The sequence below is a fragment of the Dama dama genome, chromosome 21, assembly GCF_033118175.1.
Source record: "Dama dama isolate Ldn47 chromosome 21, ASM3311817v1, whole genome shotgun sequence".
NCBI classification, from domain to species: Eukaryota; Metazoa; Chordata; class Mammalia; order Artiodactyla; family Cervidae; genus Dama; species Dama dama.
Window position 1 is genome coordinate 42,144,492 of NC_083701.1, and position 72,089 is coordinate 42,216,580.

Here is a 72,089-nt window from a genome sequence, read left to right on the forward strand (position 1 = left end):
TCATCCTCCAAAATTAGTAACATTTTCTTAAAGAGATGGCAGTTAATTTATTTTATAATTTTTATAGTATATTTTATAATTTTTATAATATATTTTATAATTTTAGACAATAAGGAGAAAATTAGCTGATTTCAGAATATAAAAGCCTGAAATTTCATTAACTATTTGCTGAATGAATTAGCAGAACAAAAGAATGAGTAATGACTGAACTAGTGATTATGAGATAATTTCTCTGTTTCTATTTTGCCCCTATCCTCTCAGGCTATGATGTGTTATGTTAAAACATCGTTATGACATTGTTATGCTAAAAAAAATACAAAACAATAATTGATGCAACTTAGCTCTTTTAACTTAGTTTTTATTAGCCAGTTGATGACGGTCTCCTGTCTTTATATTCTACAGTGCTGTGTGCTGTACAGTGCCAAGTCACTTCAGTTGTGTCTGACTCTTTTTGACCCGGTGGCCTACAGTCTGCCAGGCTGCTCTGTCCATAGGATTCTCTAGGCAAGAATACTGGAGCAGTTGCCATTTCCTTCTCCAAGGGATCTTCCCAACCCAGGGATCTAACACACGTCTCCTGCATTAGCGGGTAGATTCTTTACCACAGTGCCACCTGGGAAGCCCATATTCTATAGTAAGTCATATTAACCTACTACCTCGCCTGCTTGACATTATTTGAAAATAATACTTAACTTTAGGTTAAGTACCTAGCACCTGGAAAGTCAGAAATAGAAAAGATTTACACATTTGACACTTGTCTCTGTGTATATTGACCTCCATCTCACATTCCTATCCATCAGTAGGTAAAGTTCATCAGAGATTGAGAGATTAGACTGTACAATGAGTGTTTTATTTTGTGTTATTGATAGTGATCAAAAGTGCAGTAGATCTTGTTCAGCTGCTAGTGGTGGTTGTTAAAGGCATTAACACCATGATTTAGGGACCTTTTCTCCAAGGATTCTAATAATGGGTAGGGATGACACACAGTCTAAGGGGAAAGGGTGTGGTGGAAAGAAGAGGAACACTTTAAAGATATTAATCATGCAGAGCTACTGAAATCCCATATCTCATGACTAGTAACTACTTTGCTGAGAAGGAGTCAGCTCTCACATTTAAAACGGGAGATGACTATAAAGAAGGAGAAAAAGGTTATTTATTTCCAGACACTGCCAACTTCCATATTGCTCTCTTGCTGTGTCATAGTCACAGACCTGTACAGTGACAGGAAGAATAACTTCTAATCTTCCTGTTCAAGAAATGATTTTATTGATCTCTACTCTATCTTTTATTTTCCTTATGATTCAGCAGGTCAGAACTGCACGTGCTCCTGTAGCTTTCTATCATTCAGCAAGATATCCATAGAGTTAAAAATGTCTTATAATAGGAGAGGAAGAAATTTATTTCAGCACCAAGGAGAGTACCCTATTAGTTTCAAATGGTGTTATGCATTCAAAACTGCATATTATTCATGAGGCTAGAAAGAAATTGAAAGGTGGTTTGACAGAAAGCTGCTAAAAACTTATTTCATAAGATAGCTTATGAGAAAAATTCTAACCGTTTCTATAAAATTTAAAACTTGCCAAAGTTTTGTACGTGTATCTGATTTCAACCATGCACTAATCTTTTAGCTTTAAAATACAACAGAATTAGAGATTATTTGTCTATTTTTCAAATGTCAAAACCACAGACCCTTGATGGACTTAGGTTTAAGGAAGTTTCAGTGAATTCACAGAAGAGTTAAATTAACCATAATTAAAAACTCCATGATGCAATGAGAGATTATCATCCTAAGTAAAGTCAGTCAGAAAAACAAAGTAAAAACCATGATAGGAATCCAATGAACCTATCTATGAAACAGAAACAAAATCAGGGACATAAAGAATAAGACTGGCGGTTGCTGAGGAGGAGATGGGTGGGAGAGGGTAGGAGAGAGGGCTTGGGATTAGCAGATGCAAAATGGTATATATAAGGTGGATAAACAACAAGGTCCTACTATATAGCACAGGGAACTATATTCAATATGCTGTGATAAATCATAAAGGAAATCATATAAAAAATGTATATATATATATATATACATGTGTGTGTACATATATAGCTGTATATATATATACACACATATAACTGAGTTTCTTTGTTGCACAACAGTAATAAGCCCAACATTGCAATTCAACTATACTTCAATAAATGTAAAAAAAAAAAAAAAAAAAAAAGATCCATGAGGTCCATGTGAACAAGTCCTAAAATCTTGCTCACTGCTGTGTCCTCAGAGCTTGGTACATGGTAAATGCTCAATGAATATTCATGGGAGTCAAGTGAGAAAGAATGAATTAATGAATGGCATTCATTTAGTGAGTAGGAAGGAATTAATGAATATCTGGCTCATAATCAAAAATCACTGTCTGCACCTGGTCTCAGAGGTCCTCACACTGCTCAGCCTGAAACATGGATGCACCTTTCTCTGCCCTGTATCAACAGCGACTCTGGATCTCAGGGAAAAAATCTTGCTCCAGATCACACTTTTCAACTCCACTAAGCTTTCAGTATAAAGGGTTCTCGTTAGAGCCGTGGAAAGGTCACTGAGGTTTCAACCGGTGTAATCCTATATCTCCAGGGCACCATAGCATCCACCCACCTGTGGCTACTCCAGTGCTCAAGTCAGCCAGTCAATCTGGGTCTGCCCTGTTACCCGCTGGACAGGACGTTAACTCTCATCTTCTTCCCAAAGTCCCCAGGGAGACGATAACTACTTGTCCCTACTCCCTAGCAACCCAGCGGCCCTTTCTAGGTGCCAAAGGTAGAAAGCAGCAGGCCTTGCTCTGCTGAGAGAGCCCCAGGAGTCCAGAGACATTTAAGTTCAGCTGCTGGGAGACAAATGACAATCGTGCCTTTCTGCTTTAAGTTGTCACCACAGCCAGACATGGGGTCACCCTGAGAGACTAGAATCTACCAAAGACATGGCCAAAGGTGAAAGAGAAAACACGAGCAAGTAAAAACAACGTTTAAATAGACGTTTCCCACAGTCAGCAGGTTGTGAAGACTTCTCAGGCCCCTGAAACCCTTTCCTTTTTCCTGTGTCTATTTGTGCAATGAAACAAATGCGAAACAAGTCAAGCCTCCTGGCTCCTAGGTAGGTACAGCCCAGTTCTTAGCTCCTAGAAGGATTCTGGGCTAAGGCTCCACTCTACTTGGACTGTACTATCAGGCCCCCAAAATGGGGGGAGCTGCCTGGGAAGGACTGATTTCCATTTCAAACTGCATTCTGGTACTTTGTACTCCAGCACCATTGGCCGATCAATATTTAATGCTTGGAGATTCTGACTCTGCGGGAGTCATGTCAGGGGACCTTGGGAGCCAATCTGCTTGAGCTTCTGAGTGATAATTATTCATGGGCTCCTGCCTCTTGCTCTTTCTCTCGCACGGCCCCACTCTGCAGACTCAGTGCCTTATTCAGTCTTCTCTCTCGCTCTCTGCGCTGCTGTAGCCGGACCCTCCGCCTTCGCCACCGCTCAGCATCTGCACATCCCTACAATGGCTAAAACAGCAATGGGTAAGGCATCGCGCCTCGTTCTTCCTCGGCTCCACCTGAAGCCCACCTCTTACCTTTTCTCGTAGAGCTTGGAAGGCATTCGGAGATATTTTCTAGAAGAAAAGATATTATTGGTAACATAGGAATTGGGAAGGATGGAGGCAGCTCCGGGGTTTGAGGGAGGGCAAAGAGGGGGTCTTTGAAAATCTAAAGCTAAGGATATGGATTTTTTTTTTTTAAGGTGGAAGCAGGTAAGTTGCCGTCCCATGGGGAGTGAATTTATTCTGTTTCCATATTTTAAATTAAGGCTTAGCCGTTGGGGGAGGGGGCTACCTTAACTATATGCCTTAAATGGGGTTAAGGGACATTTTGGAAAGTGCTTTGTAACGTCCTTTATTTCTTCTCTAGTTAAAAGATTAAGAAAGTAAGAAAATAGGGAAGAGGAAAGGGGATGGGAGAAAGGAAAAAGAAAAATGTAAAGTCCAAGTGGTCCCATCTAGGCTGTTTGAAAGATGGGTGGAGACGAGGGGAGGCGGGTGAAGAACCGGGCAAATTTTATGGTATTGTCTGGTGGCAAAAACCGCTAGTCCTGGGGCGCGGTGTGGGGAGGTAAGGGCGCGGGGCGGGGTTGCGGGGAGACCTACACTCCTTTGTTTTAGGGAGAGGGAGGGGATGGAGAGAGGAAGTCGGGAGGGCAAAGAGGGCGCGGGCGGGCAGCTGCAGGGGCGGGGAGCGCGCGGTTAGGGAGGGACCGCGGTTTCGCAGGCGCTGGGGTGGGGTTTCTTTGTGTGAAGACGAGCCGTCCCGCGGGGGGTGGGGGGAAGGCACCTGCAGCGCGGGGCACACAATGCGGACTGCCCCACCCTGAGCGAGCCGCGCCGGCGCCCTCCCCCCCGCCCCGGGTGCAGCATCTCCGGCTTCCAGGGGGGCACGGGTGCGGAGCGCAGCGCGAAGCCTGGAGCCCAGCCCTGGGTAGACAGCGACGCCACGCCCCGCGCCTCGCGCTCCCGACTCCCAGCCTCGGCTTCCGAGCGAGACCTGACCATTGCCCCCGCCCTCCCCACCCTGGCCTCATTGTTCTGTTTGTAGAGAGAAGAGGAGAAAAGTGGGTTAAACACTTTTCTTTTCAAAACCACATCACCTAGGGTTGATTAGACTTAAACGCGATAAATTCTTCTTTCACGCATTTGAGCGGTGGGGGGGAAACCTTTTGGAAGCTAGATATGAGTACACATAATAATACAGATACAAAAGAGGTCAAGGTCTTTAACTGAGCCAAGTGATATAACAGTTTTGTAGGTCAAACAGGGCCAAATATCCGCAATTTTCATAGGCTCAGCCGGTATCAAGAGACAGATACCAAACGAGGTTCCGGATCCAAGGCCTCCAACCCCAACCCCTGGGTCTTGGGCCTCCAGGGCCCCTCCGTGGCCCCCGGGGACAGGCACGGAGGGGCTGGAGCTCGGGCGGCGGCTGGAAGCACCCCTCCCCCGGAGCGGGATGCGAAGGGAAAAGAGGCGAAAGAGGTTTGCTCTGGACCACTCCGCCCTGCCCCACCCTCCCAGGCGGAGCCGGGGAGACCTCCGGCTCAGATTCTTGGCAAAGGGGAAGAGGGCTTGGGGAGGGGGGCCCTAGAGCGATCTGCAGTCCTAGAGCCCTCTTTTCCAGCCCGGCCGTCTAGAACAGACAGGACGCCCCTCGATGTGCGCAGACTTCGGGCGTTGCTCGAAGTCCGGGCTCGGAGCCGCTCCCAACCCACCGAGTGTCTCTGCAGAGAGGCCGGCTCGAGCCCCGCCCGGCCACACAAAGGCGAGGCCCCACCCCAGCCGGCCGCGGGGCCGCAGAGGTGACCCCTTCCCAGGAGTGCGGGGGGCGCTTCTCTTGCCCTCCCACAGCCCAGGGAGCCTGGGATTGCTTCCCCCAGCCGAAGCACACGATTCACGCCCTGTTCAGGTGGAGACCCCTTGGGTGGTCTTGGTGCGAGAGACCCTCGCTCCTGGAGCGAGGGCTCGGCCCCACCCTTCCCGGCTGGGACGCAGACCCGACAGCGGCTGGCCGGGTGGGGGCGCGCTTGGCGAGCAGGCGCGTGGATCGCAGCCAGCCCTGCAGAGCCCCGCGCCGCGCCCTGCGCGCCCCTCCCCGGAGCTGGGCGCTCGCCCCCGCGGGTGCAGCCCAGGAGACCGGTTTCTACGCAGTGTCCTGAACTACCCCAGCTCCCCACAGTCGTGCTTCGCCCTCAAGTCGGGAAAGGGTCTGAGAATGGGGGATGGGGGCGATCTGGCTCTGCGCTCTGCACCCCCACCGAGAGGTTTCTGCTGCAGGAGGGCTTCTGCAAACTCATCACCATCATCAGTATTACTGCTGTTATTTCAAATTATTATTGTTTGATGACTCAGGTGCCATATTTGTTCAAACGGTTTGAATGATCGCATTTCAATGAGGATTAACCCTTGCTGCGCTAGCTTTTCTTCCTCCTATTCCCAGCCACCCCCCCTCCCCCGAAAAGAATGCATTTCTTCTTTAATTATACTTTATAAAACAAGTAAATGTTTGGTTGCTGTAGGGATTTTGTATGTTCATAAGTGAAGGTACTTGCTAAGGGCAGGGCTTGTGTGCCAAAGATTGCTGGAATATTCTCCGCAGAGAATTGTTTGTGGCTGCAATATGCATACATAATTGAAATATTATGATATTAGCACTTGTATTCCTATGTATTATAGGCCATATCTATAATCATTTCAACGTAGGTTATGCACAGAATTTTAATTGTTTCTTTTTTCTTTTCGAAACTCTTCAATTTTGCACAGAAACGTGGGTTGTGAAACGGTAGCCATCGTTCCATTAATAAAAATTCCACCCCAAATACGACAAATGCAAGGGCCCTTTCTGCCATGAGTAAGCAAATCAGGGAAAGAAGTACAACCTCTGCATTATTAAAATAATGGATTTTGAAATCATTCCAGTTGCAACGCATAATCAATTAATCACCAGGGCGGATGCTTTCTCCTGATTCATTAAACAATTATTGTATTCAGCATGATTGTACTAGCTGCATATAATACTCCCTGTTATCTTCTCTAATGAAGTGGACACCTTCTAAATGGATACATAAATAACTGGAAGTGGAAAGAGGAGGATTTGGTGAAAATTTCAGGATAAGATGGAAAGAGAAGTAGCAGTAGCTTATCATTTAGTCTTATATGTATAGTTCATACCAGGCGAGTAAGCTGAGCCTGCAGTAAGCATTACTGACCCAGTGTAGCCAAAGGCAAGAAGCTGGTTTAATGATATAAATTAATACATTTGCTGGTGGTTGTCTTACCTGAAAGAAAATAAATTTTTCAGTGATAATTAAGATTGGATGGTTTGGCATATTAAAATCTACAACTTTTATTTATTTATTTATTTTAAATCTACAACTTTTAAATTAAAGTTAATTAAAATTAACCATGCTTTTGTGGTGTGACTTACAGATTTGTACTAAATTATCCTAAGGAGAAAAGGAGTGTTTTTATTGTTAGAGCAATTATCTCTGCCCTTAATCATTAACATTTTTAGCTGAGTTGTATTGTTACATTCAAAATGCGTTTGCTTACTTTCATATTTTTTAATTATTAATGGATAGATCATGGAATAAGCATTTGACAGATTATGTCTTCCATCAAATAACTCGTTCTCAGTGGTGAAATGCTGCAAGAGGTTACATTTTCCCCTGATCCAGGAAATGTCCTCTCCCAGTGTCATAAAGCCGGTTCATGCAGTGAAATAGATTTCCTCCCTGTAATTTAGGATCAAAATAATTACTCAATTCTGTGATTATCTAGTTGTAGCTATCAAGCAGAATTTGTAAGGTAAATCTGTAAAATTAAAAATGAAGTGGAAGATAAGTCAATTGCATAATTAATTGAGGATTTTTGTCATTGATAAATCCAAACCATTTTTAAGAAAATGCCTGACTTATCAATAACTGTGTTTTTTATTCCAGCCAACTATACACCCACCCCACCCCAGCCCCACTCCCACCAGCTCATTGTTCACATAGGCTGGAGGAAGCTGGTCTCAGAGCTGAGGGCTACCTTTTTTGGGTGTGGTCACCCCAGGCAGCTGATATTTAACTCCAATTCACTCTAGTTTCCCTTGTGATCTTAGACAAACACACATTATTCTGTTGTCACACAACCTGTGACCTTATATGAAAAACACAAGAAATTTTCAAAAAAAGAAAAAAAAAAAAAAATACAGAATTAGCCAGCGACCCAGATGTTTCCAGAACCAAGGCTCTTTGCTGGTTCTTTGAACTGGAAAAGCTTGGTGCCTGCATTAACTTTTCACACCACTAGAGGGCAATCATGTTCTCAAAAAAGTAGATTTGCTTATTTAAGGCCTGTTTCAAAAACTTGCTATTTATTATAAAAGCATTCACTTGCTTATTGGATAAGTTAATGCCATGCTTAACCTAGTGAATGAAAAGGGTTTGTGCACTTTTTCAAGGAGACATGAAATGAGCCATCTTAACAATCTGAAAGTAGGTGTTCAGTTCAGGAAGTAGGTATAGGTCCTGGTTAATTCTCTGATGATTTTACTCTTCTAGTATCATTACATTGTTATTGTAATGTCATTTATATTATTTGGGGAGTGGATACATAGTAGACAGTGGTCAGTAGTAATATCAAGATTATATAGGTACAGAATGTTTCAATGTTTAAATAAATTAATTAAACAAAAATATTGTTTAGTTATTCATTTATTTGAAATGTGCTCATTGTTGTGGATTCATTTGAATGTCACTCTCCACCTTCAGGGATCTTGCAAGTTAGTGACTAAAGCAGACAGGTACAATGTGATACTGAGAGAGCTCCACCCCGCAACCCCCTCCCCACCCCCCGCAGTTGGCTGTTCCTCTGTTTCCTACTTTTTCAGCTTTTTTTCCATTTAAAGGATATCTCTTTTAAATAAATCCAGTGTGATTTCAGCTCGAATATTTAAATCTAATGTTTTGTTAGCTTTCAATAATTATTGAGTACTCCCTTATAGTAGTTTTATTAGTTTAGTAGAAAATTGATGTTAATTTTAATGAAATAAGAAGAAGCAGATAAGCATAAGCCAATTTTTAAGATTATCAAAATTGGATTTTTTTAAATGTTTGCATTGGTAGGGAATTCTTTTTCTCTTATATTTCATATAACTATAATCCGACCATAAAATATTTAATTGGTTCATATTACTATGCTCCCAGATTTAATGTGTATGTGAATTACCCCTGACTTTCATTAAAATGCACATTTTAATATGGTAGGTCTGGTTGAAGCCAGATATTCTGCATTCCTAACAAGTTCCCAGAAGATGCTGATTCTAACCACCAAATACATTGATTTAAGAAATATAAAACTGTGATATATGTGTACCTTCCACAGTAAGCTCTGACATTATGTCCTAACATTTTCAAGTCTATGGCAATCTTTACAAAATATTTCACCTCCAATCTCATACACTTAGGGATTTTATTCCTCTGGGAGTTATGTGTTCTGTGCCATCATTTTCTTTTAATTAGACTTTTAAAATATATTCGGATTGCAGGACTCAGCAGAAGACCTTCAGGAGAATGTGGAAATAAGAATTTGTGCATGTGTATGTACCTGTGTGTGTATAAGAATGGAATGTGACTTGTGGTACAGTTAAGAAGGATGACAAATCAATAATGCTCATTCCTGTCATTCCCAAAACAATATGCAGAAAAAAAAAGTCAATTCAGAACCTTTTACTTGTGGAATGTTGTGCAAAAGTCTGTAACCCCATTTACCACATTGACTAATTCATTGTCAGTACTCCACACACTAAAGAAATTAACAAAGAGAATCCAGCAGCACTAAAATTGTCTCTCAATACAGCCTGCATTTATCATTTACCAAATTATCTAAGAGCATTTCTTCTTGGATACCATATTAGCAAATTATTAATAATCTTTTGAGTATGGATAGATATTTGAAAACAAATTATGTGTGTGTTATCTGCCTATGTAAACTAGTAAGGGACTTCTGTTACTCAATACTGACTTCCTAAAAAGGTGACCTAGAGGTAAAGAAATGTGCCATCAAGGAATATCATCAAAGATACCCTATGTCAGTCCTTCTACACAGTGGGTTGCTGACCATGCAAACATGACCACATCTCTGGAAATGCTACCCTGATACTATGCATGAAATACTATGCATAGAAATGATACTATGCATGAAATATCTCAGATTATAGCTTTACTATTTCCCAAATAGGGCATTAAAAACATGGTCTCAAAATAAAGCTGACCAGAGATATAGTACAATACACTGTTTTTCTCCATGAAGTTGGAGTAAGCCTCAAGGTTATCCATTCCTTTGTTCCTCCTGTCATTTCAGGGTCTCTCAAAAGCGAGGAAACTTTCAATTTTTGCAACTCCTAGTATATTTCAAAAGGAAGAAGACAGCATTATTAAAGTAATACGTGTTTTAAACATTTAATCCTAGCAGTCTTGACAGCTGTATGTTGTACTTCATCAAGACATAACAAAAACATCTAAACTAGTGGCCCTTGAAGACTGAGCCGAAAAAACTTCCTGCTTGGTCCTTCAAGCAATAGTTTTCCTATGATGCTGGTTGTTTTCAAGAGTCATTCTTCTGGCATAGAAGTAAATTTCAGAGTGTCTATAAGAAATTACTTCAGTCTATTGCTTTCATCCTTACATAGCATATATAACATGCTGGCCACTATGCACTTCACACATTTCACTATCCAGGCATCCTCAAAAGTCAGAACCGTTACAGATGAGGAAACTGAGGCCCAGGGAAGAGGAATGACTTTCCCAAGGTCATGTAGTTACTCAGACCCGGAATTCGAACCCAGGTGTTCTGGCTCCAGAATCTTCATCTTTAATGAGTAACCTTACATGTCAGAGGTTTTCTCATCATGGGGTTTGAACCAGTGATGCCGCCATTTTGTTTAACAGACCCAATGGTCTCATCCTTTCTGAGCACAGAAGCACCTTGAAGATGAAACACCTTCAAATTAATGACTCGTTATAATAGCTAACCTGGGGCTTATTACAGTAATTGCCACGATTCAGGCTTTTGGAGAAAGAGAGCTATGAGACCATGGGGGCTGGAACATATGAAACCACCCGGCTTTCTGAAGGCTCAGCTAAGAGCGCAGCAGGGACCTCTCATGTGGACACAATGATTTTTTCTCTGGAAAAAAAAAGCTTAATCTAATCAGTATCATCCTGGTTGACACATTTCAAATGGACTCTCAGCTGTCTCCATAGGCCCTAGATGTATAATTTTAATATTTTGTTTTATAAAATAAGTCTAAAGCTAAAAGAGAGATACAACAGTGGTATCCACATTTAGTATAACCATTAGACATTACTTGAAAACTTCTCCATCCTGTTATCTCAAAAGCAGACAGGCAGGCAGGAATGATCTGTGAGAAGGTTCTGAATCCCCTGTGAAACATTTTTAATTATCTTTTAATAAAAGAATCAGGTCCTGTCATTTGTCAAGGAGACATTTGCAGTAGTAAAATCTGTGTTTATATAGCCCATTTTTATTAGTCATGATTAAAGATAACAATTTGTGTTCGTTTGTTCTTGCAAAACACTTTTATGTGAATGTAAAGGTTAATTAATGCATCTCAGCAATCAATTTGCTAGTCATCTGGAAATATAGCTTCTCGAGCAATTGTACTTAAGAAAAGAAGCCACACTATACCAGAAAACCATAACCAAAATTTTAAGGTTTTTCTCATTTGTAATTTTGTTGACCTCCAGTTTAAAATATTTAATACTTTGAAAAATTATAGGATTCCAAAAATTTGTTTTTGTGACCAAAAATAGATAGTTATAGTTCTTGTATAGTACATTAAATGTAATGCTTTCTGGAATTGATTTTTTAAATTATAAAATGGTGGCTATAAGAATGCTTATTTAGTAGTTATTCTTCTGGAATAATTGTACTCTGGATGTCAGATTGTTTATCATTCGTTAGCATAAGTACTTAGTATAATAATAAATCATCAGTGATATGAATCTGTCAATCTTTTGGTTATATGTCTATATCAGTATAAAAAGAAATTGATGAAATTCATCTAGACTTAGTTCCACAAATACTTGTACAAGAAAGTATTTTAAAATTTAGATTTTCATTCTACTCCCTATCTTGGAAGATTTTTTTTCCCTTTAACAGCAACAATAATGGAGCCAGTTTTGTTCCACTGAACAAAACTGATTACAGTAAGCCTAATAAGAGTCTTTCAGTTTGGGCTTTCTAGTAAATAGAAGCCTAACTCACATGATAAAGTTCAATCTGTAAAGTACTGACTGTTTCAGAACTGAGATAAGAAGATGAGAATATCATATCAAGATGTTGCTTCTTAACAGTTCTAGACTCTAACAGGGAGGGACACCAATCATGTCAAGCTGTTGGAGGGAGGCTATGCAGCTGCCTTGGAACCCTACTTCAGAACATTCAGACTTGTCTTTACTACTCCGTGGTTCTTTTTTTTCCTAACACACTAATGTCTATTGTTATTTAAGTCTCAGCTTTATCTGAGCAGTGTCAGTTAGCATCCTTCTCACTGTAGTAGTTCAAACACGTGTGAAACATCACGAGTTGATTCTAGTCTTTTGATGTCCAGGTTACATGATCCCAAGACTCCTGTCACTTTAAAAATCATCTGTTCATTCTACTTCTGACCTACTTTTTCCTTTTAGAATTAAAAAAAGAAGCAGATAAACATAGAAGAATGTTCAAAAGAAGAATTAGCATGACCTATCAGTATGGGACCTTGTGGTTCTCAGAAGATATTCACAAACTCCATCCTTTTTAACTTGCAAATAGTCCCTATGAAATGAGCATAATATACAGGTTACTCTGTTTAAAAATGCTCAAAAAATTTACTTAAGCAAGTTTACATGTGATAAGTTTTAGAGATGGAGCCAGAACACATTGCATTATATATGTAATAGTATATATAACATATATATATATGGCATATATAATATACATATCTTTATTATACATATATATAAATATGTATAATATATATGTATATATGTAAATATGTATAATAAAGATATATATATATCTTTATTAGATCTTTATATACATAACTCTTTATTAGAACACAGGTCTAGTAAAAATACACATCTTTATTAGAACTGTATATGATTTCATTGATATATGAAATCTACAAAACAAAATAGAAATTCACAGATAGGTGAGGGGGTGTAGGATTGGGCAAAATAAGTGAGAAACATTAAGTACAAATTTTCAGTTATAAAATAAATAAGGCACAAGGATATAATGTACAGCATAGGTAATATAGTCAATAATATTGTAATAATTTTGTTATACATGACAGATGGTAACTAAACTTATTGTGGGAATCATTTTATAATGTGTAAAAATATTGAATCAATATGTTGTTCACCTGATATTAATATAATATTAAAGTCAATTATAAAAAAAATAAAATGAAGTCAATTATACTGCAAAAAAAGATGTAGATATCTAATATACATTGTATATCTTAATATTATATGTATTAGGTAGAATTAAATTAGATATGATATCTATGATATATATCATATATATTACATCTATATAAGATAGGTTATGATAATATGTGATTAAATAAGCTAATAAAGTTTAGCACTTTCTCCTGTCCAGTAATGAAATATGCACAAGTGAAGAAAGGCAGGTATTGAGTGGGTTTGCCTTCAGTCTAAAGTTATTAATAGTTAATGGCATTGATTAAAATAGATTCAAGCACCCACTCCATTCTGAAACCTATGCTAGGTGTTGTGAAAATATAAATAATCATGGTCCTCACCCTTGGAGAATTTAGTCTTTTGAAGAAAACAGACCCCTGAACATACAAAAAAAAAAATAACCAGTAATAATAACATAACTATAAATAGAAGTGTCCACCATTTTAACAATTTTACTATACTACCCTGCAATATTATTACAAGACAGTATATGATACACTAAGACCATTAATTAGGAAGCACAGAGATGTAACCAAAGACTGTTAAGACACCTCTGGCAGATCAGAAGTGGATATGGGGGTTAGATGGACATAGTTTTAAATCTTGCCCCATCTATTCACTATCTGATAATCCTTGAGTGAATTATCATCTACTGCCATTTTCCCAATTATATCACACAATATATCTCAGGGAAAAATAATACCACCTAAATTACATGGTTGTCGTCAGACAGAAAAAGGCAAATACTGTATGATATCAGTTATATATGGAATCTAAAAAAAGTACAAATGATAAATGATATTTTTTGTGTATATGCAAAACAGAAACAAACTCACAGACATAGAAGGCAAGCTCATGGTTACCAAAGGAGAAAGGGGAGAGTGGAGGGACAAATGAGGGGTGTGGGATGAACAGATACAAATGACTGTGTATGAAATAGGTAAGCAACAAGGATATACTGTATAGCACAAGGAATTATAGCCATTATCTTATAACCTGTAATGGAGTATAATCTGAAAAAATATTAAATCCCTATACTGTACACCCGAAACTATTGCAGTGTTGGAAATCAACTATACTTTGACTTTTAGAAAATCACATGGTTGCTGAGAGGATTAAGTAAACAATTCAATATTAAGCACTTCATAATCCAGATCCACCACAGGCTTCCCTGGTGGCTCGCCCAGACAGTAAAGAATCTGCCTGCGATGCTAGAGACCTGGGTTCAATCCCCTGGAGAAGGGAATGGCTACCCATTCCAGCATTCTTGCCTGGAGAATTCCAGGGACAGAGGAGCCTGGCAGGCTACAGTCCACGGGGTTGCAAAGAATCGGACATGACTAAATGACTTTCACTTCACAATCCAAATAGTAATCCCCTTCCCTGACACCTTAAATGGATGATGAAAACAGCAAACAAAAATATTAATTTAAACAACTAAATTCTTTTACTTTGTAAATTTTACATATAATAACAAATCTACTAGAATTACTTGGAATTTAGGAAATGATCATTACTCAATAATTCTTTGTGGTAGAGGGAGAACTGATAACAATATTTATGAAACAGATGCCAATATCATATATCTCTAAGATAAATCCATTCCAGGAAATGCCAGAATCAAAAGTATTGGGTTGGCCAAAAAGTTCATTCAGGTTTTCCCATAAGATGTTAGAGAAAACCTGAGCAAACCTTTTGGCCAATTCAATACATTTCTTTTGAATTTATTTCTCATCTCATGTTTCCCTGTTATATTTCATATCTCATCCTCCTTCAAATATACATATAGCATCAATAAAACTAACCCTCTTGCCTACCTAGTAAGGCTCATCAACATAAAATATCATATTCAACAGAAATAAAAACTGATTCCAGAAGCATTAAAATGTAGAAGTCTTCACTGAATTTTCTTGGAGAGCAGTCTCTTGTTCTTAAAAAGTTATTAACCTATCAGTTTTGGGGGAAATTATATCACATTCCACACTCAGACACACACACAGAGTCTCTTGTTCTTAAAATCTTATCAGCCCATCAATTTTATCCAAATCTGACATCACTTGACTGTTTCATAATCTGTCTTTCCTGTTTCTTCAATTTCCTCCCTACCTGGAACTCTCCTGCTCTCTTCCATTTTCAACACCCATCCTTCAGCTAGATCTTTTCTTTCAGGAATAACCAAATATTTCTTATCTGGACCAATTTAGCCTTCCTACTCTCCACCCATTAGTAAATAAGCACAACAAAAATAACTAGAGCCAAGCAGTAAAAACAGAATACTCCTTCAATAACTCTGGTAGGGAAAAAGATACAGAAATGTACAGTTTAGTATTGTTCTCCAAGTCATTCGTGAAAATAATACCTTTCCAATCAGTAGCTTTCCAAGTACTGATCAGTAAAACACTGTAAAATATTAGTGGAATGTTATTATTTAAATAATTAAGATAAATAAGTAAGATTAGCATTCATCTGACATCTGATGTTACAGAGACTTAAGGGATCATAATTGACTACTGACTTAAAGGGCACTATTTTGTTTTGCCTCCAAACCATCAATTCATATAAATATGTGGTACATAAACCTGGAATTATATTTATGACATAATTGCAGGCATATTAATAGAAATATGTTTATACTTACAAGTGTAGTATAGTCCTTTTACAAATTAGATACTATTGATGATTACCATATACATATAAAAATACCCCATATTGTTCACATTTATAGGCCATAAGATGCAGATGATAAAATATGCTCCTACCTTCTTATAAACAAGAAATAATGACAAAGGAGGAGCTTTATATGAAAGCATCAATACAATTTAAACACTCGCAAGGTCATAATACATTACACTGAGTAGAAAAGTTCAGCCTTAAAGAAAATGTAGATATTCTCTCACCTTAAAAAGTCAAACAAAGTTCCAAATGCCTAACCAAAACATGAAAGTACAGAGAAAAGACCTACATCTCTTCCATTAACAGAACACTTGGTTTTAAAAAGAGCTTAGTAGTAGAACAAATAAAAGAAAATGCAATTCAGTATCTAGGATGAACATTTTTTATAAGCTCAGCATTAACATTGAAGAAATATTGAATTAAGCTGCTTTGAAATAATTGGATTCCATCTGCTGTAATTTTTCTTAAAATGAATTTTTTAAGCATACACAGTAGCAGTCTGTATTGGTTTTGAGTTGCAGGAAGCTACATTCCAACATATGCAAGAGAAGAGTCACAGAAAAATGTAACTTGGGAGAGAACAGTGAATTTTATGACCTGCTTGCAGAGCTGAAAAGAATAAACGCATACCCACTTTTGCTGCTCTGTGTGTGTTGGGGTTTCCCTGGTGGCTCAGATGGTAAAGAATCTGCCTGCAATTCAAGAGGCATGGATTCAATCTCTGGGTCATGTAGATCCCCTGAAGAAGGAAATGGCAGCACATTCCAGTATTCTTGCCTGGAGAGTTCCATGGACAGATGAGCCTGGCAGGCTACAATCCATGGGGTTGCAAAGAGTTGGACATGACTGAGTGACTGACGCACTCACGCACATTCATTGTCAGTAAAAGAACTGCAGAAAAATATATAAATTGGGAGAGAGCAATGAATTTTATGACTTGCTTACATAGCTGAAAAGAATAAATGCCTACTACTGCTGCTGCTGACAACAAATAGCCAACATTTTATCACTTTTGATAAATTTTAGAAGTGAACGCTGAATACATGGAATAAGGACCAGTCAGCTAAGTCAAATAAGATTTCTCAGAACTGCTTCTGAAAAAGAGTTTGGTCTCCTAGAAACAAAAATAAGTAAGCAGGCTTTGCAAATCAACTTCACATCTAGCTCTCCTTGATCTTTCTTCCTGTGAATTCGACAGGTTTACCATCTAGCAATGTGCTTCGCAATTAGCCATATGCTGACTGGTAGCACCTTTTTGTGGTCATCATATTCTTTGTCATTTATTGTCTCCTTTCTATGCAGAAACCAGTGACACGACACATACCCCTCTGCCCTTTTTCCTATTTCATTTTTATGGCAACTTTTAAACAGGTTTTATTATCCCCGCTTGACAAGGAAGGAAAGGAGAAGCCGCAGGAAGTTCTGTAACTTTGTGGAAGTCACACACATTGTTCAGGGCAGAGGCAGGTTTCAGGTCTGAAGCTCTCTCTATTTGCTCCAACTGCCTTGCCAAGAATAGTTGTTGACTTCGTGTTTTGCTACAGACATTATTTGTCTTATATGCAACTATACTGAGGGTTTCTTTTAGGCCAGAACCACATTTCCTGTACCTCATCTCCCCTACCACACCCTCGCGGCTGGCAGTAATAATACTGCTGGCTAATGAGCATTGAGTATTTAGTGTGCTGAGTATAGTGAAACTGCCAAATACCTTAAGATGATTACCATCCCCACTTCACAGGTGAGCAAGGGAGGGAGGGCAAGTCACCCACAGCTAGGAGGCGCTCTGGCGAGGATTTGAAACAAATCAATCTGACCCTGGAACCTGCGTGGGCAACACAGCCTACAGCCTCCCTTGGATACAGCAGGGGCTCCATCTGTGTTCAGTAATTATGAGATAAGGATGAAGAGAAGTCTCAGAATTACAAGAAGAAAGATGCCACAGCATTTCACTATAGCCACACTCTGCAGGACTTCAAAAGTCAAAAAATAAAGAGCAAGTTAGAGAGGATTAATCTTTATAACAATATCTTGTACTAGTTAGCACTTCAGTTTCATGAAACGTCATTTAATTGAGTCTACAGTGATATCCTATCCTACCCCTGTTTTTTGGATTAACTCGTATTTAGAAGGTTTAATATATTTGTTAAAGTCAGATAGATCCTGAACTAGAGCGTAAGTCTTGAGTTCTTACTCACATTTTTTCTATTATGCCAAGGTAATATTTATTCATCTTTAGTCAGTATTATGGGCTTCCCTGGTGGCTCAGCTGGTAAAGAGTCTGCCTGTAATGCAGGAGACCCAGGTTCAATCCCTGGGTTGGGAAGATCCCCTGGAGAAGGAAATGGCAACCCACTCCAGTATTCTTGCCTGGAAAATCCCGTGGAGTGGAGCCTGGCAGTCAGTTCTCCAGACCAGAATACTGGAGTGGGTTGCCATTCTCTTCTCCAGGGGATCTTCCCAACCCTGGGATCGAACCAGGGTCTCCTGCATTGCAGGCAGATTCTTTACCAGCTGAGCCACCGGGGACGTCCAGAAAAGCAACGGAACCCATAAATGAATGCAGAGGAAACATTTACCTACCTCTTTTTTTCTCCTTACATAGAGGGACGTGATTACCAGCTGTGAAGCTGACCTTATGAAAGACAGGCTGAGCAGGTTGCTTAAATTTTGCCTTGAAACTGAGCAATTATTGTGTTACTAACTAGCACCATTTGAAACTATCGCCATAGTTACAGCTGTGGGATAAGGGCCAAGTGACAGAAGCAGGCCACTGCAAAGCACAGCAATTCCTGTCTGTAGCATAAAAGGAAGTTAGTCAATTTACTGGAGAGAATCAGTGAGCTCAGTCTGGGTCCAACATCTGGGCTCTTAACGCCCCACTCTTCACCTCTTCTCTGTGGGGAAGCCAGCTGAGCCACAGAGAGATGGGGTGGGGGGGCACAGGGAAACGGTGGGGGGGCGGGCTGGTGTCATTTGCTCCTCCCTGCTCAGCCACCAAAAGGTTAGCATTTATAGAACACTAACTGCCACATCCCTGGAGAAGGAAATGGCAACCCACGCCAGTATTCTTGCCTGGAAAGTCCCAAGGACAGAGGAGCCTGGCGGGCTACAGTCCATAGAGTTGCAAAAAGTTGGACACAACTGAGCAATTGAGCGCAGCTGCCTCACACAACTCTGTATACACACATTAAATAAGACACCGTCTCTCACCCTCAAATCTTAAATACGGTTGGGAAGAAATGATTAACAGCAAACACAACAGTAGAGGAATAACGGCTAAGCTTTATGAAACAAGCCAGGAATATGCCTGTGGCTTTGGAAGGAGAAGAGACTCAAAGCCCCTTGCAATGGAAACCATCAAGTTTGAGTCCCTCCTGTGTTTCGGAAGTCACAACCATTAGAGCCATTTCTGAATTTTCACCTTAACCTAGTATTCAGATCCTCTGTCCTGCTCTATATATTATTACTTAGACACTTCTTTGAACTTGTGAATAATATCCCAAACCACAAGTACACTTTTTTATGAATGTGTTTAGGCTGAACAAATCTAGAGAAAACAGAACATAAAGGAAATCCCATATTGTGCCTGTAAGTATTATGTATTACCAAGCTGTGATTTTTAAAATAATATCAGCAATTTATTATGCCAAATTTCAATTCATATTTATCTATATAGGTCAAACACTTGATACCATTTTGCCTTCAGGTTTTTAATTAGGAATGTTTATGACCAAGTCAAGGGCTACTTGCTACATAAAGAAAATAAGATGCTAGTTTATTCTGATCTCACTCAACCAGTTATATGTAATATTTCTCATATCTTAAGAATGAGTATTATGAACTCAAAAAGAACTCCAGATGGCATCCAAAACTTTACATTTTATGCATCACCTAGTCTGCCTCATTGTGAAAATAGATACATATTTAAAGCCAAAAATTGATCTTCCATGTAGTATGGGGTAAAGTTGTTTGCTCAAATAGTTAGACAATTTGAAATTCAATCCATGAGTAGCTTTATGAATCACATTATATATAACATTTTGTGTCTATCATGTAAATATTTATTATTAAATACAAAGTTTTGTTAAGAGGAAAATTTACAAAGAAAAAATATGAAGAGAAAGTTTTCCTTTTCTTTAAAAATGTAATAGCTTAAAATAATTTGTTTAAAAGAAGGTAGATAATGGAAACCCTTAGTGGAGAAAACACAAAAGAATGAATCAGCATGTAATGAGAAAGCTAATCCATTTAAAGACAAAATTGCTAAATTTGTAGAATCATACAATTCCAGAGCTTGGGAATACTAACTGTCAATGAGAAGGAAAAAAAAAAAAAAAGTCCAGAGAAATTAAATAGCTTGTCCAAAGTCTTAACATAAAAATCTTAAGTTCTGAGACAACTTCAAAGTTCTGCTCATCCTTCCAGTTCTGAGATGCTATGGCTAGTGATTCCAATTGCATTAAACAAAATGCAGACCTAATAATATTTATGTGGATGATCTTAAAGTAAGTTTTTGAGAAATAGTGCTCACCAATTCAAGTCAACCAGATTTCATAGAAGCAGAAAAACAATGCATAACCAGAACATAATAATGTTTTGTTACATTATTTCCTCAGTAATAATATATTTCCTCAAAGTATGAACAAACTCTCCTGATCACTCAGTTATTTTTATTTGTATCTTATAGGTTAAATGTGTTATGAAATCCACCCTTAAGAGAACATACAGTTACTTTTTAAACATTTCTGGACTTTTCATGACATATATTACTTATTTCAAATAATCAAAACCGAAATTTCAGTATCTTTAGCCTTTCTGTAGCCATCTGCTTTATTACCAAAAAAAAAAAAAAGGCAAAAGGATATTTTGTCATGCAAAGAACAATAACTTAACAAAGCTACAGTTATCTTAGTATAAGCATATAAAACTTTTGTGCCACTGAAAATGACCATTTCTTAGAAGAGCTTTTATTTCCAGAAGAAACAAAAAGATGTGAAAGAAACAAAACTTAGAAAACTTCTCTTGGACCACGTTGCCTTTTATATTTTGATCTTGTTTGTAACAGTCATGACCCAAAATTGACTGGGGAATTCAGAAGCTTCTGACATTTTACTTACTTGCTTTTTATATTGCTTTTCATCCCTTGCAGGAAATTATACTTACATAAGTTCAAGTATATGATGGAAAGAATCCTATTTCAGAAAATGAGTCTTTAGGTGGTCAAGCTTGAGGAAGTAGCATTTGATTTTCAAAACAGAAAGCAATTTCCATGGCATATTTAGGTTAACCTCAAAATTCCTTCCACACTGTTTGGCTGCCTCAAAAATGGATGCTGAAGGTAATCACCCAGTGGAAGCTGTACCATTAAGAGACTTCACATTCATTTCAAATGCTCTGGTACTTTCATCCATTCCCAGAGATATTCAAGAAGAATATCACTCAGTTGTTGTCTTTTAATATTGGTAGGAGTTCTAAATTTTGATAATGTGTCTATTTTCTGTTTTTCTTTAAATATATATTTGTTTGTTCTATTCTCTATGACACAAAATGACTGTAGGACATATTACTTAAGTGTGACTAGCAAGGTCACAAGATTTGTTTTCACTCGGGGGAAGAAATAATACCTGGCTACTCAGGTTTTGTTCCCTCCTCCAGTTACCTAGGCATTTAATACACAGTTTTTGAATGGTCGACTAGAATAGAACTCTGAGAAACTTGCTTTGAAAATCCAACTTTTAGAGCACTAGTGAGTAAATGTTACATGCATTGAGACTCTAGAATTCTCCTTAGGTTTTGAGAAGCAAGCAAAATACTGGCTCCTATATGAGGCTTTTTTTGGCCTTTTCCTGAAATATTGTCTATTAATCATTTATATACCATTCATTTCCGAAGAAAAATTTTAGGGAGACTGCTATAAATACAGTTTGTATACTACCCAGATAGGAATTCTAGTCAATGGAAACTTATTAAGTATTATTTAACAATACCAGTAAGTTAAATGCTTCTTTTATTCTCAGTTGATGCTAGTAACTATTACAAGTAGTAAGGATTTTTTAAGATCCGTTCAGAACTAAAACAACAATATGGAACTCTTCAAATGCATAGAAACATTCCACCATTCCAAGGGAGTAGAGGTTTGTGTGAAAACTTCAAGAACTATGGTTTCAACTTCTAGCAAATTTTCAGATTGATAGAGGAATTAAATCAGGATATAACTAACAGGGGACTTCCCAGGTGGCTCATGGCAATCCACTCCAGTATTCTTGCCTGGAGAATCCCATGGAAAGGGGAGCCTAGCAGGCTACAGTCCATAAGGTCACAAAGAGTCAGACATGGCTGAAGCGACCGAGCACACACACACACACAACTAATACGAATTGCCCCACAAATTATTGCAGAATCCCTGCTTAATCAGATTGTTTTCTTTTTAATGTTCTGTATAAATTAGCATATTCCATTATCTGAAGATAGGCAACCCCATCTTGTAATGACAGAGAGGACTCCCTTTGAATTCATTGTATCTTCAGCATCTAAACCACTGATCAATTCAAGAGAAAAGTCAACTGGCCTATTAAGTGAGATAAAGTTATGTGAATCTTATATTAGTTTTTTTTGTTTCTCACTTGTCAGAAAAGTCTTGCATTTTTCATTTCTGAAAGTTCTTGCTTGGACTGAGACTATAATAGGAAATTCACCATATATGCAATTTTATACTTCCTTTTGCAATTCAGAAACATGAATCATAGTCAGACTTAATTCTAAAATCCATGGGAAGGGGAACCCAGAGCTTATTTTCTAGAGAAAGGCTACATGTTACAGCAAAAAGAATAAAGAAACCAATATCCTCCTCATTGATGACACAACATTTTTGATTCTAGAATTTATACCATAGTCAGTCTGCATAAGAAGTATGAGTTTTGCTGAATTAAGAATGGGTACAAAGTATTTTTCTACTCTCAGTCAAAAGTTTAAAAGTAATAGGACATGATTTAAATGAGTTGGGTGTCACATTTAGCCATTTTGGAGACACAATTCAGAGAACATCATGGCAGCCCCTGAAGGGCCCTTCCCTGGTGTCTCAGATGGCAAAGAATGCCTGCAATGCAGGACACCCAGGTTTGATCCCTGGTTCAGGAAGATCCCCTGTGGAGGGGTATGGCAAAGCACTCCAATATTCTTGCCTGGAAAATTCCATGGACAGTGGAGCCTGGTGGGTTACAGTCCATGCGGTTGCAAAGAGTCAGACACAGCTGAGCAACTAACACTTTCTGGTTTAGGAGACCACAGGGAAGACTAGGAAAAAAGGGAGAAAAAAACCCATTGCACTATGAGAACTTCACTCAGTCACATGAACAGACTGTTCTTTCACTCTGGTTTTCTCTCATTTTAGTCCCAACTAATTTAGCTATCATCCTAGGCTTGTGACTACTGCTGAAGACTTAAGAAAAATATATCCTTTGATACCTAAAATTAGGCTTGGTAATAAAATCTTGACTTGCAGACAAAATAAAGTGTTTCCATTACTCTTGTGTAAACCACAGTGTAGTTTGGTCTCCATGTAAGACTACAAGAATTTCTTTCATCACAGGAAAAGATAAAAGAATAGCACCCTGCATGGTTAAATTCTCATTAAACTCAACAGACGTTTGACTTGGAAGTAAGAATTAAGGTGTAAAGTTCCAAGTTGATACAATTTACTGCTTTTATTACAGTTTTGACCCCAGGGACTGAATCAGGTCACCCAGTTTCTTTTCCTTGTTACAACTGTTTGACCAGTTATCAATGGAATTGAAATTTAAGAGTCTCATATGCTTCTGTAAAATCCAATGATGCATTGTACAGCTTTGACCTTCTTAAATGTCCCTTGATTTGATTTGATATCTATTCCTACAGAAAAAAATATGCTGCTTTGGCTGATCAAAACCTCTGTGGCTATTATAGCTTAGGAGATCATAATTCTTATGGGGAGATGTGCATAGAATAAATACCAGCTGAATCCATATTTATTCTAAGCCAATTAGCATTACATCATCATGGCAGAAATATCTAGAACATTACCTCATATCAGAGATCTTCTGGGATGTTAAAATAGATCTTGAAAAATCTGAGATTTCTTTTTCATGTAAATGTTAATTTCTCAATTATGTATTCATCAAGCAAAGTTTTTTTAGGGCCCGGATAGAAGCCAATATAGTATGCAAATGCTTTAAATAAAGTCATTTTCATGCATTTTATCCTTCAAGAGGAAAATCAGTGATGGGGCTCTTGAAAGTATTTCTAAATGGGATGATAAATCTGAGTTTTAGAAAATAATCTGATCTGAGATTCTAAGACCCCCAAAACAATCAGACTACCAAATGCAACACACACACACACACATACACACACACACACACACAATATAGTTAAAATCAAGTTAAAGTGAGCAGCAGGAGCTTAATTTATGACATGAATAAAGCATCAAAAAAAAGAGCTTATAGGTAACTGATTCTCACCTATTTGAAGACTTAGAAAATAGGAGGGCTAGAGAGGAAGACAGTTAGGAGATCAGTGGTAGAGTGTGGGTTCAGTGTTTAATGATTGTGGGTATAAATCTTGAGTCTTTTTAGAACTGATTAGCCGAGGACCTTGTTTCTCCCTTTATGTCATTGAAACTGTGTCATCAGCACCCAGAGTATTACCAAGAATATCCTCAACTGTCACCTCCATTTTCCAGATTCTAAAGATTCCCCTACCTGGAAATGCTAGGCTTCTTTCCCCCAAAGAAAGAAGTGCTTTTAATTTACTGTTTATATGTAACAAATTGGAAAGCTTCAAATATCAATGAAATCTCTTAGAAACCAATGCAAATATACTTGCTGTGAAACCAGTGCTAGGGAACTATATCCTACATTCTGTATATCATCTACCTTGGCCCTTTACTTTCTGCCTAGAGACCTTTCAAAAGAAGAAATTTAGGTTGACTCAAAGTTGTGTATTTTAGGACTTACAAAAAAAAAAAAAAAAAAACCTCTGCTGGACTAAGATGATCACAGGAAAAACATGAGAAAGGAAGGTGCTAACAGACCCTGAGCTTTCTTCATCAGGGCCCTTGAAACACAAGTCCATAGCCAAGTGGTCAATGCCCTGAATGTCTGCTCACACAGATGTTAAGAACACTGTTCTGTGGGGACACAGACAAGCAGCCCATTCAGCAATTATGACGTATTTCCTCCCAAAATACTATATAAACGATATTCCCAGAGCATTCTATAGCTAGCTTTCATGTGTTAATAGAAAGTCTAATACATATCACTTTTTTTTACACTCAGCATTAGCCAAAACTGAGGAGTCAAATAAAATTTTTCTCGGAATGAGTAAGCAAATGATATTTTTGTGATACTGCTGATTCCAAGTCAAATAACAAAGTGAGTATGAAAAGTCATATTGATGGCCACTTCCACACAAGCCAGGTGAAATACAAAACTGAACGTTTTTTAAAAACTTGTTTTTAATTATTTGGACCTTTCAAAAACAATGCAGTATATTGTCACGAATAATATACATCGTTTTCTTGTTGATACACAATATGTATAAAATTAAGATGTATTTGAAAGTTTAAGCAAAGGGTTAGAGTCTGATATATATTTAGAAGAATGGGAGAAACAATTTTACATATATGTAATTTAAGTGTTATGTGTTCCCAACCCAGGGATTGAACCCAGGTCTCCTGCATTGCAGGCAGATTCTTTACCATCTGCTTCCCTGGTGGCTCAGATGGTAAAGAATCTCCCTGCAATGCAGGAGACCCAGGTTTGATCCCTGGGTCAGGAAGATCCCCTGGAGAAGGAAATGGCAACCATTCCAGCATTCTTGCCTGGGAAATCCCATGGACAGAAGAGTCAGCAGGCTACAGTCCATGGGGTCAGAAAGAGTCAGACATGACTGAAGCGACTTAGCATACACATTGCTATTATTCAGAGTTCATTGTAGCCACTTGGAAAAAATGGAAAAACTATGTGTTCATACACCATTAGGTTAAGTGGATATTGCTATAAAATCATTATACATCATGTGGGTTGAATTTTAAATGAATTTACTAGAGAAATACACTTACTTGAAAACATTAATAGTTAATAGCAAATGCAGCCAACAATGAAAACTATTATATGGAATTACCTGCCTCCGCCCACATCCTTACAAGCATGCACACTCTGTTTGGTGTTGAGTATAGTGAAAAGATTAATATATGCTGACTTCCAAAAACCAATGAAGGAAATGATTGTCAATTCAAAGGATGAAATTTCAATAGTGAAATCTTAATAACATGTTTCTAATAGCATTTGCACTTGCTTGGGATTTGTTTTATTGGTAATAAAAAAGTTTACCCAAATTATATATATTTCAGTACTTCAACCCATGGTCTGTTTTCTGCAAAGCCAACTTATCTTACTGGACTCAGTTTTAGCAACACTTTCTCTGGAAAGCTTCCCTTGGCTACCCAGCCATGAGGCTCTCTCACCCTCTTCCATCTACCCTTGACTCCAAATTTCTATCAATTCACCTTTCATAAAATCCCTTGCATCTTCTCTTTCCTTTTCCTCTGCATTCAGTTCAGTTCAGTTCCTCTGCATTACCATTTCCCAAAGTCACACTGCATTCTCTACTGAACTTTATTCAGTTGTTTCTTAACTTTATTCAGTCTCCTGGTGTCTTTCCTGAATAAAATGGCCAAATAGATCTAAGAAGAGCCTTTTATCAGGTAATTCCACTTTCAAAATGTTCAACGGCTACCTATTGCTAGGATGACTTGTAACAGACAAATTTTCCAACCATGAAAGAGGATGTCATTAATGGGTTTAAACCAGGGTGATACAGGCAAACCAGAACTTACCGAAAATCAAACCAATGCCAACTCTGTGCTTCTCAAACTTTCTCACATAAATATTCCTAAAGTAAAAGTGAAGTCGCTTAGTCATGTCCAACTCTATGCGACCCCATGGACAGTAGCCTGCACCAGGCTCCTCCGTCCATGGAATTTTCTCGGCAAGAGTACTGGAGTGGGTTACAATTTCCTTCTCCAGGGAATCTTCCCAACCCAGGCATCAACCCAGATCTCCTGCATTGTAGACAGACTTGTTTCTTAACTTTATTCACTGTGTCTCCTTGTGTCTTTCCTCAATAAAATGGCCAAATCGATCTAAGGAGAGCTTTACCGTCTGAGCCACAAGGGAAGTAGATATTCCTAAGGGTGGGGTCAAACTCTCATGTTCAAATTTCTTTTACATTTACACATTTAAAATTCTTAAAATACTAACATTTTAGTATATATTCATGTTTGTTTTAATATAAACATAATGGTTTAAGTCACAACCATCCTTTTACATGAGCAAAAATTCAAAACATCTTACTGAAAATCCTGGCATACAGCTGACCTCAAAGAAGACTTCCTATCAGGGCATAGCTTCTAACACCCCTTTGTGGCAGAGTCTTTGAGATGCCATTCACAAAGATTAGGAAGTGAAAGATGCTCCCTGGAATGAGCTGAGTCATTCATCCTTAAGTGAACTCACTGTTCCACCCATAAAAGTTTTCCATACGGTCTCTTTAGAAGACCATTTCCATGTCAACAATAATAAATTTGGCTTCTCTCTTCTTTGCTTCCCTCTCCTCTACTCAGGCTTACAGTTACAGTCCACTTGGCTCTGGCCGCCATATATTGGATTGGTCAAAAAGTTCATTTGGGAACTTGTTATAAAAAAACATAAATCAGCTTTTTGGTGAACCCAATAAAATACAAGATAATCAGTTAAAGTTGAATTTCAGAAAAGCATAGAATGGCTTTCAGTATGTCCCATGCAATATTTGGATTAAAACTTAACTAGATGTTGGTATTTTTATTTGCTTTAAATCCGGCAACTCTAACTATAAAGTCATTCCTGACCACCCTCTCCACAAACCCAGGACTTGGAGGTTCTTTTGAATTTCTAGTACGATTCATCTGTGCCTCTATTTGACACTTACCTTATTTTGCATGTGTCTGTATCACTTTTTAGCTTCCCTGGTGGCTCACATGTTAAAGAATCTGCCTGCAATGAAGGAGACCAGGGTTCGATCCCTGGGTTGGGAAGATCCTCTGGAAAAGGGAATGGCAACCCACTCCAGTATTCCTGTCTAGAGAATTCCGTGGACAGAGGAGCCTGGTGGGCTACAGTCCATGGGGTCGCAAAGAGTCAGATATGACTGAGCAACTAACACATTCAGTTTCACACTATCACTTTTTACATCTGTATACTTCACTTCCCTGACTTGAAAGCTCCTTAAGAATGAGGACACATTTATTATATCTCTTTGTAATTTCATAATGCCTCACAGAAACTGTTGACCATGGATACTGACCATAAACACTTTTTAATTGAGAGATATTCAAAATCAATGAACAAAATAACCAACAATGATTCACAAAGCAACTGCCTTCTGTTCCATTCAGGACTATGCTGTAAATTAGTTTATAAATGAGTAAGATGCAACATTTGCCTTTAAAGAGCTTAATTTAGTAAACAAAAAGTACACATCAAAAGTAGTAATGAAGGAGTCTTGTTCAGTTGCTAAGTCATCTCTGACTCTTTGCAACCCCATGGACTATAGCCCACCAGGTTCCTCTGTCCAAGGGATTCTCCAGGCAAAGATACTGGAATGGGTTGCCATTTCCTCCCTGAGGGGATCTCTCTGACCCAGGGATCAAACCCAGTGTCTTTTATGTCTCCTGCATTGGTAGGCAGGTTATTTACCACTAGCACCACCTGGAAAGCCCAGAGTTTGCTCTAATTATGTCCACTGAGTCAGAGATGCTATCTTTATCTCATTCTCTACCACCCCATTCTCCTGCCTTCAATCTTTCCCAGCATCAGGGTCTTTTCCAATGAGTCGGCTTTTTGCATCAGGTGGCCAAAGTACTGGAGCTTCAGCTTCAGCATCAGTCCTTCCAGTGAAGGAGCCTAAGCAGTATATAATCAAGTAAACAATATAATAAAGATTAGGTATTACAGCCTACTAAGGACAATAGGAGATCAACGTGGATAGCAGCCCTAAGAGAGGGAAACAGTGAGGAGCAGGGATCTGAAATGAGATTCAGATCTTGGGAAGGATGTAGATGAGAGGAGAGGATTAGAAAGGGAAGTGTCACCTGGGGGAAAGTGGGTAATGGAGCCAGGGAGGAAGAGACCCTTCTTCACAGTCTGCCTTTGCTACTTGGCAACCATCAGAATTTGCTTGGGCTGTGGTTTCAACTGGCTTTAAGGGGTTCCCTAGGATTCAGAGTGGAGAAGACAATGGCACCCCACTCCAGTACTCATGCCTGGAAAATCCCATGGACAGAGAAATCTGGTAGGCTTCAGTCCATGAGGTCACAAAGAGTCGGACACGACTGAGCGACTTCACTTTCACTTTTCACTTTCATGCATTGGAGAAGGAAATGGCAACCCACTCCAGTGTTCCTGCCTGGAGAATCCAGGGACCTGGGAGCCTGGTGGGCTGCCGTCTATGGGGTCGCCCAGAGTTGAACATGACTGAAGCGACTTAGCAGCAGCAGCAGCAGCAGCAGGATTCAGAGCAACTATAGGAGTGAAACTCTATGCCATATCTACTGCTAGACAGTCAATCATGCCATATAGAGTCACAGGTCCTGATTTTTAGAAATAATCAAAGTGCACCGTCATGTGTAAAACAGATAGCTAGTGGGAACCTACTGTATACAGCAGGGAGCTCATCGGTGCTCTGTGATGACCTAGATGGGGGAGGGAGGGAGGACCAAAAGGGAGGGGATATCTGTATAGAGATAGCTGATTCACTTAATTTTACAGCAGAAACTAGCAACATTTTAAAGCTACTATACCCCAGTGAAAGAGAAGGATGCTAAGACAGAAATCACCCACAAACTGGGGCTGTCCCCAGACCACCTCAGAGAAGAAAGAACAAGTGTTTCTATCAGTCACAGTTATACAATACACATGGGCGCCAAATGTGTTGGTTCCTGACAACGTGTACACCCATATCAAGTACAATTAGAGCAGTGAGTGACCTTCCTGAAAATTAGTGAACTGCATTTCCAAGGAACTAAGGCCTGATGGTGAGGAGTATTTTCTTTTGCAGAAAATCTTTTTCTTTTACACCTTTAATCTGTTACCGCTGTAAGAAGGAAAGTTTTTTTTTTTTTAATTGAAGTATAGTTGATTTACAATATTGTGTTAGTTTCAGGTATACAACAATGTGATTCCATTATATTTTTTTCACATTATTTTCCATTATAATTTATTACAAGGTATTGAATATTGTTCCCTGTGCCATTCAGTAAAGCCTTGTTGCTTATCTATCTTAGGTGTAGTAGTTTGTACCTGTTAATCCCATACTTATAATTTACACCTGCCCCCAATTCCTTTCCACTTTGGTAACTGTAAGTTTGTTTTCTATGCCTGTGAGACTGTTTCTGTTTTGTATATAGATTTATTTGTATTATTTTTTAAGTTCCACATATAAGTGATATCATATAATATTTGTCTTTCTCTGACTTAGTTTGATACTCTCTAGGTCCATCTATGTTGCTGAAAATGGCAATATATCATTCTTTTTTATTATAATATATATTATCAGAATAATGTAATACATACATATATATAGAGAGATAGATATATATATAGTTGATGGGAACTTGGGTTGTTTCTATGCCTTGGCTATTATGAATAGTGCAGCTATGAACTTTGGGATGCATGTATCTTTCCAATTAGAGTTTTCATCTTTTCCAAATACATGCCCAGGAGAGGGATTGCTGGATCATATGGTAGTTCTTTTTTTTTTTTTTTTTAAGGAAACTCCATACATACTGTTTTCCACAGTGGCTGCTCTAGTTTACATCCCCACCAACAATGTAGGAGGGTTCCCTTTCCTAGACAAAATATCTTTTACTTTGGTTTTGGATTGTCCTTCCTTAATAGGGTTGATATCTTTAATATATGCTTCTAATATGTGCTTAATTTTGCAAAGTATTTCAGATACCATATGGCATCCTCTTACTAAAAGACTTACAAGCTACAAAGCTTTGCTGTTTGGTTTTAATGAGCTCATGGAATTACACACATTGAACCTCAGAATGTTCTCATGTGATATTGTGATTCACACTGAACATCCATGTGAAGATTGGCTTGAACCTTTATAAGGGACATTATTTTATTTACTAAATAGACACATAAGACAAAGAAATATAGTTTCAGCCTTCTAAAATTCCAAAGGCATTCAATAAAATCTCTGAGAATGGGTATTAGCAGAGCTGTTTTGGTACAAGGCAAATTGTGTTGCTTATTTTAAAGAAATAAGCTAAATAGGGAGGGAGATTCTTTTAGAGAGGCTCAAGGTGTGTTAGGTTGGACCATATGCAATATGGCAATATTTGACCTTTGTATGCAGTTCACAGGGCTTCCCTGGTGACTCAGATGGTAAAGAATCACCTGCAGTGCAGGAGATCCAGGTTCAGTGTCTGGTTTGGGGAGATCCCCCGAAGAAGGGAATGGCTACCCACTCCAGTATTCTTGCCTGGACAATTTCACAAGCATGTCCAGCCCTCTTAACACACTAAAGCTCATCTTGAAAGTAGAGCTAGAAACCTCTTAGCAATTTTAAGACCTTGATTTACTACATTTTATCAAGACCCCAACATGGTCACTAATCATATATGACTTCAGCCTCTGGTCCATTTCATTTGCAAAATTGATGGTAAGGTAGGTGGACAGTTGACTAAATGATCCCTTAGAACCTTCCCAACCTAAATTTGTGTATCTCTAAAGCATCCAGATATTGAATCTATTTCCTTCTGGCTAACCACAGATGCACCTGGCAATAATGCCCAAACAATCTTCTGCGAGTTCTCACCTTCTCAAGGCACTCCTCTCCCATGGGATGCATAACCATCAGAAGACCCTGCCAAGAGGCACTAGGTCCCTGTGAGGTTCAATATGGTAGGACCTCACCATCTGTTTATACATTCTCATAAGTTAGTGAACAAAATCTCTCTATGATTCCTCTTTCATTTTCCTTAATTGATTATTCTTGAGAATTAATAATCAACAAAGGTTAGAGAATCCCACCTCCTTATCCCTGTCTGTTGTCTCAGTGATGGCCAACAGTGATAAGAGGCCCCCATGATCACCTAGGCAGGAGGCTTCTTGAGAGGAAAAGAGAAAAATGAAATAGGGGTTGGGAGGGATTAAGAAGGAAGGAGGTCCGAATCCCTGCAGCTGCTTGGCATCCGAACTGAGTGCGCAGAGAGGAAGGGAGATCCTTATCAGATCTCTGGTCCAGGTTTGTTGTTGTGTGGAAAGAGAGAGATAAATGAAACTGCACTTGGGGATGAAGCGAAGGCAGCACACTGGTCCCTGGAAGATGTATTTGCTTAACACTTGTCCTGATGAATTCTCTGCCTCTTCCCAAATGAATATGTGGCCATTCAGATTTAACAAAGCACACCTCCTGAAACTGACTTACATACAACAGACCTGTGCACACGTGTATAGAATGAACCTATCTGTCCATTTTGTCTGTTTCCGTTTCCTCCGTATCTTTCTTGTCTCTCCCTCCTACCTTGCTGGATCTCAATTCCTTCTACCTTCCTTTCTTTCTCTAGCTCCCTTCCCCTCACTTCTTACCTAACCTGCAGTAATTTGCATTTTATGTCCTCTGTAATAAGAAATATGCACCCCAGAGTTCTGTTTGCATCGAATTTGTGAAAGAGAGTCCCTGCCAACTTTAATTCTACAAGAGGCTATAACAATTATTCAGATGAAATGAAGCATTCAGAGGAAATTCAGGAAATGAGACATGCTAATCTTGAGCTGTTTGTTTCAGCCTACAAGGAAAAAATGAAGGAACTGTCCATGCTGTCCTTGATCTGCTCTTGCTTCTACCCGGAACCTCGCAACATCAACATCTATACTTACGATGGTGAGTGGCCTACAAAATGCCCCTGCTGGCTGGACCAGCTTAAAAAGCTTGGATGTGGTTGCTTCTCTCTCACAGCTCCTCATATAATGAAATCAATATTTTGTAGATATTGCTATTGACTTGCCGGGTCTCGCTAATGGGTCTTATTGATTGCTATTTGCTGAAAACAATATGAGTTTGATGCTAATAACAGCACATTCATGTCTTTTAAGAAAGATGGCTGAGCTGTCATTAGCCATCTTATCTAGCATATCAACATCCGCAATATGTTCAAAGCTTCTCTTTGCAAATAACATAATACACTAAGCTATAATTAGAGAAGATCACAGTTTGCAAGAAAATGCTTTATAGTTAGAAAACTCAGGAAGGAAAATCAGCCACCAACAGTTTATGCGTTAATGTAGTCTTTATAAGGGTTTCTCAGGTGGCACTAGTGCCAATGCACGAGACATAAGAGACGTGGGTTTGATTCCTGGGTTGGGAAGATCCCCTGGAGAAGGACATGGAAACTCACTCCAGTATTATTGCCTGGAGTATTATCGCTTCTCTGGCCATGGAAATCCCGTGGACAGAGGAGCCTTGTAGTCTACAGTCCATAACGTTGCAAAGAGTCAGACACGACAGAAACAACTTAGTACACACGGTCTTTATAAAATCCCCGTATTTTCTGTATGCATCTCAACAACCTAATACGTTCCAATAATAAAACTGACTTATGACTGAAGTCCAGATAAAAAGGATTTTAAATGAAAATCCTGAATGATTGGCATAGCTATGAACCTTATTTTGCAGTGAAAACCTTCTGGTTTGATTTATCCTGGTTCATTCTGCTTAGTTTGATGACCATCCTGGTGCTGCCATTGTCTGCCTGACCTTGGGCAGGTGACTCAGATTCTTTGAGCCTTATTTAACTCTAGTATCTTCCTACCAGTGTTTTTGTGGAGTTTAAATGGTTTAATGCAAGTTTGTGGCATTTAAATGGTTTCACATTTAGCGCTGAGCCTGTCCTCTTGTAAGCATTCAGAATGGTAGCTGTTATTATCAAGAATGCCATCTTCACTTGATGTGATGTATATGTGCTCAGTGCAGTCATGTCCCACTCTTTGCGACCCCATGGACCATAGCCCATCAGGCTCCTCTGTCCATGGGATTTCCCAGGCAAGAATACTGGAGTGGGCTGCCATTTCCTTCTCCAGGGGATCTTCCTGACCCAGGGATCAAACCCACGTCTCTTGCATCTCCTGCATTAGCAGACAAATTCTTTACCACTAGCACCACCTGGGAAACCCATCTTCACTTAATTCTGTCCATTTATCAAAATGTTTGGGGCTGTTATATGTGTAGTAAAAATGAGGGATGTTTAGCTACCTGTTTGGCTCATGACAATTTTTTCTTTTACATGTGTGTAAGGAAATACATTACAGGTAAGGCAAAGGGATCTATGGCAGTTAACTGCTTCTCTGCCTTTAAAATATTCCAGGACTCAAAGGAGTTTTTCTCCCAAATTGATTCTTTCGTGGCATAACCATCATGAATATGAATTAACTGTTTCACAAAGGAATGCCTTTCATGCAAATAAAGTTCAGTTTCCAACCAAAATTCTCATTAGAATGCAGGCCCATGCTTACTTTGTGTAAGTTCATGCAGTCAACAAATACACTGGACTGCTCTTCTGAGACACTAATGTGTCGCCATGTGTTGTCACTGAGGCTTCAATGATGACTATGCCTCAGGAAGGCACCAGTGACAAGTACAGCTAAGGCCTCTTCCAGGCACTCGTGGCCTTGGAGAGGAGAGTTACAACATGCAGACAGCCAATGAGTGGAGCACAGTGCGGTTAAGACAGAGGTTATACACCTTTACTGGTAGGACACAGAAGATAGTGATGGTGTCTGCCTTCTTAGGGACTGGAGAGGGGGAAATGAAAATCAGAAGTTGTGTATAAGCTGGGTCTTAGAAGTCAGAAAGACAATTTACCACAGCTCATGCACTATTTCCTTAAAGAATTGGTAGAGAATTTCAAATTCCCAAAGTCTTTAACCTTGTCTTGTGTTTCTGTACTGGATAATATTTATTGTAGACAACATTATAACAAGCATTTACTGGAGACCAACAATGATAATAAGAATTAATAATAATAATTGTTTACATTTATAAAGCCTGTGCTTTACATTTAGGATCCTTTATAAATCTTTTTGGAACAGGTTCACAATTTAATTTTTTTAACTGCTTGTATTGAAGTAACATACAAAAGGCTGCACATATTTAATGTATGTAATTTGATTAATTTGGACAAGTATCTTTTATCTTTTAATTTCACCATGGTCTTGTGAGAAAGGTGCTTTTCATCTGCACCTTTTAGATGAGGAAGTGGAAACTTGAAGAAGTGAATTCATCTTCCCGATATCACATGCTTACTGGTAAGAAGGGCTTACTACTAGTAGCAGTAGTGTTAGTCACTCAGTCTTGTCCAACTCTTTGCAATCCCACAGACTGTAGCCTGCCAGGCTCCTCTGTCCATGGGATTCTCTAAGCAAGAATACTGGAGTGGACTGCCATTCCTTTCTCCAGAGGATCTTCCCGACCCAGGGATTACTATATGGATGCAAATTCAGGCAGTTCTGATTTTGGAGTCTCTAACTCTATCCATTTAAAATCCCATCACTTTATCAAACAAAGTGATTTTTGTTTGCTACTGTTCTCTTGAAATCCTTTTCCATAAGTTTACATATTTTTTATAGAATTGTACTTAAAGTATAAGTACAAATTTGGATGCCTTCACAAAGATTTTGAATATTTTTATAGTTGTGAAAAAACCCACATCATTTTTATTATACTTATTGAATTGACTTTGTCTATACGAGCGCACTTCCCAGGTGGTGCTTGTGGTAAAGACATGCCTGCCAGTGCAGAAGATGCAGGAGATGCAGGTTCAATCCCTGGATCAGGAAGATCCGCTGGAGAAGGAAATGGCAACCCACTCCAGTAATTTTGCCTGGAGAGTCCCGTGGACAGAGGAGCCTGGTGGGCTACAGTCCACGGGGTCACAAAGAGATGATTCGCGACTGAGCACACACATATGATCTGTCAACATTCATAGATCTAAATAAGTTCAGTTCCTGTTCACCGGAGGTCGCTCTAGACCACAACCTCAAAATACACTAATCAGATTGCTAAAAGAATTTAAAGGAAGCTAATAGTCACATCAAGAGAAGTGATATTTCTTCTTTGCTCTGCTCTAGTTAGAACTTGCCTGGAAACCTGGCCAGCTTGGTTGCCACAATTTTCAAGGGACATTAATAAATTAGCAAGCCCTGTGAGGTTAGGGAGTGATGTAGCAGTAAGGATCTAAAAACAGTATCATTTTGGGGCACTGAGGATGTTTTAACCTGGGGAAAAAATTGAAATGGAAGATCATAACTAGTTTCAAATACTTGAAAGATGGTGATGCACAACAGAGACTAGCCTAAATTTGGGTGGGTTCAGAGGACAGAACAAGAAATAGGGGGCTGAAATGAGAGGGATGCAGTCTGGGGATGAAAATCAAAAACACTCATCTAAAAAAGAGAGAGTTGTCTAATGAGCTTTTAAAAATCAGTATATTTCCCTAAGCTGTGAGCTGTGTAATTGCATTAATGTCCTAGCAGATGCTAGCTGCCACTCTATTTTATAAATTATATTTTTATATTTTAAATCATATTTAAAACATTTAGACATTTATTTTCAGATTTTTTCCCTTTGAATTATTATGCATATTATGCAGTTATTGAATGTAAATATTGTTTAAAAGTACAGAGTGTATAAATTAGATAACCACCACAATGCCTCTTCCCCCACCAGCTCATATCTACAGCTGGGGAATGATGAAGGCATTCTAAGTAGCAGCAACGTACAGGCAAAGGCATTGCTGTGGGACTCTGCCTTACTGTCGTCATTAGACTGTAAGCACCTTTAGACAGGGGCTCCCATCAGTGTCCTCCCCAGGGCTGACATGATGCTGCTTGATGACTCAGATCAACAGACTCACTAGAAGGCAAAACCGGAACCAGTAGAAAACCCTGCACATTAGTCTTGAATGGGTTGAATATTGTGCTTGGCCAAAATGTTTGTTCTGGATTTTCAGTAACATCTTACAGAAAATCCCAAACAAACTTTTTGGCCAACCCAGTATTTCCAGCCATTCAGGGAGCTACATTGGCTGTAACCCAGCTCCTGTGATTCCCAACCATAGGATTAGGTGTGAGAACTGGAGGACTTTGCTATTTTCCTCATTAATTAGTATGCAAATGTTTCCAACTATGGTGATTTCCAAAAAAAATAAATAAACCTTAATCTGTGCTACTTGATTTTCACATGAGGCTCGTGTTTATTCAAGAGGAAAATAAAGCTGAATCTAAAATTGAGTCAGGCTAACTGTTTTCTGGGCATGCCTACCATGATTTAACTCCTTATGGACATTGTTGAATTTCCTAACACTGTAAATATTAATTCAGTTAAAATAGATCCATAAATATACTAAAGAAAGAGGTCTTATATGTTCAAAACAAGGTAGAGCAAATGGTCACATGTAGCATTTTATTCATCTTCATCAGAATAACAAGGCTACTTTTAATCTCCAGAGTGCAAATTATTTAAGTAAACGTGTGCCTGTGTTCGGTAGGCTTAACCTTCTCAAATATTCATCTCTCAGATATGGAAGTGAAGCAAATCAACAAGCGTGCCTCCGGCCAGGCTTTTGAGCTGATCTTAAAACCACCATCTCCCATCTCAGAAGCTCCACGAACTTTAGCTTCTCCCAAGAAGAAAGACCTGTCCCTGGAGGAGATCCAGAAAAAACTGGAGGCTGCAGAGGAAAGAAGAAAGGTAACGTTTTCATAGATTTTGTTTGTTTGTTTTTTAAATTATGAAAGCATAATAACACATTTATAGGAGACTTGGGAAATAGAGGACTTCCCTGGTGGCTCAGGCAGTCAAGAATCTGCCTGCAATGCAGGAGACCCAGGTTCAATCCCTGGGTCAAGAAGATCCCCTGGAGAAGGGCATGGCTGCCTGCTCCAGTATTCTTGCCTGGGAAATCTCATGGACAGAGGAGCCTGGAGGTTTATAGGCTGTTGGATCACAAAGTGTTGGACACGACTGAGTGAACTAACACTTATTTAATGCTGGAAAATACAGAACAAAGTTACATATAGTTCTGCTATCTATTACAATTACTTTTTAAGTAGATAAATTAAGATTTAGTTGGAGCTTCAATATCCACAGATTTTTATATTCTGCTGTCCCTTCTTGCCTTCTCTCTCTACTCTTCTCTTTCCCTTCCCTGCCCCCTCCCTTTTTCACACACACACACACACACACACACACACACTTCTAGCAGAAGCTCCAAGAGACAATGATGCCTGAACCTGCACTATTCCAACACATGTAGGTCTTCTAAACATGGATCCAGACTAGTTCAAGTAAAATCTGCTGCTTTGAGGGTAGTTAAAACCAAAGGTCTCAGACACCGAATTTCAATGCTTTAGAGCCCGTTCTCTGTCTTGGTCGCTTTTGATAAAAGCCTCCCTGCCTTAGCCTATCCTCACTGTCAGGAAAGCACAGCCTTAGATAAGATGCCTCCAGGGGTTGCATGGGGCGAGGGGCCAAAGTGGTGAGCCCTCCCTCTTGGAGTCTGCGTGGTGGATGGTTTTCCTCAGAACCAAAAAGCACCAGATACCCCCGCTGAGATGTTTCCTGCCCAGAAATGCTGTTCACCCCAGGGGCTTGCCCCTGTCCCCTAGGCTTCACTCCCTGTCCTTGAAGTTGGTTCATCCAAGCTCAGTACCCTCTCTGGAATCTATGAGTATCTTCCTGCACTCATATCTAAGCCTTAATGGCATTTTTTCTCTTTTTTCCATTGGTCTTTATTTGTATCCAAGAGCTTTTTCTTACAGAACTAAATCTTTAATTTTCCACAATCAGCTGAATAAAAAAAGCCAAGGGTATTAAAAATGGAAGACATTCAGAAACCCCAAGGACTATGTACATAGAGACGGAAATTATGCTTGAATATGGGTGGACCAGTTTTGTGATTATGGAAGTCCATCCCATCAAGATGCTCTTGATTAATTCAAATGAAATTACTATGTTGTACTTTTCACTGACTTTTCATGGTACATTTTTAGAACCACATCACTAAGAATATGGTGCATTCATGACCTTATGATGTGACTGGAAATGGCATTTATAATAATTTTAAATTTCATTTAGATGTTTGTAAAAAGTCAGCCAATAAATTAAACACTTCTGTGTTGGATACCTACAAAGCAAATGAAGATAGCACTTTTCCTAAAACCTGAATTCTCTAACAGGGAGTGCAGAGCAAATCCAAATGTGTGTGTGTGTTTATGTGCTTATATATACCTACATATACACACAATCACATAAATGCACACACCTGTGCATGTGTGCTAAGTCACTTCACTTGTATCAGACCCTTTGAGACTCTATGGACTATAGCCATCCAGGCTCCTCTGTCCATGGAGTTCTCCAGGCAGGAGTATGGAGTGGGTTGCCATATATCATCAAATAACAAGACTTAAAGATTGTAAATCCTTGATTAAATTTTCTGAACCCAAAACTACTTTTTGTCTCAACCTTTATAGTTGGAAAGTCTTCCTATATTGCGTCAATCCTGATCACAATTTCAGTTTTTACTCGTGAAGTTCTCTTAACATCCAATGAGTATTTTACATATTATTTATCATATTTGACCAATTGCTGTTGTTATACAGTTGGATTTCAAAAGGAGGAAACTAAGCTACTAACCCAAATGTATATATATATAGGAAGTTGTTTTAGAAAAATTTATCAGACTTTTTGCTGTCATTTATAACTTTGTTCTCATAGTAAAACTGAATTAAAGTATTGAGTTACAGTCCTTCAAGTCTGTCTCCAACAGATATTAATAACTAACTACAGTAGTAGAGAACATGTTACAGTAAGGGTAATTTAAAGTTCTCCAAAGCATTGGCATCCTATAGGTAACAGGTATAGTTACAGGATATAGGTTGAAATATAGGGATGCTATGACTTGATTAGAATTCAAAGTCACTCACTGAGCTGAAATTGAAAATTAGAGATGAAAATTCAACATCATGGTTTAAGGTGTTGCTGGCGTATTTAATTAGAAGGAAAATATTAAAAGAAAAATAACACAGAGATGACCAAAATTAACTGGATATTCTCATAAAATTCCCTGAGTTAACTAATTACTGATTATGGTAAAATTCATGTACCCTGATGACAATAAATTATCAACACTTTTACATTTAAATAATTAAATTGAACTAGAAATTGGCTGAGTGACTAAAAGACATCTACAAATGTAATCTTTCAACATTGTGACACCCAGGGAAAAAGTTCTTTGGAACCCTTTAAACATCAGTATTCCTTCACATTTCTGCTCTTATTAAAATTTGCAAGACAAAAAATTATTATATAGATTATATCCTGGTAGTGGAAATTAGAAGAAAATGTAACTAATTAACAGAAAGTGCCAACTTAAGAAATCATTAATTGATTTTTTTTTTCTATTGGGTTGTGCTGACTTAATTAGCACTCATTTGAAGAACTTCTAATTCTCTTCAAAAAGCAAGTGCATATATCTCAGTAACTAAGGTCAAACATATAACCAAAATACCAACTAGCCAAAGCAGAAGAGAGTATGGGACTAAAAAACCAGCTTGATCCAGGAGATCGATATTTCTTTTTACATTTTTCTTTTCTTTCTGCAATGAATTGGTTTCAATATCAAGGAATTATTTCAGTCAGTCCCAAATTATTTTTCTCACAAATCAGCAACTCCAGCAGAAAGAGAGCTTTCCTTATAGTCCTAACAAAAGTTATAGAGCTGAGTCTCAGTGACCTGTCTTGGGTCACATGCCCAACCCAATAAGATGGTACTAAATAATGGAGGACAGAGGGGAATTGTAGTTCTCTGGTGAAAAGTGCTCTTCATATGAGGTGGTCAGAAAAGGCCTCTTGAATATGAGAACATTTGAAAGGAAGCATGAAGGGAGTGAGGGAGAACATTTGAAAAAAGGCAGGAAGGTAAGGAGTAAGCCACATGACTCTTCTCTGGGGGCAGAATTTGAAGTAAAGAGAAGAGCAAGTGCAAAGGTCCTGAGGTAGCAATTTGCTAGGACTGTTCTGAAAATAACACAGAGGACAGAATGGCAGAGCAGAAGGAGCAAGGGGAGATGGTAGAAATTGAGGTCAGAAGGTAGCATTTTTAAAGACTGACTTCAAATGAAAAAGGAGGTCATTAGAAAGATAAAAACCAGTTCATTCCTTGTGAATCACAGCATCTTTACAGAGAAATGTCTACTTTTAAAACCTGAGTGACTAGAAAAATAGTTTTAGATAAATAGAGAAGACATGAAAGCATTCTAGATGTAAAGAATGGTTCCAGAACTAAGGATACCCAGAGGTGAGAGTGCAGAAAGTCTGTTTCCAGGACAGTGGGTAGACCTAATCGTTTGAGCTAGTGGACTTGGTTAAGGAGTTGGAGAGTAGTGAGGTGAGATTGTGGAGGGCCTTGAATGCCAAGTTAGGTGCTCAAACTCCATTTTATCTGAGAAATGAGGAGTCACTGAAAGCTTTCAAAAATACACAGATGTCCAACCTAACTAGTGACCAGCAACATTTGTTTTGCCCTAGTTCATTTCCTTTCCTACAAGCTAAAAGTTTGTAAAGATTCCACCGGCCAAACAGGACATTTCAATAGGTATTAAACAATTCCTTTTGTCATGGTTATGATCAAAGCGATCTATCAGTTCAGTTCAGTCACTCAGTCATGTCCAACTCTTTGTGACCCCGTGAACTGCAGCACACCAGGCTTCCTTGTCCATCACCAATTGCCAGAGCTTGCTCAAACGTATGTCCATCGAGTCGGTGATGCCATCCAACCATCTCATCCTCTGTTGTCCTTTTCTCCTCCTGCCTTCAATCTATAACTACCAATTAATATTACTGAATATCATAAAATAAGCATTAACTCACTACACTGACATAATTCTACCTCAAAGTAAATATAGACACAAAGGTGAAATATGAGTTTTGATATGGCCTTTAAAACAAAAAGGCTATGAGACCTCTCTCCCTCCACTGGGCTTCCTTGGTGGCTCAGACAGTAAAGAATCTGCCTGCAGGAGACCCAGATTTGATCTGCCTGCAGGAGACCCAGATTTGATCTCTGGGTGGCGAAGGTCCCCTACCCGCTCCAATAATCTTGCCTGGAGAATCCCATGGACAAAGGAGCCTGGAAAGTTATAGTCCATGGGGTCACGAAGAGTTGGACATGACTGATCTATTAACATTGATATTCATTGGTACTCCCCCTCCATTGGTACTCTTGAAAGATTTGCTCCTGGGACCTGAGTCAAGGGATCGCATCTGGGAAGCAGTGACCTAGGCTGTGCTGCTGGAGACTGCTGGATTTAGAGCTGGAGGGCTGCCTCTGGGGCATCTCCCTGTGGGCTTAAATTCACTTTGTGTTCAATGCTTTGGCAGTTTCCCCAACTCCTCCCTCCATCTGTTGATACTATGGCAGCACTGACCATCTGGTCACTACATTAAATGCTCCTCCCATCAGGTTCCTCTGAACCAGAATTAATGCTCCGTTAGTGAGCTGATAGAAGGTTATTATAAAGGGAAGAAGTCCTTCTCCTGATTTTTTTCTTCCTTCTTTGATTATCTCTGAGAATCAGTCTTCATCTCCATCAGACCACATTGCCTCATGAAGTCAACATAAATCTCATTATTTGAAGTTAAATATTCCATCCAGCAGCTTACCCACATGGATGAAATGATATGAACACTTCAGTCATCCATCCATCCATCCATTTATTTATTTACACAGCAAACATTTATTTAGTGAAAGGCAACAGAGCTAGGTCAACCCTATGTCCCAGTTGGCCCAGGACAACTCCAGCTTATTCCTGCTGTGCAGATATCAATATTGTCTCAGTTGCATAAGGATCTCAATTTAAACAATAAATTATATGATTATTGTAAGCCAAGCATAGTGTTTAAGAATATCTTTTAAAACATTATATGGTTAAGAACACATGGTTAAGAGAATGCCTTTGTTCAAAGCCTGGTTTCACCACCTACTAGTTGTGTGACCTTGGGCAAGTCACTAACCTCTCTCTGTTTTATTTTGTCCATCTGTAAAATGAAACTAACAATAGGACCTACATCCTGGAGTTACTGGTGGTTTAGAAGAGTTACTCCACATAAAGGCATACCACAAGCACTGTGAAAGTGTGAGATACTTTTGTGTAAAAACATATCTAGTTCCCAGCATCACAGAGATGACAATCTAGTAAACTCATGATTTTATAAATTTTCTCATTTACACAGATATTGAAATGTTACATAAATTTCATGAATATTTTTAAACATTATAAAATACCAGTTATCATGCTATAAGAACAGTTTGATATGTAACATATATAAATAGTTCAGCCTAACTAAAAGTAGCTTGAAAAAGATGAATATCATAAAAAATTGATGAACATTTAAGGAATTGGATAACATTATAAAATCTCATGACAGCATAGATTAAATTACAAAGAATGCTCCTCAGCCACTCCAGTAAGCTATCACTCTCACACCGACGATATCGGCATTATCAACTCCGAAGTCACTGAACCTCTGAAAGAAAGTCGTGTTGCTTATTCTTAATAATATGGCCTCAAAGTGGATTATTTGTCACCAAATCTGATAGGTTTGCCTCTTCTGTCTGTGGGCATCTCACATTGCAGACAGCAACTCAAGTCGAAGTCACAAAAAGAGGGGGTGCTTTGTATAACAATGGATTGTGAGTCAAAGGATTAGATTATTCACAATTCAACATTCAGGAAGCATTCTGCTCCTTAGAGAACATGACACGTGGCCTACAGACTCTTCATGCATGTTATCCCCTCCATGTAGAGTGCCCCCCTCCACCTTCTGTGATTCTTTTCCTGGGAGTTAACCACAGTGAATGCATTACAGAGTCTGGCAAAGGGCTCATTCTAAAGGTCTTTGAATTTTAATCATTTCAAATTTCATCTTATACATCTGATTCTTCAACACAAAGTAAATAGTAAACTCTCTTGTTTTACATAATTATATTCAATCATCATATTTAACCAGGCTTTATTTGTGACTTTAGCTGGGTTAATACTGTTTTTTCAATGTTAATAGGAAAAGCAAATAATTAGATACACATCCTCTAACCTACTACCACTTAAGAACTACCACTTAAGAACTAGGATGATCTAATGTCTGATAAATGGTTCTAGAAGGCAAGGAATAATAATATAGCTCAATGATGCAAGGGGGCAAGAACATAACGAGTTAGAATATGTTTACTTCAGAACATGTAGAGATAGACACTAGCATTCTCTAAACTATGGCTTTAAATCTCCTCTGTGTACACAAAGTAAAATGAGTTTTATTATACCACTTAACTCAAATTTATCTTTCATTTCATTTATGTAGTAATTAAATGCTTATACTCAGTAATATAAGAAATGGTAATGAACCTCTTTGGAAAATTATATAGTTAAAGTGTTCCTAAATGTACAATATCTCTGCTCACTATCTCATTATTTTTCCCTTCACATACCTCTCTTGTAATTATTTCAGTGGTACCGAGTTCAGTGTGAGGAAGTTTATGCCTTGAATAGGCCGTTCATCATTAACGAGCCTCCACTATCACAATAGCAATATGGAGACCATCCGTCCCTTCATCTCCCAGAACGTCATGCTGGATGTCTTAGTTCTATAAATACTTTGCCTTGACATTTGCATTATACCAGCTGATCATTATCATGCCCTCATTTTCTATTTCCAAAATTCTGTGACCTTCAACATTAGGTACATGCTATTCAGAAATGTTTCTCCAGGGTCAGATCTTTTTTCCTTAAGCAATTTATTTTTAACAACTTTCAACAAATCCCACTTCTCCAGCTTCCCCATCAGGCAATCAAGATTCCTTTCTGCTAATGTGCTCAAGCGAGAAATGAAACAAGAATACCCACTCAACCAGGGCTTCCCAGGGGCACCAGTGGTAAATAGCCCACCTGCCAATGCAGGAGACATGAGACGTGTGTTCGATCTGTGGGCTGGGAAGATGGGTTGCCATTCCCCATGGAGGAGAGAATGGCAACCCATTCCAGTATTCTTGCCTAATGAATCCCCATGGACAGAGGAGCCTGTGGGCTATAGTCCATAGGGTTGCATGCAAAGAGTCAGACATGACTGAAGTGACTGAGCACCCCCACACACACTCAACCATGTAGCAAAATCCTTACTTCTACTGAAATTAAGGAAAGTGCTTCCACTTCTGTGTACTCGGTCCTCACACTCATTTCATGTCATGTTTTAGGGCAGTTCTCTGGACTAAATGCTTAGTTTCTCCTTGATAGAAATGTTAGAATCAGAACCAGCAAGGCTGTGACTGAGAGATTAAGCTATATTCATGAGAGAAGCTATTTATCCCCAGGAATAAAGTTAGAGAAGTTATAGGCAGTGATATCTGAATGCCGGGCTTTGTAAGAAGGAAGAATTATGACTTTCTGCAGAAATGCAGTTCCAGAAATCTTAGAAACTGAGCTTGAGGCCCTCAGGTTTGTTAGCTCCATGGAAGAATTTAAGAGTTGAGTATTTATGAGGAAGGATCAAAATAGGGAGAAAGACATTTTCTCAGTGAGGAATTCTCTCCATAATCTTCTCATCCTATATTTGAAACATATATAATTATGAGGTCCTACGAACACCTCAGTGGAGGCAATGGTGGCTATAACAACCCCTCCAGGGCGTAAGGAACAGCCCCACAGAAGTGAGCGGGCCTGAAGGGTCGCCTGGCCCAGCTTGGCATGTCTCCATTTAGCAGCAGCCTCACATGAGAACGCTCTATTCTACCTTCTGTTGCTGCTTCACCCCATTAACTGAACTAAAGAAATGCATTTGACACCTAGGCTGGGTAATCTCATTTAGCCCCAAGGACTGCAAAAGTACTAACACTGTTAATTGAGGCATTTCAGACTGAGCCAAATGCCACACTCCTCTCAGGGCAATAAGCCTCCCTCCATTACTGTTCATGGGCCCCGTGGGAAAGTGTGTTCACACAGACCAAATGTGTCCCATGCCTGTAACAGAGTTGAAAAAGAATGTGTTGCTCTACTACCCTTTTAATGCCAAAGCCTTCCCTTCTCCATCCTGTTCCCCTGCTGTCTCCTGGCTGCTTTCAACTCTTTCATAAAAGAAAAGTAAAAGTGCAACTATAAACCTCAACCTACAATGCAATTTTGCAAAGTTCCAAACTTAAGCATCTGAAATTTAAAAATGATGCAATTGCCTCTTAATTACTATTAAAACTAGAAATGACACATTTGCCTCTTGATACCTGTCTGTGGTAACTCTCTTCATGAGAAATGGACACAAAGAAGTCCAGGTAGACCCTCTCTGGGCAGCGCTGGAAGCTCTGATCTATGGGAGGAGGTGGAGGGGAAAGGAACTTACTAACTCACTGAGCAGAAGGTTCACATATCTACTGCCTTCAGCAGCCTTGGCTGATAGACTTTGTTGTCAGAGAAAACAATCTAAAAGCACTGCTGTAGCAGATTTTGAAAAGTTAAGCTTTGTTTTGCTTTATCTTGGTTGATTTGGTTTTCTTTGGTTTCCTGAAGCTGCCACATGGTTTTCTGCCCCATACAAGAGAAATGTGAGGCCCTAAACTTATCTCTAATTCTTGGATACATTGCACCCTAGTTTTGTGATAACCCAGACTTCTTTCCCTCTACAAGGTTTTCTGGACTGGAGGTTATATAGATGGAATGAACTTTCTGAAATGAAAAGTCCAAGTCATTTCCTCTCACTTTTTTGTGATGTTTCCTTAACTGTGACAATTTCTATCAATGCAGCCCCGTTCAGTGTACTAGCAGACAAAGGAGTCAGGGAAGGGCTGACTGGCACCATGAGGACACTGACTCCACTAACTGGCAATAACCAGGGGAATTCGAACAAATATCCTGCACATGTGAGATGACCGAGATTCTACATTTGAGTTTAGTTGTAGCAGGAAGCTCAGCTGCCATCAGCTCCAGTCACAAGTGTGTTTTGAGTTTTACTTTCAATAATAATGGCTGCCATGTCCTCAGCACTTACTTGATATGAGACCCTGTGCTGAATACTTTGCAAACATTATTTCATTTGATGCTGGCAAAGAGTCCTATGAAATAGGTACTATCTTTACCAGTATGCAAATAATAATAATCATCCCATGAAGACTTTTCTCAGAGAGAAACTTGAAACACACACACGTTTAGCCAGTCTCCCTTGCCCCATGTCACAGTTCTGTAATCCTGGTAGCAAGAGATAAGCAAAATCAATGCAGAATGTTTTACCAATAGTCCCACCTAGAAGCAGGAGGATGAATAAACTAGAAAATATTTTTTGTTTCTTCCAGAAGAGTTCCATTAGATCTTGAATTTCGATTCATATTTTTATCATTTTTCATATTAGATTTTTGTAAGCTGTAACAAAGAAAGAAGGAAATTGGGTCTACTGAAGATGTCAATGAAACTACTATGGGGTTAAAACAAAAAGAAGTGGGGCTAGTCCCAAAACTGTCTGTTTAATCTCCAGTGAGTCACTAGATATATTCCTGGTAAACGTCAGAATAAACACATCCACAAAGACTCCTAAGGTTATATGATTCTACTATTCCTGTAGAATTTTATCTAAAGAGAAGTTTCTTCCCCTCTCAGACTTCAAATTTTTTATATATCAAGATCTCTCCAGTAAGGTCCCACAACCACTCCCATCAACTGAAATATCTATTAATGTTTTTAATGGTAATCAATACTTAGCCCATGGAATATTTTTGATCTACCATTGTTTAGATATTCACATGTACAATTATTCCTATGAAGGCTCACCTCAGAGGACCAGCTGATCCCAAGGAATTATCCCAGAATGATGGATGTATAATAATTTAATCTTAAACCTGGATAGTTCAGTCTTGGGTAAGGCTTCTCTTAGCTGCTTGATTGTGGAGGAAAAGATGAAGGTGGAAAGATGTTAATATATCCAGGGCAACCAACATAGGACTTTTAAACACAGGCCTGACACCAAAGCCCATGCCAGTGTGTTTTTCAAAAAGTAGACTGAACTGCCAGCATTACAATCACAGGGGATGCTGATCAAAAATACAGATCCCTGGGTCTCACCAAAGAACCACAGAGTTAGAATCTTGAGGTAGATACTAGGCCTCTGCGTATTTACCAAGCACCCCTGTAATTGTTAACATACAAAACCATTCAGCTTCCTGATGCTGCAGGAGAATTACAGTGCACAGAATGTGGGGGTGTGAGGGAGTGGGGTACACAGGGCTCTGATGATTCTTCTGTAATCCCTGAGCAATCTCAGGGTTTCAAAGATGACCCACGTGGCCTTGGCGTGTTCAAAACGGGTCCATAAAAGAACTTTTTGTTGTCTGTGGCCACATGGCCATGAAGTTTGCAGTATTCACAAGTCACCAAAGACTGTTTGGTGCAGGGAAAGAAAGGGTGCGTGTAGGTGCAGAATAAAACAACAAAGTGAATTTGACAATTTTACTGAGGAATGTTGAAAGGCTCATTGCAGGGTGGAGCCTGCAGCTGATCAAAAACAGTGAGGCAGGGAAAAGATGGGAACTTGCCCCAATCCTCACCTAGTTTCCCCAGGCTTTCATGGATGTTGTCATCCACTGATTGATTACTGTATTCCCTGTTGCATAAATGCTTAGCAGCAACTCATTAAAACAAAAACAAGAACTCTTCCAGCAGGGTTAAATGCTTCTTTAAAAGTCTGTCCAAAAGATTCACAGCTGAAAATTCAGCTCACCACTTTTCCCAACTCACGTGTTCTATAGAAAACTCAAAGGCATGAAGATGAGAAGGGAATTGACAATAATGCTCAAGGCTAGAAGTACTATTCATTTGAAAAGAATGCTCTTTTGAATCAGTGGACCGTTGTTCTGCCAGGTTTCTGTCTGGGTGGTTCTGAGATGGCTGTGATGGTTCTGAGATGGATGTCTCTCTTCCCCAGTCTCAGGAGGCTCAGGTGCTGAAACAACTGGCGGAGAAGCGGGAACATGAGCGAGAGGTCCTCCAGAAGGCTTTGGAGGAGAACAACAACTTCAGCAAGATGGCAGAGGAGAAGCTGATCCTGAAGATGGAACAAATCAAGGAAAACCGTGAGGCGAATCTAGCTGCTATTATTGAACGTCTGCAGGAAAAGGTAATCGTAACAGAGAACCAAGCAGATGCACATTCATATGCAACACACAGCGAGTGAATTCTCAGATACCCGGCATCAGAGACTTAATCAAACTGCTGCAGGTGCGGAAGGCACCTAACCCCATAGGCAGGGTCTCCCGCTCTGCAGTGTGGTTGAGGAATATAAGTGTGACTTACAGGTGGAATTCTTTCAGGTTTTCCAGTAGTGAATAAACTGAGGGAGGTCGATCACTGCTTTTCAAATGTATAAAAGGCTTCAGTACAAATCTTAGAAACTCACCTACTGGAAAAATATTAAATTGAAAATGTTAACTATTTCATATAAACAATAATACATAATAATATAATGAATATTTTAAAAATAATATATTATAAAAATAATATAAAATAATGTATTTAATATTTTGTCTAATGTTTAATTAATATATAATATTAAATATGTAACTTATGGTCAAAATATATTTGGACATGTTTCCATACATTTGGAAAAATATATTTGTCAAAAGAGGACAGAATATTTATGAATAGTGGAAAGCCCAGGTAGGAAAATCTATGTGGAAAACTGGGCTTCCCTTGTGGCTCAGTTGGTAAAGAATCCACCTGCATGTGGAGACCTGGGTTCGATCCCTGGGTTGGGAAGATCCCCTGGAGAAGGGAAAGGCTACCCACTCCAGTATTCTGGCCTGGAGAATTCCATGAAATGGATAGTCCATGAGCTCTCAAAGAGTCGGACACAAGTGAGCGACTTTCAAAAAAAAAAAAACATGGAAAACCAGTAGAGGAAGTTCATTACCTACAGATCTGGCACCCTGGTATTTTTCTTCTCAGCAGTCTGAATATATGATTGCCATCCCCATAAGTCAGGATGAGCAGTACTGAAAATCCTCTGGAAATTGTTCTCTCAGAACTATAATATCTTTTATTCAGGATAATTGTGAATCAACCTTCATCTCTCATCCTAGGCCCTAAAAAATAAAATAAAATGGCATTGTTAGGAGTGGGGCATGCTGATCTTATCCAGGATTGGCAGTTAGACCTCTAATCTCCAGTGCAAGATTTATCTCACTCCATGGCAATCCAGGAGCATTACTGTTTTTTTAAAATTACACACACTCAAACACACAGCACATCCTTCTTGATTTCAATTGTAAAAGAGGTCATAAAATTTGCATATTTAACTAGTATTTCCAGAAGTGTTGGTTTTTAATGGGCAATTTATTTTTCTCTGCATATTTATCTTCACCCACCCACCCCCTTCCACCAGCTCCTTTTTCTCTCTTACCACTCTCACCCAGAATCAGGCTTCTCCATACATACATACATACGTTCATACATATATGCAAGAATACATACAATTTGTCCTGTAAATATTCAGCCCATGGAATTCTTAATATTTACATCAAGCTGCAGAATCTCCATGGGTGGGACTCAAGCAACCATATTTTTTTTTAACTCTCCAGATGATTCTAGTACACAGCCAGGTCTGAGAACTAGTGGTTTGTAGTCTGTTTTGATATAAATCTCAGCTGACAGCTTTCTATCTTGTGCTAAATTGTGCAGCTCACATCATCTGTAGGGCCACATTTTCCCTTATTCCACAGCTAGTGACACTTTTTAAATCTAATAGAACCTCTGACCAGTGACAGCCAAGATCTGTTATCTTCTCAGTAAAGTGGAGATACTCCTTAGAGAATACCAAACTTACTTCCATTTGATGTATTTTAAATACACTGTTTTTTGTTTGCATATGGTATATATGTTTGTATATACTAAAACTACTTTCATTATGGCCAAAAGCTAGCCTTTTGTCTGAATGAAATTACTACAGTGAAGTTAGAATTAAAAAGAGGGTCAATAATAATACTGAAACTGTATGAAACTGCCAATATAACATAAGCTCTTCTGGAATCTCCCACATCAAAAGATGGTCATTACTGAAATGGCACCTCTTAGTAAGTTGTCATGAAGTGACCACACTAAGTGTCTTTTATACATTTTAATTGCCCACCGTTTTGACAGTCTTCCCTGGCCCTACCAATTAGCCAAGAGACATGATGAAATTCCACATGAGGTTTTGCAACAATCTGCCTCCCACCCAGCCTTCAGCCCCCTCCTCCTTAGTGAAGTGAACTGAGTGTATGAACAGAGCCTGTCCCTCAGTGGTGGCTACAACAGTGTCCTCCATGTCCTTCCCTCATAAATTCCCACAAGCCTCTCAGAGTCCCAGCCACGTTAGCTCAGAGCCTTTATAAAGCTCATGTTCAGTTGCTCAGTTGTGTCCGACTCTTTGCAACTCCATGGACTGTAGGCCGCCAGGCTCCTCTGTCCATGGGATTTTCCAGGCAAGAATACTGGAGTGGGTTTCCATTTCCTTCTCCAGGTGATCTTCCTGAGCAAGGGATCCAACTCACGTCTCTTGCGTCTCCTGCATTGTCAGGAGGATTATTTACCACTAGGGAAGCCCCTCAAAGCCTTTAGCTGAAAGCCTAAAACAAAAGCAGTTCCAGCTGCACCTTAGAACCTCCTGAAGAGCTCTTTTAAATGAGAGCTTCTGATGTAATCATCTGGGGCAGAACCCAGAGATCAGCATTATTTTCAAAGCTTACCAGGAGACATTGGTTGGATGGCATCACCAACTCAATGGACATGAGCAAACTCTGGGAGACAGGGAAAGGGAAGCCAGCCTGGCATGCTGCAATCCATGGGGTCGCAAAGAGTCAGACATGACTTAGTGTCTGAACAACAAAGTAGACACTTGCATTTAGCCAGAGTTAAGAAACTCTGAGTTAAAGGCTTCTTAAATGTTTTATTTTGTTGTCATAAGTTATCTTGAAATATTTTCATCTTTGTTCCATAAAAGTGTTCTTTCTTCCTTCAAAGAATAATGTTACACTTTTTTTAACATATATTACTATTTGTTTATTGAATAAATGAGCAACCATAAAAATATAAAATCACCAACATGTAAGTAATATGTAGGGAAATACTGTGTCTATATGGTTCACCACTGAACACACAGCACCTAGACTATTGCTTGACACAGAGGAAGAACTGCACAAATATTTTTGAATACATACATACACATCAATGCATGCATACATAATTTAGCTCATGGTCCCTCTTCTCTCGTTCTTTTCCCAGGATTCCTCCTGCCTCCCACAATTTCCACCATCTCCTATATGAGAACTTATCCTCATGACTATTAATCATTAGGTTAAGAATTACTAATGATAATAAATGTAGTTGTAATGATGCTACATTTACCAAACACATATTATGACACATATTAGCTTTGTGCTCAGTACAGTTTTGAATGTTACTCGCCTTCTAAGTTTCCATTTCTCTTTCCTTAGCACTACATCTTAAGGCTCCCACTTACACAGAAAAGAGTCAAATGAGGAGGCTGTGGACAAAAAGATATCTGTGCCACAAAGACTTACAGTAGGCTGATATGTTTTTGTCACTCAAATTGATATAAACAGTCATGCCCAGGACACAATAATGTTACCTGGGGATTAGGACAAACACTGAGGTGAAATTGAAAATGTTCTTATTCTTTGAATTTCTATTTCTAAAAAAGAGGGGGAGGGGGAACACCATGCAGAGAGGATAAGAGACTCTTTTTCCCTCACCCAACACTTCTTTCTTCCCCTCATGCACTAGACTATATCCCTCAGAAAGTTCACTGTTTGACACATTGGGCATCATGAGTAGTAGCAGCTTTGTTATCAAACCCAACCAGGAACTTAAGTGAATAGTTAATCATGAAAAATCAGTTAAGGCAGGTCTAATCATTTTAACAATACATATATTCATTAAGACTTCCCTGATGACTCAGCGGTAAAGAATCTGCCTGCATTGGAGGAGATGTGGGTTCAACCCATGGATCTGGAAGATCTCCTAGAAAGGAAATAGCAACCCACTTCAGTATTCTTGCCTGGGAAATCCCATGGACAGAGGAGCCTGACAGGCTACAGTCCATGGGGTTGCAAAAGAGTCAGACATGACTTAGCAACCAAACAACACAATGTAGATGATAGCTAGATTTAGGAGATAGGATGAGGAACATGAAGGGAATGGGGAATACTAACTAACCTAGCAGGTCATTTAAGAGGATTTCTAATGAATCTTGTTGAAATCTTCTCTTAAGCCAATTTGTAAAACGTCTTGGTTTCAAAATTTTACTGAGTCATTCACTAGTCAATGCCAAGACCTCCCAGCCTGAAACTTTGTAACAAATACTGAAGGAGTTTTAGGTGTTTAGGAGTGAAAGAAAAAAAAGAAAAAAGTGAAAGAAAAAAAGAAAAGAAAACAGACTTCCTTGACAACTACTATACCTTATTCAACCACAAAGTAAAGAAATGAAACACTGTTTCAATATAATTGATACTTTCACCTCTAACAATGGATGAAAGGTCAAGTGAAAGCATTATAGTTACTATTTTAGTGATAACGGAGTTACTAATATGACTTAGTTTAAAAAGATAAAAAGTTTTTTAAGAGAGTAAGATTCTTTGATTTTTTATCTCAGAGATAATTTTGATAACAGATAACTGTTTAGGTAGAGATTTCAACCATTATCAATTTCCATTTATTGTAACCTTTCATCCTTCTTATCTGATATTTGGGTTTTGGTGGTGGGGTGGGTTGTCATTCTGACTCACAAGTGACATCTGTGTAACTATTTCCTGCGGAATATGTCTGATAAATGAATCATGAAAGGAAAAAGAGGATTAAAACTATCCTTCATTGATTTCTCATCGTAAGTCAGGTATTTGGCACATACTATGGAATTTAATTCCAGAAGGAAATCCTGTAATCATCCCCATTTCACATCTAAGGAACCCAGTCCTTAGAGAAATCAAGCCATTTAGTCAAGATTACAAAGCTAAGGACATCGGAGTCTGACCAAGTCTCTCTGACTCCGAACGTTTATGCTAAGTTAAAACTAACTTGTGCCAACTCTGCACAGTAAGCAGACTGGCAGCAGCATTGGAAGTTTATAGTGCTCCTAGTTCAGCATCATCTTCAAGAATGAAAATACTTTCCTTCCCTCCTGACTCATCCTGACCCCTCTTAGTTATTATTAAAGAGAAGGATTCTGATGATATCTCATCTTGCAGTTAAATATTCACATAATAGGATTTCATGGATTCTAATTGATACACTAGGTCATCTAGTTCAAGTGCTTGTTTAAATTTGATAACTAGAAAGGAAAAGGGATATTAAAAGGTTAAAAAAAAAGAACAACCAAAAAAAAAAAACCCAAACCTCACATTTCTTAGCTTCCAGTACAGAAACCTCTCTAATCACATTTTCTCCACAGAATCAGAATTTTTCCTAAAACTACCTTTTACACATTTTTCATATCAAAGGAATAGTTGCATTCCATGGTAAAACACTATTATATTGATGGGAGGGAGGGGATAAATTGCAGAGAACATTGTAATTTTAGATCTGTTTCAGTCTGTCTAACCCAGTGTGTCTGACAATGCCTGGCAAGTATGACAAGCTCAATAATGAAATGAATATTATCAAAGAATAGACTTGACCTTTTGATGAGCTTTCTCAGAGTATCACAGTTGCTTAAGTAACCTCTGATTTAAGGTCTTCTGACAATTACCAAATGGGTATATCTTTCCTTTTCTCCTTTGCCTTTAGCTTCTCTTCTTTTCTCAGCTATTTGTAAGGCTTCCTCAGCAACCATTTTGCCTTTTTGCATTTCTTTTTCTTGGGAATAGTCTTGATTACTGCCTCCTGTATAATGACAGAAATCTTTATCAGATCTAATCCCCTGAATCTATTTGTCACTTGCACTGTATAATCATAAGGGATTTGATTTAGGTCATACCTGAATGGTCTAATGGTTTTCCCTACTTTCTTCAGTTTAAGTCTGAATTTGGCAATAAGGAGTTCGTGATCTGAGCCACAGTCAGCTCCTGGTCTGGTTCCTGCTGATTGTATAGAGCTTCTCCATCTTTGGCTACAAAGAATATAATCAATCTGATTTTGGTATTGAACATCTGGTGATGTTCATGTGTAGAGTCTTCTCTTGTGCTATTGGAAGAGGGTGTTTGCTATGACCAGTGCATTCTCTTGGCAAAACTCTGTTGGCCTTTGCCCTGCTTCATTTTGTACTCCAAGACCAAATTTGCCTGTTACTCCAGGTATCTCTTGACTTCCTACTTTTGCATTCCAGTCCCCTATGATGAAAAGGACATCTTTTGGGGGTGTTAGTTCTAGAAGGTCTTGTAGACAATTACCAACATTTTGCTGATTGAAAAAACAGACTATGCTGAAAATGACAAGCCCACTGCATATGTCTATTTGATTCTTCCTTATTTTTACATGGAATTGCATTACAATTTTAAGTATATATTTGATGATTTGAATATAAAATTTTCAAATAACAGACTTACTAAAATACCTGAAAATAAACAATATTTTTCCTCGGAGCACAGCATTTAAATTTCCTGTTTTTATTTTTTCAGTTCACAGATTATATTTGTTCTCTCCTATGGCAAAATCTATTTCTTTACAACTAATTTTTTAAGTTGAGTAAGAAGTGTGCTCCAAAGTAGCCTAATAATACTAATTATAATCTTTCCTGTTATATTGTAAATTTGGGTTTACCTGAATCTTTAGACTTGAAGCTGGTTTTTTTCCTAGCATAGTGATGGTCTGGGCTTTTTCTCAATTTTTGTCAGAACTGAGCTCTTACTAATTAGTTTCTTCCTGCATGAGAAAAAGATTTTACAGCATCTTTTTCCTCATCAGAGCAAAACAAAAAGAAGGAAGAGTCAGCTGCATCCATGCTAATTCCCCTGTGACATTTCCAAACAGGATATGATTTCTTTATGCATGCTTTTTTCCCCTTCTCTTCATGGCTTTTGAATGCAGACAAAAAGCTCATTTAAACCAATTACAAAAAATTGCTTTTAAACTCTTTCTCTAGAATCAACTTGCTGCTTACTGTAATTCTCTATTTTTGAAGGAAGTGTATGGCTATATATATGCCTTTTCTCCCAGAACCTACATTTGAAAAGACACATTTTTTCCACAAAACTATGAAATTTTCTCTGTGCACTCACACTAAGACTACATAGCAGTGGTTGAGGGGTGGGGTTGGCTGCAGAGCCAGGCTCTCTGAGTTTAAGTCTCAGCTCTGATGCTTGTTGGTTATGTGATCTTGGGCAAGTGACTTAGTCTTTTTGTGCCTCAATTTCTTCATCTGTACAATGGGAGCCATCATAGTCTCCATCACAGGATTGTTGTGACAATCAAGGGAATTAATACAGGTAAAATCTGTGCTTATACAGGACTGGTACATGTTAAGTGACTAGTAAATGCTGAGTATTAGAAAGAATCTATAAGCAAAGACTTCTTGAGATCAATAGAGCTTAATGATAAGATTTACTTTATGGCTGGTCAACTAAATCCCTAAACTAAAGGAATTTGTAGAGCTACAAGAAATTTCTGGAGCTACAGGGGGGAAATAGCAATATAAATAATATTCTAAATAGAAAATAAATAATAATAATAATTATCATTTTAAATTTCAATTTAATAAACATTTAGCTCCTATAATAGGCAAGGGGCTAAATTAAAATTGAAAAATACTAATTATTATCACCATTTATTTTTCTGCTTAGAATATTAGTTATACCTACCAACACTTAGTTAGCCCCTATAATGCACAAGGAGCTTCCCCAGTGGCTCAGTGATAAAGAATCCCCCTGCCAATGCAGGAAATGTGGGTTCAATCCCTGTTTCAAGAAGATTCCCTGGAGAAGGAAATAGCAATGCACTCCAGTATTCTTGCCTGGAAAATCTCATGGACAGAGGAGCCTGGTGGGCTACAGTCCTCAGGGTCCCAAAAGAGTCAGACATAACTTAGAAAATAAACAATAATAGGCAAAATCATGTGCTCAGAAGAATGATGTACTAAAAATAGCATTCCACTAAAAATAGCATTGCCTATCAACTCCCTCCTCAGAAAGTTTAATAAGTTTAGTAGCTCAGTTTCTCATGTAAACAAACATTCATTGATCATATACTATATGCAAAACACTCTGCTGGGCCCTGCAGATGGAACAAAACTGAAAAAGTACAGCCCTGGCCTTAGCAGCAATGCTAGCAAATTTGCTAGCATTTGCTAGCCCTGGCCTGCCAGCAGCAATGCCCAAAGTACAGGTTAGAATAAAATGGCTGCCCCATGAAAGAGACGATTTATGCACATTTACAAATGAGAAGTGAGATAGTTTTCAGTCTCATGAAAATCTTCATGAAGAAAGAGACAACCACTACAGGGATTTAAAGAGTCTTCTCCTGACGGATGGAGATGAAAGACTAGGAATCTCAACAATTGAAAATCTCATGACAATTCCATTAAACTAAGAGATCAAGTAGGTGTAGGAAAAGGGTAGAGGGTAAGGTTGGGGAGATCATTTGGAGGACTCAAGTTTTGAAAGACTGATTAGAAGTTAAGAATTTAGGAAGCATACATAGGGTCTTCTTCCTACATCTCATGTTCCCAAAGTGTCCATTGTCAATTATAAATCCCTTAAAGTGTTAGAGAAAAGGAAAAAGACCGTCAAAAATAATAGAGAAAACAGTGTGCTATTTTATTGCTATTCTGATGATTTATACAGTAGTCCTAATAGTCAAAATTCTCTTAACCATATGATCGTTTTGTCATTATTTTAATCAAATACAATGGCAAATTTTTTAAAAGACAGAGGAGACAGTATGGCATTTTATTGCTGTTCTCTAGACTTAGACAGTCCTGAGAGTCAAAATTCTCTCAATCAAAAAAGAAAAAAATGAAAAAGAAAATTGTCTTAATCATGTGATCTTTTGATCACTATTTTCATCAAAAACATGGATAGTTTTTTATAGACACCATTAGTCTTCCATGATCTTCTGTGACAAGATGCTTACTGGGTTCCATGTTTTACTTTCTTGTGAAATGAGGACGTTGTCTCCTAAAGGTAGACACTAAATGGGAAGGAGCTGAGGTTGGGGGAGGAGGAGCTACTTTCTGTCAAGCGCAGAGTATGTAAATTAGTGGGCGGGCTCTCCTTCTCTGTGGACCCGGCGAGGCGCATGACGTCTCTCCTCCCTCTGGTGTTTTCCAGGAGAGGCATGCGGCGGAGGTGCGCAGGAACAAGGAGCTGCAGGTCGAACTGTCTGGCTGAAGCGACGGAGGGTATGGCACGCCCCACCATTAGTAAATCCCCCTGCCTATATTATAATGGATCATGCGATATCAGTATGGGAAATGTATGACATGGTTTAAAAAGAACTCATTATAAAAAACAAAAAAACAGAATCAAAAATAAAAAAAAAAAATCAATGCGGTCTCTTTGCAGAATGTTTTGCTTGATGTTTAAAAAATACCTTGGATCTTATTTTGTAAATACTTACATTTTTGTTAAAAAATACAAGTATTGCATTATGCAAGTTATTTCATAATCGTACATGCCCTGTAACAGGCTTTCGATGTGTCTTTCCACTCAAATGAATTTGCTAGGTCTGTTCTTTTGGAAGCTCCCCACGTCTGACTCCATTCCCTGCCCTTTACATTCCAACAGAGAAATGAGGTTAGTAGACAGTCTTTGGTGCTAGAAACCCACCATTGCCTAATGACCTAGACAGCTTGATAATCTTTGGACTTGACTGAGGCCATACTTAGATCACAGGTATTATAACTCCACGCAAACCACCACGTTTGTTCGCTCATAATCTACTAACTGCCTAGAAACTACAAAACCAGGCTAAGTAACACCACTACTCGTAGCATTTACTTCTGCTTCTACTGGATTATGTGCTACAAATGTGCTTTGGCTTTAGAAAGGGATGGATGAAAAAGACAGATCTGAGATCAATCTGGGTAGAAGCAAAAAGCTGAACCTTTTAAAGCGCTGAACACAGATCCCAACCCAAATGGTTCAAGCAGCTGTGAAATCGCTTTTCATGAAGTGGGCTTAATTCTCTAGTTTAAGTTCTTTTGATGGAATGAATTAATGTGTCAGGTGGCTTATTTGTGGATGCCATGATTGATGATGTTCATTTTAAGCTCTTACCTATAGTACAAGTACATGATGCTACTGAATATTTTTCCACTTGGAAACTGTGAGCTGGTTGTTGCATTCAAACACACACACAAACACAATCAAAAACACTGCGGATTTTCACTTAAGCTGGTCTTTCTTCCCCAGTGTGAGGCAATCCTGCCTATTAAAAAAAAAAAAATTTACTCCATCTGTGAGGGCTGATGCAGTCGAGGGGGCTAGGCAGGGCGTTTGTGCCAACTAAGAGAATCACCAAATACCCACCGTGAGTACCTATCGCAGTTTTGAAGTCGTTTCTCCCCCAACTCCCAACTCCTGAAGGTTGCTGCCTGCATATTTACTCTTCATTAGTGCTATTTTCCTGTATGTCATTGTGAGCAAGCTGTGATTAATAAAGAATTGGAGTTCTGTGAACTAATACAGGTTTGGTCTGTTCTCTTGCCCTTCTGTGTGTCTGACCCTGGAGTTCAGATTTTACAAGTGTGGCTGTTGGATTAGACAGTCTCAGAAACAGACAATAATTAGAGTTTGGAGGAAACCAGGGCCCCTGCTGATTCACTTCCCTTCTAGAGCAGCAGGAAGCGTCACTTTTCTCTCTCCTTCTGACAGCCCAACACAGCGGGAGAAGTCTTCAATCTGTTCCCCTTGCAAACAGTCAAGATTGAAGGAGACACCACGGTTTCAGACCAGTAAGTCTCTCAAAGCGCTTGGAAGGTTCCTGGAACAGCCTCACATTCTCCCACGCAGCCACTGGACACCTTCCGCAGCCTGTTAAGATGCAATTTCCCCGCCATCCTGCTGAATTTTGCACTGCCAATAAACACTGCACACACGGACACAGCAGGGGGCCTGTCAGTGACCCAGATGGATCCTGCAGGACCAAAGGAACCACATCCAGTTTCAGCAGAAAATCATAAATAACTGAAACCACACAGACTTATGAATAAGCAAACTGGGCTCTCATCCATAGGAGTGATAGCAAGCCAAGTTTAAGGTGGAGGCCAGCTGGTCCCTATCTTGAATATCCTTTATTTGTGGGAATCTAATACTGCAACCATTGATACGCATCCTTAAAAACATGAATTCCATGACCTTCCTTTGAAATCAATCAGAGCTTCTGATGAACAGAAAATAAGCTGTATTTTCACAGTGATACTTTTCCCTTATTTATTTACTATTTTTTAATTAAAATACAGTTTGATCTAAAAAAGAAATAAATTAAAAAAATAAAATACAGTTTGATCTACAATAGTATGTTAGTTTCAGGTGTACTACATAAAGGCTTGACATTTGCATACATTATAAAATGATCACCACAAAAAGTCTAGTAACCATCTGTCCCCATACAAAGTTATTACAGTATTATTGATTGCGTTCTTTGTGCTATATGTTACATCCTTGTGGTTTATTTTATAACTAGAGGTTTGTACCTCTTAGTCCTCTTCACCTATTTCACACACCCCCAACTTCCTCCCCTCCAGCAAGCACTCATTTGTTCTCTGCATCTGTGAGTTCTCACAGTGATTTTTATTTCAGTTTGGAAAACATTACTTGAAGGGCTTCCACTGGGCCAGAGCCTATGATTAAGCCCTAGGAATATGAAAACAAATCACTGCGAGAAGCTCATAGTCTCATGACTTGTTTTAGCCCAGAAGTGCTCAGTCCTCGAAACATATTGAGGGAAAGCATAATCCCATCAGTTCTCTGAAGCTTTCTGAAATATTAGAAATGATCAACAAACTCCTGGTGCTCCTCTGTGGTGCCTAAACTGGAGCTGCCAGCCAGCCTGCTGCCTAGTCTCTAAGATGAAGAAACTAAGGCCCTGAGAGGGATAGTGATTTTGCTCCAGGTCCCAACATCCACTTCTCACAATTAAACTCCTTACTAGTAAATAGCTCATCAGCAGACCATCCCCAAATCTCACCACAGCAGAGCAGACAGGTTATTTCTGTGGACTTCTCTAGACCAATGGTCCTCATTTCAGCTTCATTTATGCTTCAGAGTCCTATCTGGAGGGTTTGTTTAAAAGAAAAACAGGTGAGCTTCTGATTCCTGGAATCTGTAGAAGCCTGGGGATGTGCACTCTCTCACGGTCCCAGGTGACACTAATGCTCCTTTCTGCACACCCACTTGAGAAGCCCAAGACAAACAATGAAATGGACCTAGGGAGTGGAGATTCTTGGTGGCAGCCACACAGAGCATCTATTTCGGTCAGGGCATGTTCCACTGGGGAGTGGGGTGGCCATGAAATGAAACATTCGATCCCATTCAAAAAAGTGGGAGTGGAACACAAAGGAATCCAAGAAGAAGAAAAAATGAACAACTACACTTGCAAAATACTAAAACGAGAAAGAAGGCACCTAGGGGCTGGAGTAGGGTTAAGAGACAAGTGAGGTTAGGGAACCAATGGTCTTGTTTCTCTCATACAGCATATGGTTTCAGTAGGGTTCCATGGTGTCTCAGACAGTAAAGAAAATGCCTGTAATGCTGGAGACCCAGGTTCAATCCCTGGGTCGAGAAGATCCCCTGGAGGAGGGCATGGCAACCCACTCCCATCTTGCCTGGAGAATCCCCATGGACAGAGGAGCCTGGAAGGCTACAGTCCATGAGATCGCTAATAGTTGGACATGACTGAGCTACTAACACACACTGAAACACCTGAAGATGCTCCTGTCCCTTTAAGAGATGAACTAAGAGCTCTTTGTAGAGATGGTGCCATTTTGTGAAATATGCACAGTTTATTTGCCTGGTTACACTTACAGATTTTTTTTTCATGGAGTCTTGATTTCCTCAGGACTACATTTAAATTGTGCATACGACTTTGAAATATTCTTTAAAGAAAACTCACATAATCCCATTGATTTGAAGGTTCACCCTCCTTGCATCTCTTCTAGTCTCGATAATGTGTGAAACAGCAGAGGACTGGTAAATGTGATTCTCCTCCCTGGATCAGGCACATCAGACTTTATAACATATCAGAGGAGAAGGCAAAGGTAAAAGTGTGCTGATCATCATACTCCACCCCTGCCACCACTCCTCCCACTGAAGGAGAAAATGAGAAGGGGGAGACATGCCACCCTTGACTTTAGCAATTAAAGGATCATTCCCAGGATAAGACAAAACAATCATCCTTGATTTCTAATCAGGCAATTTGCTGAAAACTGCTAAGGCAAACATGGATGCTAAAGCAAAACTAACATCCCCAAGCTCCCCCAAATCATCTCAGATCATCTTTGACTTTTCACTGTCCCCACCACACACCTCCAAATGATCAAGTAGCACTGATTGACCTCCAAGTTGCTCCTTTTTCCTTGCGCTTTGACTTCCATGACCACTGCCCTAACCTGGATACTATTAGATTCTTAAAGTAACCAACTAATAAGTCTCTTTTGCTCCAATCTATAGCCTCCTGTACACTCTGATCAAATCTCTCCCATAATCCACTACCTCCTCCCCTTTATCATCAGGATAAAATCTGCATTTCTGTGTCATTAAAGTGTTCTCATCATTCCTTTCTTTTCTCAAGTACATTACTCTCCTAAGACACCAAATTATTCATCCTGGCATACCAATGACATGCAATTTCTGGCCTCCATGCATAGACTGTACTCTGTCTAGAATCATCTTCCCTACAACATGAGTCTGCAGAGGCTAGATTGAGCTGTGATTAAAAAAAATCCTTCAAATCTCAGTGAAATAAAACCACAAAGATTTATTTCCTACTCCAGCTGCACAAGTTCAATGTGGGTCATGGAGGATGCTTCTCTGCTGTATTCCTCACTCTGGGGCCAAAGACCAGTGGGGTGACCCATATCTGGAATGTTACTTAAACATGTCAACTCACACACTGGTTCTCTTAAAGCTTCCACCCAGAAGTAGAACAAGTTATTGATCAAAGTAAGTGATGGTGTGGCATGTGAGTGCTCAGTCGTGTCTGACTTTGCAACCCCATGGACTGTAAACCACCAGGCTCCTCTGTTCATGGAATTTTCCTGGCGAGAAATACTGAAACAGGCTGCCATCTCCTTCTCCGGGGATCTTCCCAACCCAAGGATCGAGCCTTCATCTCTTGTGTCTCCTGCATTGGCAGGTAGACTCTTTACCATTTGCTCTACCAAGTAAGTGATACAACCACATTTAATGCCAAAGAGCAAGAAAGTGTCATTCCATCATAAGCTCAGAAGGAAAGCCAGCACCAATGACTATCACCCTACTGGTCACCAAGTAGCAGGTTCACTCTTCTCCCTTCATGTAAACACATTCACTCTGTCCATAAGATGTAAAATCCCTAAGTCACATTTGGCCATGACATCAAGCTCAATGTCCATTGTGATGCACAGGACCCTCTCCAACAGATGTGGACATGAGTCCTCTTGACCAGAGACAAATAAGTTAAAAAGACAGCTTATCTCCCCTAACACAGTCAATATACAATGGTGAAATGGGGACAGATAATCAATAATAAACAAGCTTGTTCAAAGGGGAAACAATAGGGAACACATGGCATTCACTGATGATAGAAATTCTGGTGTGCTATTGACCAGTCATCGAGAGGCTCCTCTGTCCTCGGGGATAGGGAACACTCCGTGCTTCTATCTTGCTCCCAGGGAGGAGCTTCCGAGTCCATGGCTCTGCTCTGTCACCTAAGCAGATCTTCCTGTTCCTTCATTCTCCTTGGGGCATTCCACCCTCCGTGGAATCTGAGCAGCTCTTAGCCAGCCTGCTGCCCACCAAAACTGTAGATCCAAGAGTCATTACACTTTTACTGATCATACCCCCTAGCAAGAAACAACATACTATAAAGGGTAAGTGAAGATTCTCTTTTTATGAGGATGTGGACAGATTAAAAGAAATCAACAAAGGGTGGTGAAGGACCTTGGGTGTACCACCAGAGAGAAGCCATTTCCATCCGAAGACTAGAGACAGTTGTAGCTAATGAAGAAGCCTGTCTGATTAGGGCCTTTGACCTTGAAGAGAAGAATTCAGCCTCTAACAAATGCAGCCCAGCAAGGAAGGATCCATAGAATAGATATCTCGGCATCTTTCTTCTCTTAACTCTTCAAACTGTAGCCAAAGACTTGCAGTGGTCAAATCCAATGAGAAACCAGAGGGCAAGAGAGCCCAGGAGATGCATTGCGTAGAAGTCAGCCTCTGGAGCTGAGCAGAGTGCAGAAAGATGGAAAGAGAATCAGGAGGGGTGAGCAGACGCCATGGCCACCTGCAGTCCAGACCACAGTCAGAATCAGAGAATAGTGCTAATGACAAGTAGGATACCTTCCATTTGTTTGTCATTAGTGCTATTCACTAAATCTTTTTGGCTTCTTTCCTTCTGGGATTGATTCCACTTCCCTGACACTTCTAGTGAGGTGTGGTTGTGTGACTTGCTCTGCTCAGTGTAATATGTGCTGGAGTAACTTGTGCCTATTCCAGGCAGAAACCTTAAAATTAAAGTCACGATTCACCATGCCTGGTTTCCCCCTCCTATGGTGACCTGGAAGAAGATAAAGTAGAGCACAGCTCCCATCTGTGAGAGACACATATCAGGAATGGGATGAGCTCTTTTTATTTTATGACCCTTTAACTTTGAGATTACTTGTTATTCACTAATAAATAGTAATGAATTGAAATTCTTTTCACAATCACATAACGCATCTCTTAGCCAGGCACATCATCCCTGGTCCAAAATTGAATGTTTCAACTTTCACTCACATATTTTCTTTTTTTTTTTTTTTTTATTAGTTGGAGGCTAATTACTTCACAACATTTCAGTGGGTTTTGTCATACATTGATATGAATCAGCCATAGAGTTACATGTATTCCCCATCCCGATCCCCCCTCCCACCTCCCTCTCCACCCGATTCCTCTGGGTCTTCCCAGTGCACCAGGCTCGAGCACTTGTCTCATGCATCCCACCTGGGCTGGTGATCTGTTTCACCATAGATAGTATACATGCTGTTCTTTTGAAACATCCCACCCTCACCTTCTCCGAGTTCAAAAGTCTGTTCTGTATTTCTGTGTCTCTTTTTCTGTTTTGCATATAGGGTTATCGTTACCATCTTTCTAAATTCCATATATATGTGTTAGTATGCTGTAATGATCTTTATCTTTCTGGCTTACTTCACTCTGTATAATGGGCTCCAGTTTCATCCATCTCATTAGAACTGATTCAAATGAATTCTTTTTAATGGCTGAGTAATATTCCATGGTGTATATGTACCACAGCTTCCTTATCCATTCATCTGCTGATGGGCATCTAGGTTGCTTCCATGTCCTGGCTATTATAAACAGTGCTGTGATGAACATTGGGGTGCACGTGTCTCTTTCAGATCTGGTTTCCTCAGTGTGTATGCCCAGAAGTGGAATTGCTGGGTCATATGGCAGTTCTATTTCCAGTTTTTTAAGAAATCTCCACACTGTTTTCCATAGCGGCTGTACTAGTTTGCATTCCCACCAACAGTGTAAGAGGGTTCCCTTTTCTCCACACCCTCTCCAGCATTTATTGCTCACTCACATATTTTCAATTCATTTGAATCCTAAATGTCAAAGAAACCAATTAAAGCTGTGATATTGGGAAGCAAACCTGACCTAACCTACTGAACTATTTATCTCAAATACTGAAAGGCAAATTGAATTTCTTCATTGGTTTATTTTGAGCTGTAGTCACCTGCATTGTTTTAAAAGATAACAAAGTAAAAGTTCAAAACCTTGTATGATACACAGCATTGTAAAGCAATTACACTCCAATTAAAAAAATCCTTGTATGAATTCTGGCATGCAAAAAGCTTCATATGCATGCATATACCAACTACCTCTAAAAGTTATAATTTCCTAACCCACATGGAACAACAGATTGGTTCCAAATTGGGAAAGGAGTATGTTAAGGCTATATATTGTCACCCTGCTTATTTAACCTATATGCAGAGTACATCATGCGAAATGCTGGACTAGATGAAGCACAAGCTGGAATCAAGATTGCCAGGAGAAATATCAATAACCTCAGATATGCAGATGACACCACCTTTATGGCAGATGACACCACCTTCACCCTTGTGAAGAAGGAGTGAAGAGCCTCTTGATGAAAGTGAAAGAGGAGAATGAAAAAGTTGGCTTAAAACTCAATATTCAGAAAATTAAGATTGTGGCATCTGGTCCCATCCATTCATGGCAAATAGATGGGGAAACAGTGGAAACAGTGACAGACTTTAGTTTGGAGGGGCTCCAAAATCACTGCAGATGGTGACTACAGCCATGAAATTAAAAGACACTTGATGCTTAGAAGAAAAGTTATGACAAACCTAGAGAGCATATTAAAAAGTAGAGACATTACGTTGCCAACAAAGATCCATTTAGTCAAAGCTGTGGTTTTCCCAGTAGTCATGTGTGGATGTGAGACTTGGACTATGAAGAAAGCTGAGCACCAAAGAATTGACGCTTTTGAGGTGGTATTGGAGAAGACTCTTGAGGGTCCCTTGGACTGCAAGGAGATCCAACCAGTCTATCCTAAAGGAAATCAGTCCTGAATGTTCATTGGAAGGACTGACGCTGAAGCTGAAACTCCAGTACTTTGGCCACTTGATGTTAAGAACTGACTCATTTGAAAAAATCCTGATGCTGGGCAAGATTGAAGGCAAGAGGAGAAGGGGACGACAGAGGATGAGATGGTTGGATGGTATCACCAACTCAATGGACATGAGTTTGAGTAAACTCCGGGAGTTGATGATGACAGGGAGGCCTGGCATGCTGCAGTCCATGGGGTCGCAAAGAGTTGGACACGACTGAGCAACTGAATGGAACTGAACCCACATAGTTCCATGACTGAGGCTTCAGCAGACCCTTTTGTGTGTGAAAGGAAGGAGTAAGTTTTACTAATCTACCATGAGCTTGGAATATTGTGTAGGATTCCATTTCAAGCAATGGGGACTTCAAGAAAGTCTTTTCAAATCTGCTTGCAATATACATGTTACCTCATATTTATTGTATTTAATGCCAATTAAATAGATGTATTGATTCAGTACAAGACAGACACTAAGGGAGACTACATGTTACATGCAAAAGCACACACACTCATTGAAATCATTCCCTCTCCCTCTTTTTGTGAGTGACATTCAACTCCTCTCTCCTCACCTCCCACCATCCAGCAGGACCATCTTGTACAGAAGGGCAAGGGTGTGATGGATATTCTAGAGATCAAACCTTAATCCAACAGGACCTCTCTACTAACTTTCAGGTCTCTGAAGGAAAAAACCCAAATGCTAATCTTCTATCTTATTCCCATCCTGTTGTTTTATTTTTTTTCCTACCCACCTTAGCCAAGCTTCCAGAGCCTGTTTCTCTTTCGACACCTCCCATGTACCATTTAACCCACCCACCTGCCTTCTGCTCTCACCTCTCCAGTGAAACTGCTTTAACCACTACCTATACCCTACTCACTGCTAAACCGGATAGAAACTGCCCGTCAGGCCATATCCTACTCAGGATCAGCTCCAGGCCCTTCCTTTCCTACAGATCCTCCTTAAACACTTTATACCTCTACAGGCTGGTAAGCCACCTCCCCTATGCCCTCCCCAAGTAGCCTGTGCAAAATAGTGTAGTGGTCAAGGGCATGGGATCCAAGGATAAAGGTTCCTAGCTCGCTTATCCTGGGCAAGTTGCTTAAGTTCTTTACTTTAAATGTCCTCACCAGTAAGCTGGGGATGATACAATAGTCAGCACCTATGCTTGACCGAACCACTGTCCTCAACTCTTCACTCTCACCTGGTGACTGCAGGAACTCTCACTGGAGGAGGCAGAGGACATCCCCCACCCGCTGACGCTGGGCTTGACCATGCCTCAGACCTTGACCAGTGGAGTGCTGATGGATTTGCCATGAGTGAGGGCTTTAATATGTCCCGGAAGAACTGCTATAAAAGGGAGAACACGGAGACACATGAGCAGACCAGAATCCTGTCAGAAGCCCAGAGCTAAGTCCAGCTGACCAATAGTCTAAAGCAGAAAAAAAAAAATTGCAAGAGAAGTAAATATTTATGGTCATGAGCCACTGAGGTTTGAAATGGTTTATAACAGCATTATTATGAGGTGATTAACATAGCGTCTGAGAAGACTGCTGACAAGATTAAATGAACCAATGTAAAGGATCTTTACAGTGTATCTAGTGCTTACTGAATATTCTTTAATTATTAATAACATATGTCCCATTATAATTTCTGTTTGCTTAGCTGTTTCTCTCATTTAACCATAAGCTCCTCCAAGGAGGAGAATCTCTGTCTATTTTATTGCTGAATCCCTAGTATTTAGCAAGGATTTGATACACATACACACAAACACACACACACACACACACTTTTGGTGAGTTAATGAATGAATGAACAAATGAATCAAAGAATTCAAATGAGGAAAATCCTGACCACAATGCTTGGCATAGGTCAGCACTTAATATGAGTTCCCATCTTCTTTCCTTCCGCCATGGTCTAACAGTTTCTTCTTGGTTTCAAATTATTTGAGCATGAAATTAAGCTTTAGGTATACAAAAAACCATTTTAGATGATCAGAAAAATAAACCTCTGCAGAAAAGGGAAAACTTTTAAACACCAGATGGTGCAAGTGGTAAAGACCCCTCCTGCCAATGCAGGAGACATAAGAGACTAGGGTTTGATTCCTGGGTCTGGAAGATCCCCTGGAGGCAGGCATGGCAACCCACTCCAGTATTCTTGCCTGGAGAATCCCCATAGACAGAGGAACCTGGTGGACTACAGTCCATAGGGTCGCAAAGAGTTGGACTTGACTGAAGGGACTTAGCACGCACATAGAGGAAAAACAGAATAAAATCACTCAGAGGCAACTCCTTGATAGGAGTTTAATGGTAGCACTTTTAGCAACTGGCACCAATGAAACCAACACTGGTCCCAACAGGTCATACCACATAGGCTTTTGATTCTGTTTGCTAGTCATGCCGCTTCAGTCAGCAGCTCATCCCTCGCTCTGAAGCCTGAAGCTTTGTTCCTGAGGAAATGGAGTCTAACTGAACTGAACTCTCTTCCAAAATGGGAAAGTCCAGCACCGGCACAGTTCTCAGGGTTTGGTAACAAAAAGAAAAAGAAAAAAAAAAAAATCCCTGGCATTTCTGTGCTGAGTACTGTAGGAGCATTGTCTCCATTTAAGCTTTAAATTCCCCAAGTAAACAATGTCTTTCCCAGTGGAAAGTCCCAGTGGAAACAATGTCTTTCCCTCTCTCCCCTGAGGATTCTGCTTCCCCTGTAGGCTTCTCAAGGACTGTGCTCTTGTTTTCCACTTTCTGATCATTCTAACTCCTCCCTAAAATACCCACACTTGCATCTCATGGTCATGCGTGCTAAGTCACTTCAGCTGTGTCTGACTCTTTGAGACCCCCATGGACTGTAGCCTGCCAGACTCCTTTGTCCATGGGATTCTCCAGGCAAGAATACTGGAGAAGGTTTCCATGCCCTCTACGCAGGGATCAAACCTGGGTCTCTTATGTCTCCTGCACTGGCAGGCGGGTTCTTTACCACCAGCGCCACCTGGGAAGCCCCCTTGCATCTCATGTCACCAGACTATTTAACCTCTTATCTTCATTGCTAGGGTTCACTACTAACCCCCAGGTGGCGTTTCCCTCATTTCCTGGATCACTGTTGCTCTCGTCAACTCTACTTCTGTGTTAATGGTAATATCCTTCCGGATGAACTTCCCACATTCTGCTGAGGTCCTTGACCTCCCCTCCTCTAGTGATCTTGCTCCTCAATCACTCAGTCTACTGGATATTTCCTAGACCTCATCAATAATCATATTATTATCAGTTATCATCAATAATCATAATCCCCCCATTATCTCCATTCTACCATCCCACTCTTTGATCACCACCTCCTATCTTTCCAGTCAAATCCCTTTGGTACCTGAACTCCTATCTTTCACTCATTCTGAGACTCCAGATCCTTGATGGAACCTTTCCATGTTCCTTATCTTCCTTAGTCATCCCTTCCCTCCTTACCAGCTTATTTTCCATGGACAATTATTGTAATCTCTACCTTACACCTCCCTACAACTCCCTCCCTTAATATGTTGTCCTCAGTTGGCCAGACTCACATGCTAGCTAAATTAATTCTATCTAGTCCATGCTTGGACCCATGTAGATGAACACAGCTGTAGATACCACACAGTTATTCTCACTGGTCTTTCTTTAAATTCATGAACACGAACCCCAAGTGAGCCCTTAATTTTCCCCAGAAATAACACTTTCTTTCTCCTGCTTTATTCTTTTTTTTTAATTGGAGTATAATTGCTTTACAATGTTGTGTTACCTTCTGCCTTACAACAAACTGAATCAACTATACATATATCTGGGCTTTCCAGGTGGCCCTAGTGGTAAAGAATCTGCTTGCCAATGCAGGAGACACAGGAAAGTCAGGTTCAATCCCAGGGTTGGAAAGATCCCCTGGAAAAGGACATGGCAACCCACTCTAGTATTCTTGCCTGGAGAATTCCATGGACAGAGGAGCCTGACGGGCTATAGTTCATAGGGTCACGAAGAGCCAGACATGACTTGAAGCTACTTCACATGCACACATGCATATATATATATATATATATCCCTTCTCTCTTGGACCTCCCTCCTACCCATCCCCCCCACCATCCCACCCATCTAGGTCAACACAGAGCACCAAAATGAGCAACCTGTGCTATTCAGCAAGTTCCTACTAGCTATCTGTTTTAAGCACAGTAGTTTATTGTTCTTATACTCTCTCAAACCACCTGAAAATTCAAATACCTCCTCTTACCTGTCCTCACACTTAGCTTATAAGTCTCCTTCACTGAGCAGATGAAATAATTGTACGATCATTTCCACACACTCCCACTAACACCTCACTCCACCTTCCACACTTCTGCTCGGCCGTCCTATCTGTTACTACAGGTGAGCTGTTCAAAGGCAGCCCTTCCATCTGTGCTCTAGATCCCACCTCCTCGCACCAGCTCAGAGAGATCGCTCCAGGTATTCTCTCCTCTCCCTCCTAGTTCATCATGTTTTTCTTTCTACAGTTTCAACATTCAAATGGCCTATTATTTCTCCCACTAAAAAAATAATTTTTATTGATTTTTTCCCACTAGCTATTGACATTTCCCTCTTGCAGCAAAATTCCTAAGGGTCCCCTCACTACCCTGTGTCTCCTCTTCTCTCATGAACTTTCTCCAATAAGGCTTTTACCTCCATTCAACTACATCTACACTGTTCTGGTCAGGTTATCAGTGATCTCCAGGTGTCAGATACAAAATGGTAAATACTCAACCCTCTTCTTATCTGACCTATTACTTGACATAACTGATGACTCTCTCCACCATGACATCTTTCTTCACTTGGCATTTGCCGTCCTAAGTTATTTTGGCTTTCCTCTTATCTCAGTGTTGCTGCTTCTCCATCTCCTTTGTGGGACCCTCTGCTTCTACCCAACGTCTAGGTGTTGGAGCCCCCCCAGGGATCAGTCCCTGGACAGATCTACTTCTCACTATTACTCCCTTGGTGTTCTGTACCAGTCTCAAAACCTACAACCTACAGCAAGCAGCTTAACCCGTCTCTCTCTGTTTATTCAGATTTAATTTGGAGAATGATAATAGTACCAACCTCATTAAGGTATCATGAAACTTAGAAAGGATTAGCAACTTCAAAGTGAAGTAAAAGTGTTAGTTGCTCAGCCATGTCTGACTCTTCATGACCCCATGGACTGCAGCCCTCCAGGTTCCTCTGTCCATAGAATTCTCCAGGCTAGAACACTAGAGTGGGTAGCCATTCCCTTTTCCAGGGGATCATCTTCCTGACCCAGGGACCAAACTCAGGTCTCTTGCAATGCAGGCAGGTTCTTTACCATCTGAGCCACCAGGGAAACCTAACCTCTAGGAAGTAGTATATACTATTTAAAAGTATTAGTTACTTTGGTTATGTTTATCTAGAAGTAACTGAAATGCAAATTTTTCTATCATGAACTTTATATTAAATTCATCACAAA

At 39.5% G+C, this 72,089-nt stretch overlaps 1 protein-coding gene and 1 non-coding gene across 2 annotated transcripts; both read left to right on the forward strand.

Annotated features, from left to right (window-relative positions):
• Window positions 1-3,397: 3,397 nt before the first annotated feature.
• STMN2 (stathmin 2) lies at window positions 3,398-59,497 on the forward strand. Its single transcript, XM_061123542.1, has 5 exons — window positions 3,398-3,550; window positions 32,598-32,693; window positions 37,384-37,556; window positions 48,816-49,007; window positions 58,144-59,497. Exons 1-5 carry the CDS (start codon window positions 3,532-3,534, stop codon window positions 58,201-58,203), a joined length of 540 nt encoding a protein of 179 aa, XP_060979525.1. The 5' UTR covers window positions 3,398-3,531; the 3' UTR covers window positions 58,204-59,497.
• On the forward strand, window positions 17,977-18,048 carry TRNAY-GUA (transfer RNA tyrosine (anticodon GUA)). The gene has a single exon. It is a non-coding gene; the product is annotated as a tRNA-Tyr (tRNA).
• Window positions 59,498-72,089: the final 12,592 nt, after the last annotated feature.

Coding starts and splice junctions, on each gene's coding strand:
- STMN2 (XM_061123542.1), top strand. Junction 32,694..37,383: donor CAACATCTATACTTACGATG/GTGAGTGGCCTA, acceptor TTCATCTCTCAG/ATATGGAAGTGAAGCAAATC. Junction 37,557..48,815: donor CTGCAGAGGAAAGAAGAAAG/GTAACGTTTTCA, acceptor TCTCTTCCCCAG/TCTCAGGAGGCTCAGGTGCT.